The 52334-nt window shown below is 32.1% G+C and overlaps 7 protein-coding genes across 7 annotated transcripts; 3 read left to right on the top strand and 4 right to left on the bottom strand.

Annotated features, from left to right (window-relative positions):
• Positions 1-661: 661 nt before the first annotated feature.
• Positions 662-18735, top strand: Sec24AB (Protein transport protein Sec24AB). The gene is made up of 16 exons (XM_085196927.1): positions 662-835; positions 1009-2335; positions 6056-6158; positions 9040-9166; positions 9690-9877; positions 10198-10351; positions 10733-10890; positions 11594-11667; positions 11923-12074; positions 12616-12769; positions 13038-13213; positions 13491-13601; positions 13970-14154; positions 14391-14590; positions 14851-15087; positions 15774-18735. Exons 2-16 carry the CDS (start codon positions 1020-1022, stop codon positions 15883-15885), a joined length of 3447 nt encoding a protein of 1148 aa, XP_085053053.1. The 5' UTR covers positions 662-835; positions 1009-1019; the 3' UTR covers positions 15886-18735.
• LOC146532839 (UPF0728 protein C10orf53 homolog) lies at positions 18245-21575 on the bottom strand. Its single transcript, XM_085196932.1, has 3 exons — positions 20446-21575; positions 20047-20132; positions 18245-19842 (listed from the first exon to the last, which is right to left on the bottom strand). The coding sequence occupies exons 1-3, from the start codon at positions 20534-20536 to the stop codon at positions 19576-19578; spliced, it is 444 nt and encodes a 147-aa protein (XP_085053058.1). The 5' UTR covers positions 20537-21575; the 3' UTR covers positions 18245-19575.
• An 875-nt stretch (positions 21576-22450) lies between these two features.
• LOC146532838 (cytochrome P450 6B6-like) lies at positions 22451-24356 on the bottom strand. The gene is made up of 2 exons (XM_085196930.1): positions 22961-24356; positions 22451-22850 (listed from the first exon to the last, which is right to left on the bottom strand). Exons 1-2 carry the CDS (start codon positions 24315-24317, stop codon positions 22678-22680), a joined length of 1530 nt encoding a protein of 509 aa, XP_085053056.1. The 5' UTR covers positions 24318-24356; the 3' UTR covers positions 22451-22677.
• A 1061-nt stretch (positions 24357-25417) lies between these two features.
• Positions 25418-27848, top strand: LOC146532837 (cytochrome P450 6B2-like). Its single transcript, XM_085196928.1, has 2 exons — positions 25418-26800; positions 27654-27848. Exons 1-2 carry the CDS (start codon positions 25441-25443, stop codon positions 27827-27829), a joined length of 1536 nt encoding a protein of 511 aa, XP_085053054.1. The 5' UTR covers positions 25418-25440; the 3' UTR covers positions 27830-27848.
• Positions 27849-30683: 2835 nt separating this feature from the next.
• LOC146532836 (cytochrome P450 6B2-like) lies at positions 30684-34962 on the bottom strand. Its single transcript, XM_085196931.1, has 2 exons — positions 32456-34962; positions 30684-31178 (listed from the first exon to the last, which is right to left on the bottom strand). Exons 1-2 carry the CDS (start codon positions 33810-33812, stop codon positions 31006-31008), a joined length of 1530 nt encoding a protein of 509 aa, XP_085053057.1. The 5' UTR covers positions 33813-34962; the 3' UTR covers positions 30684-31005.
• Positions 34963-35550: 588 nt separating this feature from the next.
• On the bottom strand, positions 35551-37704 carry LOC146532835 (cytochrome P450 6B2-like). Its single transcript, XM_085196929.1, has 2 exons — positions 36328-37704; positions 35551-35898 (listed from the first exon to the last, which is right to left on the bottom strand). Exons 1-2 carry the CDS (start codon positions 37682-37684, stop codon positions 35726-35728), a joined length of 1530 nt encoding a protein of 509 aa, XP_085053055.1. The 5' UTR covers positions 37685-37704; the 3' UTR covers positions 35551-35725.
• Positions 37705-39518: 1814 nt separating this feature from the next.
• Positions 39519-42863, top strand: LOC146532834 (dual specificity protein phosphatase 14-like). Its single transcript, XM_085196698.1, has 4 exons — positions 39519-39908; positions 41417-41645; positions 41911-42047; positions 42160-42863. The coding sequence occupies exons 1-4, from the start codon at positions 39805-39807 to the stop codon at positions 42347-42349; spliced, it is 660 nt and encodes a 219-aa protein (XP_085052824.1). The 5' UTR covers positions 39519-39804; the 3' UTR covers positions 42350-42863.
• Positions 42864-52334: the final 9471 nt, after the last annotated feature.

Below are 52334 nucleotides of genomic sequence, written 5' to 3'. Positions count from 1 at the left end.
TGAATGGTTTTAACTTCCTGTCAGACATCCCCAAGTTCTATAAGCTTTACGAATATATGAGCAAATAATGTTTTTTAAATATTTAGTTAAAATTATTAATAAATTGTTTTAGTCAGTTACTACGTGAGTTCAGTATATTACATTCGTAGGCGCTTAGATAGTACTAGTTCACATAATAGTTTTTTTGTATATCTTATAGAAAAGGTATATAGAGACCGTAACAGTTGGCGCTCCGTTCTTTCTGACTCTCCCACTCCTACTACCACAGAACACATTTACTCCCTACTACTAATACAGCGTGAAGCTAAGTATTTAATTTCAATTGATTACGTATGCTTATCATTATTCTACACTAATCGTCATGGTACGTAAAACACATTTTTTGCAAATTCCATTTTTATAAATAAATAGGGGTAGTTCATAGATGCCACTTTAATAAACGTGCGTTATTAAAGTGGCATCTTTTATCAGCAAAATTTCAGCTTTAAACGCTGGTTTTAAAAATGACATTTTTTTCCGTTAAAAATAACAATTTTAGTAGAACTGCCATATAACATAGTTTAAAAATATATTTATATCTTATATTAAATAATTTTGACGTAAATTTTATCCATTGCAATTACAAAACGCAGCTGACAGTCAAAAGTCAAAAATCAATCTTTGTCACCAGCAGAGGGCGCTTGTAATCGCTCGGCCACGTAAGTCGGGGTCGTATTTTTCTTAAAAAAATTGTTTTACGTAGTAATTTTACTCTTTTGTGATAATATGTGAGAATGGTCTAGCTATACAAATTTGTGTGCAAAGTTTTTTGTGTTTTGACTTCGTCCCGCCATCGGTAAGTCATACAGTACATTTGTCCTTCCGTCATTCTTAGTGAATTAGCATTAATTAAACATCCTTTTCGATATCAAGTTTATTATCACAATACAAATACTTCTTTCGTATACCTTGATGTAGTGTTTACTTCTTGTAAAATGTAAGTAAAATAGTTGAATGTTACTTTTACAGATTGACTAGCCATGTCTCACATACCAAATCAATATAATAATGGTCCTGGCCAACCTAACTCACTTCCTGGGACTTTACAATATAATCAAATCCCAGCAAGCCAACTACCTGGACCTTTGAAACAAAGTGGTAACATGACTAATCCAACACCAATGGCTGTATACAATAGTCAAACAAATAACTATATCCAAAGTGCAAATAGCTCACCAGCTTTCAATAATCCTGGGATGATGTCACCACCACCAACAAGTCTGCAATCATCACCATTAAGACCAATGAAACCAGTTTTAAATCAAATGCAGAACATTCCATATAGCTCCGCTAATCCTCATTCCATGCCAAATGTATCATCGCCATCTTTTCCTCCCCTACAACAACAGCAAGTTAACCATAATGCTCCCCCTGTTGTTCCTTCTAGTCAATATAATCAGCCAATTATGAATGGACCAAATTCTGGACCCCAAGGGTTTATACATCATTACCCACCGTCAAGTTCATTTAGTCCTCCCCCTTTGGTAAATCAACCTCCTACAAGTGCTAACTTTGGACCTAGGCCACCCAATCCTGCCTATGGTCCTAGACCTCCAACATCAGTTCCTCCAGGACCAGTGACAAGTCAACCTAATGTTCCATTTAGTGGACCACCAATGTCTGTTGCTAGAAACAGTCCACTAACAACAGGACCACCACCTAGTAACTCACAGCCATCTAGTTTGCCACCTAATTTGTCTGGGCCCATGGGCCCACCGAGAGTTAATGCCGTTAATGGACCTTCAATGCTAGGACCACCAACCTCCCATATACCTCCAAGGGGCTTACCGAGTGGTCCTCTACAATCTGGTCCACAACCTTATTTGAGGCCACCAATGCCGCCAATGCAACCTAACATCAACCAGCCATTAAATGGCCCCAATGGGGAACCGGGAGGGCCAAATTATACATCTGGGCCATCGAGCTTGAGTGGGCCTGGTTTGCCAAGTGGACCAACATCAGGTCTAATGAGTCAGCCTCCAAAAAGTGGAATCGATGGGCCTCCAACTACAAATATGCAGAATAGATATCCTCAAATGCCCTACAACAATTTGAATGCTCAACAGCAAATGCAAGTGCAACAGAATATTTCAAAACAATTTCCAACGCACAATATGTACGGGGTGACTCAACAAATGAGTAACTTGAGTGTAACCAAACAAGGCTTTGATCAACTATGGGGTCATCAGATGGTCGATCTGCTACAATGTAAACATATCTTACCTGAATATCCTGAAGATCCAATGGAAATAAAGCTTGGAAATCAATTTGCTGATTCCCCTAATTGTAGTCCTGAGTGAGTACTATTTTTTCTTGTTAAAGCTAAAGGTTAAAGGCTTCTGTGGTACAGTATCTTAGTATAAATGCAATGGTTGTGGGTTTGATTCCTGCTGTTGCTAATGGCTTAAGTTTATTTTCTTGCTATAGCAAGACAAAATGTGGTGTTGAGATCCATCACTCTACACAAAATGTCTTGAATATTGGGCAGCAGGTGAGGAATGTATTGTTTTAACACTAGGTTCACTATGCCTACTATTGGTATACACATATAGTATATAAAATTATAACTTTTTATAGATAAATTAATTAATCAATTTTAGATATTTCTATAATATAATCCAAGATTTTTATCTGTCAAGTATTCTATAGTAAAAGTAATATTATTTAGTATTTTGGAGTGTATGACATTGTTTGACGAGATATACAAAAAAATATGTCTATAATCTAATTTTTATTTCAACAATTAAGTTTTAAAATGATCTTCTTACAAGTATAGATGGTTGTATTTGAAGTACATAGTTTAGTCGTTATCTTTACTATCAATAAATCTTGTACTGATTAAATTGATATGAAGGTCAAGAGTTTCAAAAAGTTTTAGAGGATTTTTTTATGTTATGGTTGATAGAAGCTCTAATATTCTAATATCTGTGGTTTTTAGTTAGTTAATAATTTCAAATAACTGTGCCTACGTCAATTTTTATGTTAAATGATATAACTAGAATACAATAGAAACAGGCATTAAATATCATTCCATGAACACTAGTGGGTAATGATCCTGATTTTAACTTAATACATTGTTTTATAAGCAATATTTTTTTTTCTATCACAAATATGCGAAAAAATACCTTAGGATTGACTATTTACTGGTGTAAAAAGCTGGCAGCTTCAAGAAATATCCAATACACGGCAGGTAAAATACGGATAGGAAAGGAACTCCGTTCCCCACTTTCCGTCGATTTTTTCGAGCCATTGCCATGTTGAGTGGCGTAACTAAACATCGGGTTTTTACATTGTTGCCAGAGCCAAGAAATGAAAATATTAAGATAATAATTCATTCCCTCGAGTGGTGATCGAATCCATAACCGTCGTGTTACAGTCACACCCTAGTGCACCTGAGTCACGATGGCTTCTTTCATCTATTATTCACACCATTTATGACTTAAACTTTAATATGTCTTTTATAAGTTTGCGCAATTAAGATCGATTGTTTTAAATTTGATAGCGACAATCATGTGGAATAATTGTTTCAATTTTTTATAAATATATTTTGAAAAAATTGGCTGGTCCAAAATGTATAACATTCTTAATATCTATATTAAGTGACACAACCACTTTCACTTTTGTAAACATTACGTATTGTAATTCATAAAGGCACGTGGCGACTTTTAATTTTACTTTCATTTCGTTATTATTTAAATCTCGTAATGTATCTTGGTAGTGTACATTTGGCCCCATTTTTTCACTAAAGGTTGACATCGACTTAGTTCAACTTACATTTCTCACCACTGTTTTTTTCTGATTAGCGGGGTTGGCAGTAAGAAACAGGTGTCAAACACTATGTTTTCCTTTTTACGCTCGTCATACCAGAGACTGCCTCAATACAAAGAATATATCTTATATGTTCATTGTACACCAAATATAGAAAAAAAAGGCATCTTCCCTTACTTTATATAGCTGGGAGCTTGACTCTCATTTTTGAGAATTTAAAATATTTCTGTTTCCTCTCTTAACGTGTCCACTTGCCATATAATGTTGTTTTTATTTATCGACGGAAGTAAAATAATACAATGATCCTATACTAATTTACGCTTATAGCACAATATTCGGAAGATATGTCAAGTTTAAAATATAAAAAGATTATAATTGCATATCCATACATATATTATATTATTTATTTACTTTTTATATGGAACTATTGATCGTGGCCCACGTTGTGACGATAACCTTATCTTAGCGTACTAAGTGTAGTCTCTTTGTAGAGAGTGCATCAGTCGCGGACATTGAACCAATTGTATCAAATTAACAGAATATCAACTAAATATAAACAAACATCTTTGTTTTATAGATGTTATATAGATGCATGTAAAATAAATTTGATAGCTATTCAATTTTTTCTCAAGTGCTATCTTTCTGCATAATTTTCTGTTTTTGCAATCTAATATACATAGAATCAGATGCAAATCCATTTTATGCTCTTATTCCTTCTCCTTAAACATTTATAACTAAATAAAGTTTTAAAAATCTTTAAAGAAGTAACGATTAACATACAATTGTGAGGAAAATATTAACCTCAAAAAGTTTAAAATAAGATAAACAAGTACTATAAGTTAACATTATAATATTTATTTAACTTAATCTACCCGCCGACCCGTTAACAGAGTCAATATACATATTTAACTCTGTCCTGCTATATTTCCTTTGCTATTTCTAATATTTGTTCAAAAAAGACAATTATAAAAAATTATCAGAATGCGATTTGAACTCATTACCAACGACTTACGTCGATAAAAATATTTAATATGTAAAACTGTATTCTTATGTCCTATTATTTAATGTTATATTAACAAAAAACCATCATCTAAATTAGTTAGCATATTTAATAATAGTTATATTTGTGTTTACCTTAAATTTGTTTATTTTTTCGATGTAGTGTTAAATTGTATCTATAACGATGTGTACAGAGTATTTTAACATCAGCATACCAAAATAGTATTAGAATTGGAGTAAATGATATACTGGGAAGTAGGTCATGGTTATATGTGTATACTATTCAAATCCATTTGTTTAGGTCTCTTTGTTTTTGGTATGCTTTCCCGAATGTCCATATCAAAATTTTGTTTTGTTTTTTAACAATATTGACTTCGAATCACGTACTTCGTTTATTTATGTATATGGTATGCAAAAAACTATTTTTTTTGTATATCATTTTAAAATGTTATTATAGTAAATTGTATAAGAATTTCTTGTGAGTGTAAATACTGAACATGTTTTGAAAAATCCGTAAATGCAAACAACCTATTTCTTTCCCAAAAAAATCTTTTCGTTACCGAGTAAATTACACAAAAAATCTATTTTTCTTTGTAATATACTCGGTAAGTAATTAATAGAATACATTTTTAACAATGTCATGTCGATATCTGGTATTTATTCAGTTTTTAGCGATGACCTTGATTGTCGAAAATCGCACGTAACTAAAGGTGAAAAAATTACCATCTAAAAATTTAAGTAATAATTGATTGTCATATTATTACATTATATATTTTTTTTAGCTTTTCGCTGTATTCCGCTCACAGGAGGGTTAGGCAGAGGGAACCTAGGCAGGTGTTAAGATACTGCGTTCCCCATTTTGCGCTGAATTCTGGAGGCATTGCGTGTTGAGTGGCGGAATTCAACGGAACACTTTCATGAATGGCCTCAATTTAATTACATTTACCAGTACAAATTATAAAATGTCAGAATAGCTACTTTTTATTGATGTGCAATATTTTTTAAAAAAAAATTTAAATAATAACTTAGACTATTCCTATACCTTGAACGAATTGATGACTTTGGAGCTAACAGAATAATGAGCCATTAAGAGCCTAGAATTTCTTGAATACATGAATAAGATAGTTATTAAGTATGATGTGAGCTAATAAATGCTGTAGTGTTTGAATATGAATTACATATAATTATTGCCTTTAAAATTGCCATTTCTTTTTGCATTATATTATATTTTTTTCTATTTTTTTTACAGGGTATTCAGATGTACAGTCAATCGCATTCCTGAGACAAACTCGCTGTTACAGAAGTCTAGATTACCTTTAGGAATCTTAATACATCCCTTTAAAGACTTAAATGTGAGTATTCAATCTTTATTAATACGTGTATTATATTAAGCTATATTTGTCCTACTATAGACAGACAAAAGGAAACCTGGTTAACGCGTTTCAAATAAGTATTATTTATTTAAAACATTTTCATTATGAAAGTGATGATTTTACCTCAAACAATATTAATTTTGGATTGTATGACAAAAGTATAGTTTAAAAATTTTTCCTTATAGCGATAATTTTACCTAATGCTTTTCATTTAAGGACCGTGTAAAATGCGCTTGGTAATTATGAAATATATGCGATATTTAATATTACATAGATATCGTAAATCTAGTATAGTTAAATTACGATAACTAACTTTGTTCAGGTGCTGTTTTATTATGTTCTTTATATTGACACTTAAACTCCTCTGTATTCGGAGGTCCATAAGCTGAAATAATATTTATTTTTTCTAACTACATTATATCGATATAATATACATACTTATAAGTGAATATATTGTGAGGAATGTAATGTTTTAACTTTAAAAGTCAAATGTTAAATGACAATAGCTCCAAATGCATTAAAATGTTTGCACGCAAATAATTAAATTACGTCACTTTGAAAACACTTGGACATAACTCGAGGTTTGAAATGTTAAATTCTTTAAATAAATCTATAATTATGTCAGTTACAAATAACTGACACTTTATTATATCTGGAAGTAGTAAATACTAGTTAGGGAGGCGAAGCAGCAAACTGTGGAGTCACTCGAGCGTCATGGAGACCTATTGGGTTGCGAAGCTTAGATGATAACAAGAAAAAAATGTCATATAAAAAATTTCGTTTGACCGGTGGGTTGAGGGGTTATAGATTTTCAAAAATGTAAAAAAAAACTGTTCCATGGACATACTCGAGCGCGTCAGATATTGATATCATCAATTGCCTACGTCTTCTTAAGCATGAAAATATGTTAATCTGACAGTTTCCATGGTGGAGGTGGTCGTACGTAAGAGTTAAAAATGGCAAAAAAAAAAATATTGTCGAGCGCGTCAGATTTTCTAAGGGGGTGTTAAGTGAACCTAAAAAAAAGCTCTTATGTAATAATCTGACGATTTGGATGTGACGCAAGCTCGTAATCGTTGTTTGAAAATGCAAAAAAAAAATCGTCATCTTGAAATACTCGAGCGCGTCAGATTAAGATATATATGGTTCATCTTCATGCCCTAGACGTGATATCTCAAAATCAGACGATTATCTGAAGGGACTTGCTTAATCTGACAATTATTAATATTTTTTTTAACCAATACAAGAAACAAGTCAGCTTTACGTTGTATCCCGCACACAGCAGGGTAGGCAGAGGGAACCTAAGGTTAAGACACTCTGTTCCTCACTTTCTGCCAAATTTTGAAGGCATTGAGTGTTGAGTAGCAGCACTTAACGTCACTGTTTTGCCTCGACACCAGAGCGAAGAAATGGAAATATAAATCTCAATAAATATTTCATCTCCTGGAATGGAGATTGAACCCACAACCAGTCTGTTTTACTGTCACACTTTGTGCCACTGCGCCACGACTGGCCTCAATTTTTTTATTCATTGAACGCAATCAACAGAAAAGCTCAAGAAATAGAATGTAACTAAAAGAATGTATGTTTGAAATAGAATACTTGCATTTATAAAAAAAAAGTACAAAAAAAATTTTTTTTTCAAGTATTTTTTTTAATTTATCATCTTCATTGATGAGTTAGGGACCAATAAATAAAAAAAGAGTGCGATAGGAATAGAAATACGGTGAGAGGAATATATGCAATTCTTAGGTATATTAAACTTTATCAATCAATTTCTATTACTTCGGTTTGTGGAATTTGTCAGATTATATGTTTTTCGTAATCCTTGAATGATTCCCTTCAAAATAAAAAAAAAATTAGCCGCGCTCGAGAATGTCCAGATAACGTTTTTTTTTTACAACTTTGGAGCCCTCCCCCTCCTTTGCGTCACCCTCAAATTGTCAGATTAGTGGAATACACACGATTTAGCATGTAACTAACTTACCCTATCTTAATCTGACGCGCTCGAGAATGTCCGATGATCAATTTTTTTTTACTAATCTGATCCTTTATCCTAGACGCGCGGCCATACATAGGAAGCTCATATTTGGTGGAAGTACGTAACCGAGTACAAGGAATCCCCAGTATCTTAATCTGATGCGCTCGAATGACTCCACAAAGTCCCCTCTTCGCCGCCCCTACTATACGTACAATATAGATAAATATGTATCGGTTAGGCGCAAGGAAATGACGTCAAAATATGTACAATTAAGTATAATTGTTATTTTTATACCTCAAGATTATATATTTGATTACGTATTTGATATACGTCGTACAAGTAGTAAGTTATTGTTAAAGGTTTTTATACTTAGGTCAGGCAGATGGATTTCTTGTCATCCTATCTGACAATAATCTTTAGATATATCAATTACTTTGCTTTGTTATTATGTGAATTTTATCAACGCATTAGGTGTTTCCTTTGGTTTAAAAGATTTAAGTACCGATATTATTTCCATTTTATTAATTGTCACTCGCCAAATATGCACGTTCGGCAATGAGGCATTATTTAAAGTAAAAAAAAAAAAAAAACCAGTCAAGGGCGAGTCAAACTCGCCCACCGAGGGTCTCGTATCAATTTTATGATTAACCCACGAGAAGTACAATTAATAAAAAATAATTGATTGAATAATAATTTTATTATGATATAAAAATGTCATTATTTGTTTGGTTTACTTATATATACTTACTTAGTAATAGATTATCAATTGCTATTACAGAAAAATGTGAGCAATGCGTGAAGTACTAAGAAAGATAAAGACTGTCGATACCATTTACAGTAAAATCATTACATTAAAATAACTAACTAACTTTTTTTCAGCATTTACCAGTAATACAATGTACGACGATAGTAAGATGTCGGGCGTGTCGTACTTACATCAATCCCTTTGTATACTTCGTAGATTCGAAGCGCTGGAAGTGCAACCTGTGTTACAGAGTCAACGAATGTGAGTGTTGCGTCATTTATTTATGTTGTTGCGTTTAAAGATGATTACATTGATATTTAGCTTCAGCTTCGGAATACAGATATATTCCGCACTCGGCAGGGTAGGCAGAGGGAACCTAGTGTTAAAACTTTCCGTTCCCCAATTTCCACTGAGTTTTTAGAGGCATTGGCCTTGGTGGCAGAGCGAAGAAATTAAAAAAATAATGAATAATAATTCATTCCCCCGAGTGTGAATCGAACCCATATCCGTCGCGTTACAGTCACACCTTTATACCCTTGCGCCACTACGGCCTCATATAACTCTGTATAACAAAATAAAATCAAACGAATATTTTATGGGAATATTTATGCTTTCTATCGTCATTTAGATAGTAGATATAGCTTCGTCATGGTGTTAATTACTCATTAAAGTAACTATTTTAAAAACTTAACATTTTTTTCCATTTGTAGTATTTTTATTTTGAAGAGCTGCAAAATGTATGGTCTATAAATATTTTTTTTATTGAAATAACACTTTATTGCAGTGCCAGAGGAATTCCAATACGATCCTCTAAGCAAGTCCTACGGCGATCCGTCCAGAAGACCAGAAATAAAATCAGCTACAATAGAGTTTATAGCGCCCAGTGAATACATGCTGCGTCCCCCGCAACCTGCTGTGTATCTGTTTTTGTTTGATGTCTCACAAATTGCGAGGGATTCTGGATATTTACAGGTAATTAAGATATTTTTTTTAGTTTCACGCTATTGCTTAACAAGGCAGGCTCAGCTATATTATAATAATTAATTAATTTAATTTTATTCCTTCCTTCCTCTAATTATCAATTATTTTTTTTAAGACATTGCGTGTTGATCTGCCGAGCTTAACATCGGACTTTGTTTTGTTACCAGATAGGGGAAATGGAAATAATGCTCCCGAGTGGGAACCAAACCCATAATCGTCACGCTTACAATCAAATGTTATACCTTATTTATATATATTTTATTGGCCATGACATTATAAATATATAATTTTATTAAATCTATCCTCCACAGGTAGTGTGCGACACCCTAAAGGACAACCTGGACAAGCTGCCGGGCGACGCGCGCACGCAAGTAGGTTTCATATGCTACGACGAGCATATACACTACTATTTGATGAGCGACGGCCTGACGAGACCTAAGGAAATGACGGTTTTGGATATAGATGGTGAGTGACATTTGAACAGGAGTGTATGTCGAATAAATGGTCCTCTGGCGGCGAATCTGCCCCGATTTATTATTATTTCCTCGCTTTTCAACGAAGCTTAAGCGCGTCGTTGAGTTCCGCCACTCAACACGCTTGGTTAAAAAAATTCGGCGGTGCGTTGGAAACTTACTTCTCTGGCATCAAATTTATGAGCTTATGTGAGACAATAAAATTTTTCTTTTTCTTGATATTTTGGTTTATATGCTTTGATACGCACATATATACTATTTTATATTATTTGATGATCATGAGACTGATACGGCTTAAGGTATAAAAAGGCATTGCCAGAAATTAAAAAATATTCAAAGAACCGCCATTGTAGAAAATTTTATAATTTTCCAGATATATTTCTACCGTCACCAGAATCGTTACTAGTAAATCTAGGGGAATACAAGGATTTAATAAAGGAGCTACTAACAATACTTCCTCAACGTTACTCCAATCCCGGCGTGCCCGCGTCGGCATTGGGCGCCGCTTTGCAAGCCGCATATAAACTTATGGTATGTTTTTTAGAAATCGTATAAATATTTGAAGACTTCTTGGAATCTTATCTGCTTGGCTTTAGTTTATATTTTTTGTTAATGTCTCTGTCTTCTAAAAAAAGTAATTTTCCGTCCTAAGTTTGGGATAACATTTTAAAAATGTTTAAAATATTATTAAAATATAGATATTATATATTTATATTATTTTTAAATATAAATATATTTAAAAATGTCATAAATATTTGTTATAATTTTTACTGTAATGCAATATATTTGCAGACGAAGCCGCAGATAGATAGTAAATATATTTATTTTTGTAATAATTTTGGAGAAACTAATAATTGTAACAACAATATAAAACATTTATATAAACAAGGTTCAAGTGTAGGGGTTCGGATTGAGTGTCTGTAGTATTAAATTAATACTTATTAATGTAGTAGTATTAAATTAAAAAAGGATAACCTAACCTACTAAAGGCTGATTTGATTGATTGAACCTAACCTACTTTTATATTCTTTGTTGTTATTTTTTTTTATTTAAATTACATTTAATGTTTCGGTGCCTTTACATGTTTTCCCTTATATTTTTTTTGTTTACCGAAATCCCGATATAAATTTTGTTTACTCTAAAACTAAGCTAAACATTAAAACTTTAATCTCTTAATTTAATTTTTAATATAATATGTGTATATTAGTATAGGATATCTAAATTTGTGTTTCAGTCACCTACAGGTGGACGAATAACAGTGTTCCAAACATGCTTGCCTAATATTGGACCTGGAGCCTTGCAGTCAAGGTATATTTTCTTATTAATGTATTTTTTATATTATAGAATACTATGCTAGTCCGCCCTGAAGTTAGTTTCTGAAATTTCGCGCATTGTGCACTAGGGAAAGAAATAATAAAAAGTAAGAAAAAACCTAAAATCAAATATGCGCAGCCATCTAACTAGCTAACTTCAGGGTGGCTACGACTTATCGAATATAGTATACTCCAGTAAAAAAATGTTTTATTAAGGCCTTTACAATAATACATTCTTACTCCGTTACAGAGAGGACCCCAACGCGCGTTCGTCGAAAGACGTGGCGCACCTCAACCCCGCCACGGATTTCTACAAGCGGCTGGCACTGGACTGCAGCGGCGCGCAGGTCGCCGTCGATCTGTTCCTGCTCAGCTCGCAATACTGCGATCTGGCTTCGTTAAGTTAGTAGTTTTTTAGCTGTCTCTCGCTTATATCATGCTTGACAGAGGGAACCTAATGTTCAGATACTCCGTTCTCTATTTTCCATTGAATTTTCTGAAACATTGCATTTTTTTTATTTAACTAGTTCGTTGTGCAGCATCTGACTGTAAACACAACAGTTGTAGGTTCGATTCCTATTTGGTAGTAGGAGTTATTTCCTCTGGTAACAAAATAAAGCGCGACGTTTAGTTTCCCCACTTAATACACAATGTTTCGAAAATGAGGTAGAAATGGGACACGGAGTGTCTTAACACGAAGAAGGTAGACGGTTCCTAATGTAAGTTATGTAATGTTCATCATTTTGCGCCGAATTTTCGAGGCATTGCATGTTCAGTGGCGGAAGTCAATCAGTTGCGCTTTGTCTATAAATAAATAATAATCAATTTCCCCGAGTGGGAATCGAACCCACAACGGTCTTGTTTACAGTCATACGTTTGTACCACTGCGCTACGTCTTCCTCAAATGCGAAGCAGCTTCTAATAAAATAAATTACTATTCCAGGTGGCATGAGTAAATTCAGCGCGGGCACAGTGTATCATATTCCATTGTTCAAAGCTCAAAGGATGTGGCAATCTGAACAATTAACTAATATGCTGACGAGATATCTAACAAGGAAGATTGGATTTGAAGCCGTTATGAGAGTTAGGTGTACTAGGTCAGTTGAAAATGTAGTTCCTTTAGAATAATGGTCGGTAATAGTCGCCTACAAGTCGTGAGTTGTTTCGATTTTAGTATTTTATACTTGATTATTTTTTTTCGGAAAGAACAATGCGCGAAAGATTAAGAAAGTCTAATTTTAGAGCGACCACGACCTGTTGGCCGAAAAGTTGTTCGTTCAAATCTTATACGATTTCCAAAAAATATATTTTTCTTTCCCAATTGGACAATAATATTTTTTAAATGTTTTATATCTTTAATTTCAGAGGTATAACGATACACACGTTCCACGGTAATTTCTTCGTGAGATCAACAGATCTACTGTCTCTACCGAATGTGTCCCCGGACGCTGGTTTCGGAATGCAATTGGCTATAGAGGAGTCGTTGTCTGACTTACAGCAAGTTTGCTTCCAAGCCGCTTTATTGTACACAAGCAGTAAAGGTGAGTGAAATTAAACTTTTATTTCAACTTTACGCTGTATAGCATAGATAGCAAAGAACGGAGAGTCAATTAAATCTGTTATCCCTTTCCGCGTCCAAGTGATGAGTGGCGGAACAACGTATTTTTTAAACCAGAGCGGGAAAATGAAAATAATGTATTCCTTCGAGTTGGGACTACATCAGATACAGTTAACTTAAAATTTATTCAGTTAATGTAATTACAATATTTATAAGATATGATGATGATATTTTGTATTGATTTTTTATGATTTTTACAGGTGAACGAAGGATACGTGTCCATACATTAGCGTTACCAATAGCGACCACCCTGCCTGACTTGTTGCACGCTGCAGATCAACAATGTATCATTGGATTACTTAGTAAAATGGGTGAGAATTTATATCCTTTTTAATCATTTATATGATAATAATATTAATAATTTATCTATATATTATATTTTTATAATGTTATTATCAATAATAACATTATAAAAATATATTTGGATAAATTAATTTATTTACAATCTTTTTTTTTAATAAAAATAAAATCCGTCATTTGTTACGTACATACTCGTACATTTTTGTGCCATTTGAATGAGTCTTTAAAAAATACAAAATCGGCCTTTGTTTAATTTTATATAGTAGAGAATACAAATTAATTAATTATAGAGTACTCATAGTTTTTTTTAAATGTATTTTCTCTTCTGAGAATTTACTTAATAGGCTAAATGTTTCTAAATGTATTATCTTGTTCTTAGCGGTAGACAGAAGTGTGTCAGCATCGATGTCCGAAGCGAAAGAGGCGTTGATCAATGCAGCTGTAGACGTGCTGTGTGCTCACCGCCTCGCACAGAACCTGCCTGCTGGTGTGTCGTCACCAGCTCTACACGCACCATACTGCTTGAGACTGCTGCCCTTGTTCATATTGGCTGTGTTGAAGCGGGTAAATTGAAAATTGTTATTATTAAATCTTTAAGCTTAAGTACATAATAAAGTAGATAATTGTTACATTGCAACATTGTTGTATAGCTGAACTTAACGTAGCGCTCGCCTTTTTAAAAGAGTGAAGAAAACCACGACGGTCTCAATGATTTGTTTACTATTTTTTATCATCATATTTATTATAAACAATTAATAGTTGTTTTCAAGAATAATTTCATTTAGTATTGTTGAAAACAGAAAGCGTTCCGCACGGGCACGTCGACGCGACTGGACGAGCGCGTGGCGGACATGTGCCTGATGAAGTGCGCGCCGCTGCCACAACTGCTGCGCGCTGTGTACCCCGACCTGTACTCACTGCACGCGCTGCACGCCGCGCCCCCCGCCCCTACCGCCGCCCCCGACCACGACCTGCCGCGACTGCAGCTCACCGCCGAACGGTCAGTGTATATTTATATTATAAACACGCACACACTTGCCCGCAATCATACAGAAATGTATAAGACAGAGTGCATATTATTGCTAACATCGCCAGGCCGATCGACAGCGGCAAGCCCGTTAAGCGTTCGTGTGAATATGGATATAGGTATGTGTTACTACTTTACTGACACATACCTATATACATAACATAGTATTAGTTAGTTAACAAAAAATAATAGAAATTAGTATTAGTCAGTTAACAAAAATAACAAATTTTCAGAGTGAACATAAACGGTGCATATTTATTAGACGATGGTGAAACAATGATCATTTACATCTGTCATGGTGTCAGTCCCGCTTTCCTGTCAGACATGTTCGGGGTCGCCGCGTTCAGCCAAATACAAGACGAATCAAGAACTTTACCGCAAGTAGAGACGGATGGAAATGAAGCGTTACACGCTTTTATAGATAAGCTGAATGAGGATCGCCCGTACCCATCTGGCGTGTTGATACTTAGGTATGTTGTTTATTTTTAATCTGTTTGATTATTTTTTACAAAACCACAGATTAAAATTTTAAATTGTAACGTTACGTATTAGTATGTTATAATATAGATACTAAGATATAAAATTGAACAAAATATTTTTTACATTTTTTCTTTTTTAAGTGTGGAATAACTTTAAAATATAAAAAAAGAAAAAATAATAAAAATAGCATTCTCTCGCCAAGTGATAATTCTAAGCTGTAAATTATCTTTGGGTAGCGAAAATTTATATGAAGATCTCCCTACAGAGATGCTAGCAACAAATGTAAGTCCGTTCGAAGTAGCGTCAGAGTGCTTGAACGGTTTCCAAGAAGCGCGGATTCAATTCCAGCTACATCAAATTTTTACAAGTATTCTAAAAAGAAAATAAGAACTTATTCCCCCCAGTGAAAATCGAACCCATAATGTCTTCATTTTTATATAACTTACATTTTTATCACTATGAGTTACAAAAAAGAATAATACTGTACGATTAAGTGGTGGCCGCGTGAAGTTAGTTTTTGCATTTTTTGCGAATTGTTCTGTCAGGAAGGAACACTCAAAAGTAAGAAAAATCATATTAAATCTGCGCAGTCATCAGAAGCTAACTTCAGGACGGGTACGACTGTTCGACCGTACTGTAAATTAATGAAATTCTAATTCTATGTCTTTTATTATAGGGACAACTCGCCATCCCGACAACTATTCACAGAGCGTTTGATAGAAGATCGTGTAGAATCAGCGTTTTCTTACTACGAATTCCTTCAGCACGTGAAAACTCAAGTGAAGTGAAAGTGACAAGGCATTGCCGCGTCATTGACTTCGAGTCTAGACGTGACAATAACGTGACAATACCGTGACGTGACGTGACACGAATTAGTGACACTGCCCTAAACAGATAATCTATAGGAGTGGTATGTTAAAGTGGATTTTATTCGTCGTATATATTTTTTTGTATTGTTGATGAAATTGATTTTTTATATACATAATAATGATTATAATGAAACTTGCAATTTTTTTATTTAACTTTTTAAAATTCAAAATGCGGTGAGATTAACAAATCAAAATAAAATCCAATCTAAACACTAAGACTGTCTTAATTACGGCATCCATTTCGTATCGTTTGATATATATACAACATTTTCTTTATCATTTCGATTTATTAAATAAAATCGATTAATAAATGTCTTCATAACCACGTCTAAAACAAATGTTGGCATGTTATAGTTTTGTAAGAAATATAAGATGGAAGCTTTTTTTAAATCTACGCCAGCTTCAACGTGTTACGAAATTTTTTATATTGTTTTAAGTATTATATTGTAAATATTATATATCATTATAAATGTATTACATGTTTTGATTAACTATGAAATTAAATGGGGAAAGTGTATCTTGTATCTCACTCATATTTTATATTAGTGAGAGAGATGTCAATAACAGTTTTGCCCTCTCTGTCTATACTGAAAGGGATAAAGCGAGTAATCCTAGGCTTTTGAAATAAAATATCTATTATTATTAAGGTTGTTGTATATATGAATTAAATAAACCCAATATTTTTTGTTTATCAAAATAATTTCCGAGTATTTATATTTCTGTTTTCATTTTTTAATACAAAGTGTAACTAAATATTATATATAATATTTCAGTTGAAATAGATTTAATAAATGTATTAAAAATAAAACGAATCTTTAAATTATGCTAACAAATTATGATACTATTTTTTGTTGTATAAACGAAACGAACGTATTTCACGAACAGACAGACAATATTTTAATTGGGAGGTAATGGTAAAAAAATATAAAATGTTTGTAGTAATTAGCTAGTAATGGGTCTATAGGAGTAAAATAAATTGTGTATTTCCTTTATTTAATGTGGATTATAATTATATTATGCGATTTTTTTTAAAACAAAATTGGACCTCTTGATACAATCACTAAGAATTATTCAATAGATATGTCCCTGTTAATTTATCAGACAAATGTATATAATAAAAGAAATTAGATTTTATTTCAGCTGCTTAGTACATTTTATTATTTAAATATAATAATATATATAATTACCTACAACATTTGAATACACAATTAAGGTTTTAGCCAGAAAGTTTAAAAATAAAAGGTAAAGATTGTTTAATTAGGATTTTAAATCGATATTAAATTTTTTTATTATTTATAAATCTATCCTTTAATTCGTTTTTATAAATTTAATCCACCTTTATATTTGAAATTCGTCATTCACTTAATAAATATTTATTGGAAAGTTCAGAGTAAGAAAAAAATCGGCGCAGCTAATTATAATGGGCCCACGATTCATAGACCTTACTATATTTATACCAAAAATATCCTATAGGAATGTTGATAGTATCTTTAGCTAGGTGTCTATTAAAACAAAATAACAACATGGCGAAATTGTAGTTTTTAAATTATTTCCTATTATGAAAGTATTTTTTTAAAACCAACAATCTCTTTGTATGATAATATGCAATCATTTTTTATTGTGTTGGTATTAGGTTGTTTACTTAGTTTTAGTCTTATTTATGCTTTCAATATTTACTTATTTTTAGATATTTCGTTCATTTTACAAGATGGCTTTTTGCTTCATGACAACCAGCTGTTTCTGACATAAACAAAATGCCATACATTAGAGGAAGATAAATACACCTATTTTTATGGTTTTAATAATTTAAATTGCTTTAAATTTAAGTTGATTTTTTTATTTTTCTCATACTCATTGTAAAATGTATGTTTCCTTATAATAAATATTTTTTCGTGTTATTGTTTCATTCATTTAACAAATGTGAAGTACTTTAAATATTTTTTACTTAATCATAATGATTGTTTAATAAACATTAAATATTATTTGTTACAATGTAAATATTATATAGCAAGCAAATCAATAAAATAAATTTGCACATTTTTTACTAAATTAACAGCCAAGTAGCTGATTTTTTTAATGTTTGGTAAACATAAAAGATTTTTTATATCTATAAAGTAATACTTAAAAAAAAATAAGTAATAATAATTTCAATAATAATTTTCAGTCCACAAATTGAGTGTAAGGATAGATTTGAACCTCTTTATTCATAGTACTTTCAGACGGTACTCATGACCTACATAATATTATAGATTAGTTTCCTTATTTTTATAAATACTTATTTTTATTTCATCATCTAAAGTTTGAAAGTTCGCCAGTTTATTAATAATAAGTACGATTTAGTGAAAATATTACTCAAGTTTACATATTGTTTTAATTGTATTTATGGGTCTGACTCTTGTTATAATCAATACATTAAAGGCCCTTTCTTGGATGACGATTTCTTTTAAAGTATAATTGATTGATAATTGATTTATGAAAAATACATAAAAAGGAGTATATTTTTTCAATGTTATTAGTAACTAAAAATCGATATCCAAATAATTGGTCTTTCATAAGAAAACCAACACACATATATATATACAATATAGTTCGTAAATACTTATATGTTTAAATGGTAAGCCCAGAAGTGTCACGATTTTATAATAAAATTGGCGATGCAATGTCCGTCGCGACTGAAGTAAGGCAGATTGTAAAATATTTTAATTAATTGTTAGCGGACTGAACTTGGGGAGCCTTGTAACTTGTTTCAATATAAAGAATTCAAAACCATTGTTGTTTTTATTGTCTCTTGTATGTACACTGAATTAAATTGGTTTATAATTTATATTGCAGCTCGAGAGGTTTAAGTTGAGCTTTGCTTTTATATAAATGTTTCGAAAAGTAAAACCTAAAATGTATTATTAAAGATCAATAAAAAAATCTGACAAAAAAAAACGTTATTGTATCGTCATAATTGTCACACTCGTCTGATGCATCGTTTGTGATGAATCGTTATCGTTCCTTTATATCAACAAGAACAGCTCTGTTTTCACGAATTTTTCATTTTTTACTCTTGGTCATACTTATATATTTTTCCATTTTTGTAGCGATAGTGCCAACTTAGACTCACAAAATCGAACATTAAGTATGAAATATGTGACGCTGCCAACAGTACAAGAGGGCGATTGTCAAAACAGTATAAACCGGTTTACACACATCTACTATATATTCTACTATATATACTATAATATAGTATTATATGAACAGTTACAAAAATGCAATGTTCATCTTAAATCTCGCGAGATGTAAGAAATTGGAATATTCGAATTAATATTATTTATTAATATTATAATATTTAATTATGAATTATACATAGATGTACCTATTTATAAATATGCAATAATATATTACATACTTATAGAGAACATTAATTGATCATAAAGTTAGAAATATTTATCCTTTACTTATCTATTCATGTTTCCTTCTGTAGTTAGTCGTAGGTACAATATAATCTTAAAAAATAAGAAGCCCAGCCTCAAATCCCTTTGCTTTAATAAAAATATAGTATTATAACAATATAAATGTACAAATAACTATAAAAATCAATATATATATATATATATACTTCAATCATGTCTCCTTTTTTAAGACACCACAACAACTCACACATTCAATATTGACACTAAAACTCTTGTCCAATTTAAATGGCCACTGATTTTTAGGGGCATATTCGTTTCTAAATATTGCTTCATCTATGAGAGCCCAAATCCATAGATGGGTTCTGGCGCGCAAGAACTTAGAAGAAGATTCTATAACAGCATTAATCGCTCTTCGACACACTGCGTCTCGTTTTGAGGTCGTGTTGAATGATAGATTTTTGATATTACACCTGAACACCTATAAAATTGTGGGTAAATTAGAAAGCCTTTATTTGTGCAATTTTTTTTTTCAATCAATTAAGTTACAGTCTTTTTACCTATCATTAAAAAAAATAAGATTTTTCAATAGTGAACAAATGAACCATTTGTATGATTGCTTAGACGATATAATATGCTTTATGGGCAGTAAATATATTAAATTTGAAAACAATACGATAATTACCTCATGTCCACACATTTCGAATACGCAGTAATTTATAAACTCTACCGGAACGAGGTCCACGCGAAATCCCAACGTTTGGAGATGTTCTAGAGCAAAATAATAATATATGACTTGACCTCTGTCCTGTCTTATTATAATTTTCTATTAGTGGTAATAAAAATGTAATGTTTTATTTCCAAGATTATACTTATAATAGATATTTATGAATAAATATCGCAGAAATAAAAATAGGTACAAAATTATTGCTAGTACATACTTAAGTACTCTTTTTTATTTCACCCAATGACATTGATTCTTATCATCACCTTTATGTTAAATTTTCCTGCTGTGCGGGATACAGCGTGAAGCTGATTTAGTTAAAAGTTACTTGAAAGAAAGTTATGTACAAACATGTTTTACCTTTAACTCCCCGTAATTTTTGTGGTCTATGCGAAAAAGTGTAAAACGATTCATTTGGTCCATAATAAATCCTTACATATCGTACTGCCATTTTTTTAAAATAATAAATAGAAGCATACGTAAAATGCCATCTTGTAGTACTTATATAAATTTAGGATGACAATGTTTCTTGTATAAGAATCTCGGCGTAGTGTGTTATTTTCATTTAATATGCGGCATCTACAATTTTCAAAGTTATAACGTATAAGGGGTTTTAAAGCCTATAAAAGAAAATGAATTTGGAGTCAGTAGTGTCTAATATTCGACATTGTACAAAAACAGTAAACACATTTTTTGATGGTTGAAATGAAGGAAGAGACGTCACAATAAATGTCATGTAAGCTACATACGTTTAAACCGTAAAAAAATAAGAATATCGAACGAAGGTTTCTCATTTTTTCATTTTGAAGTACTGTTGTGTTTTAAGATGGCTTTCGTTTTTGTTAGGTGTTTACGTTTTTAGGGTTTAAGACCCGAACCTTTTAAGGAAAAAAGGAACACTTATAGCCGTCCGTCTGTCTGTCTGGCTGTGAAGAGCCTTTATCTCAGGAACGCTTGGAAAATTAAATCAAGTTAATCAAGTTAAAATTTAAACCATATACTCAGTTCTACGGCCCTATGATGACATTTATTTTTAAAAAGTAGATAGCCGTTTATATAGGAAAAAACGCGTATTTCAGCACTATAAAGTGAATCAAAATTAATAGGGTACTTCTGGTTAGCCGAGAACTATGAAATTGGGCAGCTCTTAGTTGGTCTACAGGTAGTATCTACTAGTTCAGGAAATCTAAAAACTACATTTGTGCTCGATCACTGGTTACGTTATGCACTACACGCAACAGTGCCTTTAAAAGTTAAAAGAACTATTGAATAGAGAGAATGAGTAATTAAGTTTTTTTTAGCATTTTGTATTTTTTTCTATATATTTTTCATATTATGCTTGTTCATAATGGAGGATATAAAGTTTTTCTCACTTTGAGGCAATTTTAAACAGACATCGTTTAGCTTATGAAATCGAAAAAAAAATAAATGTAAGAAATGTATGTAGTGTACTACATATTTTATTATATTTATTAAAAAAAAATTATTATTAGTAAATGAGGAACGAATTGTCTTAATACTATGTTCCGTCTACCTACTCTGCTGTGTGCGGAATACAGCGTAAAGTTGAAAAAGAAAAAATAGAAGAAAATAAATGATTATTTTAAGATTTTATATAGGTAGTTATATTATTATTTACATGCTAATTAAAAAGTGCCCCGGTATCAAATGATATAGTAGTATATTAATATGTAACCAAAAGATTATTTTTTATCAGACAAAGTATTACCTGCATAAATGTTATCTGTTAAAATTTTAATGCAATAATAAATTAAGGATTTTTTCATTTGCATTTGCATTAAATCTATATAACATCGTAATTTCCAAATATTTTCCTATTGTGCCACCACGGCGTCAAGCAGATGATATCTCGATTACATGGATCTGGAAACATCTTTCACAAGTGAAAGAGGTAAACAACCGATAGTAATTATTGTTAATGTTGCCGCCACTATTTAGATAAGTATATCATTAGTATAGTCATTGGAGTTATAAAAAAACAAAACATTTAACGACCAAATCATCTACCGTTCCAATTTCCTTATACAAACAATCTTCATATCGTAGCATAAGCCAATTTTAAATAATAACGCAAGAAAATATCTTTTAAGATTAATTAAATCTACGAAAGCTAATTTTATTATTAATAGATATTATAATAGTTAACAAATCGCAGTTCGGCCTAAAACGTAGAAAAATCAATGTGTGATATAATATGTATGTATAGAAGTAGTTCTATACACACATATATCACACAAACATACATCTATGCAAAAAATACATTTATGTATCAAAGGCTCTACGGTCATAAAATAATCTTGATTATATTAATATCAGTATATGTATATATATTTAGGTTAGTTTGGTGTAGTTCGAGGTATTTCAGAACATCGATGTGAGCGTTGATGAGATCTACGGTGTGGCACGCTTGCCTAGCAGATACCTATTCACTCTGGTTTTGAAGACCCTTATATTGTATGTCTTAGGAAATTAGAGCAAATGGAGTTTCTAAGACGTATAAAATATTATTTTAACTCGAGTATTCTATAATCTACATATTATAATTTACTTAGTATAGTAATATATATTGTTTCATTTGTTCCTTAGTTTCAACTTCAGAGGAACTCCATCAATAACCCCCTGTGTAATGTTTAACCTTGGATTGACTTGCAATTTCCTGAGGGTTCTGCTGGATGGTTCTACTGAAAACTTATACAACAGTGCGGCCAGTCCTGCCAAAGATTGCATGTGACCCAATCTAGCCCCTGAAATAATAGTTAATAATTTAGAATGTTTAAAAGTTACATTGAAAGTTGTTACTGGACTTTTTTTATGATGATGAAAAAAGTAAGCAGCTTCTTAAATATATACTTACCTATGCATCCTCTGGGGCCTTCGCCGAAAGGCAAATAAACGTATTTGTGTCTTTTCTTCTCTTCTTCTGCGTTAAATCTATCTGGTAAAAATTTATCGGGATTTTTAAAGTACTTTGGATCATTTTGAATTGCTTCGACCGGAATAATAATTTTAACTCCAGGATCAATAGTGACACCAATCTGTGGAATTGTATATTTTCTTGCGCAAACTCTATGTAAAGTTCCTAGAACAGGAAATATTCTTAAAGACTCTTTGAACGCCATATCCAGTAGAGTAAATTCTGAGACAGCGTCATAACATAATTTATTATCGTATTTAGCTAGAACCTGGTCGATTTCATTTTGTACTTTTTCTTGTATATCTGGGTTGAAAGCTAGTTCATGTAAAGTGTAGCTGGTGGATGAAGACGAAGTTTCAAATCCTGCAGCGAAGAATATGAAGACTTGTGCTATCATACAAATTAAGTCCATGTCCATTTCTACCATTTTTGGTGACCCATCTGGTTGTCTTTCCTCAATAGACTCTCCTACTATTTTACCTTTAGAAGCCAGATCTAACAGTAAGTCTACAAAGTCATTTCTTCCAGTAGGCTTATAATTTCTCTGTTCGAATACTTTCTTTATCATTTCAACGAATGTTTTTTCAAGATTTGGATCAAAAAGATTAAGACTACTTCTGAGCTCTGGGAATATTTCCCATAACCCATGTAAAAGAACTTCTTTGTTCGAACGAGAAAAAATTTCTTTACCTATTTCACGAAAAATTGAATTTTCATTGTTGATTGTATCCATTTCTATGCCAAGGCCACATGCACCGATGAAATCTGTAGTAAATCTGGCCATAAGTTCACGGACGTCACATTCTCCACCTTTAGCAATAATATCTTCGCCAAGACCATATAGCTTTTCCGTACATTTAATTATAAGGGGAAACATACTCTTAAGTTTAGCAGTTGTGAATGCTGGAGTTAATCTTTGACGTATAAGCTTCCAAGCATCACCGTCAGCATTAAAAATATTTTTTAATAATGGTTCCTTTTTCACATCTCTTCCTTGGCCCCGCATATGAAAATCAGCAAAATTTACATTTAAAATGTTTCTTACTATCTCAGGATCTCTAATTATCAATTCCGGTGTCACTCCACTGAAATAGCCCACGACTTTTTCTTCAGGGTATTTGTAATACAGTTCAGAAGCTACTGTAGTTATACTTTTTATAGCAAATGCCTTTTTTAAGTGATTGCCAAATATAGGCAACGTCGGGTCACATTTTATATTTCTTTTCGCCCAGTAGTTGTGATTTCGAGTAGTATAGAAATATAACACTATAACCAAAACGATAATTATTACAATCATCCTGTCGCTTTAACATTCAAACAACAACTAATATTTGCTACGTACGGCTCTTTGTACTTTGTACTCTTATCTGCAACAGTCGTACTTAATACACATAATTATATATCGTTATTATTATACTCGTAATTTAAATGAAATCAGTTTTGTAGATCTCTAATCTCCACATAAATATTATTTAATAATTAAATTTATAATAATGCAATGATGTAATGTAGTGTAGCTTTACTCTGTACATAGCAGGATAAGCAGAGGGAACCTGGAAATCTAGTATTAAGACACTCCGTCCCCATGAAGACATTGCTGTTCCCCACTTTCCGCTAAATTTCGTGACATGTCGTGTTGAGTAGCGGAACTCATCGCCGCGCTTTGCCTCGTTACCAGAACGAGAAAAATGAAATTTGAATTTGTATATTTAAAATTTTCTCTAGTTTAAAATTATTGTATCATATAGTTTAAAATGATTGTATCATATATAATTTAATTAGAGGTAATTATAATAGTTAATAGTTTTACTTTCTATAATGAAAGTATTTTTAGCCGACTTGCAAAAAAAGGAGGAGGTTCTCAATTCGTCGGAGTCTTTATTAAAACTTAAACTTTATTAGACTTAACTTATGGAAAATTCATTAAGAAAAAAATAATAATAATATAATAATAATTTTACTAAAACCATGCAATCAATGGATCAGAGTGATCCATTTGCAAGATCGTAAAAAGTTTGAGACGCATTTGAAATGAACGGAAGTAAGCAACTGAAGCAAAGATTTTAATATTATAGATAAATTATATAAGAAGCCAAATATTATTTTTAATTGAGAAATAATTGGCGATCGACAAAAGAAATTACATAAAAATAAAAAAAATACATTTTTATTTTATTGGAAGGAAAAAAGAATGGGAAGGATAAGTTTTTGATTAACAAACAGTTTTGAAGTGAATTGGAGACTTAAAAATTTATGTTGAGTTTATTAAGAATGAAATTAACATATTATTTAATAATGATAAAAACATGAATTGTTACCTTATACCGTCTTATCGATAATAATTTTTACAGATAAGGATACAGAGCACGTAGAGCATTGTAAAAGAATTATAGATATAGTTTGAATGTTGACGGGACAAGATGATTGTAATTATCATTGCCATTTTACTGGCAGTGTTTTATTTTTATACAACTCGAAATCACAATTACTGGGCTAAAAGAAATATAAAATGTGACCCGACGTTGCCTATATTTGGCAATCACTTAAAAAAGGCATTTGCTATAAAAAGTATAACTACAGTAGCTTCTGAACTGTATTACAAATACCCTGAAGAAAAGGTCGTTGGCTATTTCAGTGGAGTGATGCCGGAATTGATAATTAGAGATCCTGAGATAGTAAGATACATTTTAAATGTAAATTTTGCTGATTTTCACATGAGAGGCTTAGCAAGAGATACGAAAAAGGAACCAATGCTAAAAAATATTTTCAATGCTGACGGTGATACATGGAAACTTATACGTCAAAGATTGACTCCAGCGTTTACAACAGCAAAACTAAAGAGCATGTTTCCCCTTATAATTAAATGTGCGGAAAAGCTATATGGTCTTGGCGAAGATATTATTGCTGGTGGAGGGGAATGTGATGTCCGTGAACTTATGGCCAGATTTACTACAGAATTCATCGGTGCATGTGGCCTTGGCATTGAAATGAATACAATTAACAACGAAAATTCAATTTTTCGTGAAATAGGTAAAGGAATTTTTTCTCGTTCGAATAAAGAAATTCTTTTACGTGGATTATATGAAATATTCCCAGAGCTCAGAAGTAGTCTTAATATTTTTGATCCAAATCTTGAAAAAATATTCGTTGAAATGATAACAAAAGTTTTCGAACAGAGAAATTATAAGCCTACTGGAAGAAATGACTTTGTAGACTTACTGTTAGATCTGGCTTCTAAAGGTAAAATAATAGGAGAGTCTATTGAGGAAAGGCAACCAGATGGGTCACCAAAAATGGTCGAAATGGATATGGACTTAATGTGTATGATAGCACAAGTATTCGTATTCTTTGGTGCAGGATTTGAAACTTCTTCTTCATCCACCAGCTATACTTTACATGAACTAGCTTTTAATCCAGACATCCAAGAAAGGGTACAAAATGAAATTGACCACGTTCTAGCTAAATACGATAATAAACTATGTTACGACGCTGTCTCAGAAATGATTCTGCTAGATATGGCGTTCAAAGAGTCTTTGAGAATATTTCCTGTTGCAGGAACTTTACATAGAGTTTGCGCAAGAAAATATACAATTCCACAGATTGGTGTCACTATTGATCCTGGAGTTAAAATTATTATTCCGGTTCAAGCAATTCAAAATGATCCAAAGTACTTTAAAAAACCCGATAAATTTTTACCAGAAAGATTTAACGCAGAAGAAGAACTAACTAGACACAAATACGTATATTTGCCTTTCGGGGAAGGACCTAGAGGATGTATAGGTATGTATTCATTATATACCCACCTTTTTTTTTGCTCAACATTAATAAAATATTGTATAATCTAGGGAAAGTAACTAACTAGTTATGATCGTAATTCTTATAATGTTTTTGAATAGTTTTGTGAAAAAATATGACCCCTATATATTTATATTAAAATATAGCACTGCTATCTAAGATTGGTCCAGTAATTTGTGGGTTATAAATACATGTATGATTCTTAGAGTTCTATGCAACATGGTGACATTTTTTTAAATTTATGCATCCACCACATATTAAAAAAGAATAAATATACCAATTTCAATTACCAAAACAAATTACAATTGCGTAAGCTTACTCAATGATTAAATAACTGGCTTTGATAAGGATTCTTTCTTGATAGGTGATATGATAATTTTTTTGAGGCCGGGGTGAAGGGGAGGGGCACAAAGTGTGACTGTAAACCGACTAGTTGTGGGTTCGATCCCCACTCGACGAAATGAAATATTTGTTTAATATTTATATTACCGAGGCAAAGGGCGGCGTTTAGTTCCGCCACTGAACACGCAATGCCTCCATAATTCGGTGGAAAGTGGGGAACAGAGTTTCATAACACTAGGTTCCCTCTGCCTACCCTGCCGGTGCCGTGTACGGGATACAGCGTGAAGCTGATTTGATTTTATATTTTTTTGTGAATTTTTGTAATAGAGTATTAATTTAAACAAAATTCCCTTTATTGTAACATAACTGTATGTATGTAACATAACTGTATTATATTTTAACATAAGTGTATTGTATACTCTTATTAATTTATTTCATATCGTGATTTGGATCTTGTCACAATTTTCAATCTAAACATTAACAATAATAATTTCAGGAGCTCGATTGGGTCACATGCAATCTCTGGCAGGGCTGGCCGCCCTGCTTCATAAATTTTCAGTAGAACCATCGAGCAAAACTAGTAGAAAACTGCAAGTTAATCCAAGGTTAAACATTACACAGGGTGTTATTGGTGGAGTTCCCCTTAAATTAAAACTGAGAAGAAATAAATAAAATAATATATAAATTAAAATCGATTAATTTTAGGATAATTAGGTTTATTTACATGTACAAAGCTCTTTATAACCCGGCACCTATATAAAAAGATATCCCAGTTTTTTGTCGGTCTCGACTCGAGACCTATCTCATTGGCTACCCAGGCTAGCGAGGGATACAACGTAGAGCTAAAAATAAGAAAAAAAAAGTGTTTGTATATAATAAAAAAATAATAAATACAAAAATAATAATCGTGGTTTTGTAATTTCTAATGTATAACCCATTTAATTATATGACATGAAGGATGTTTTATCGTATTGTAGTTTTTCTTTAATTTTGTCACAAGCCATAATTTTTTCGATTAGATTTTTCTCAAAGTTTTATACTATAAAACTTTTGATTGATACCAATTAAATTTTATCCACAGTATTAATTTTTAAGATACAAACTCATTTACCTCCAATTTAAAGAAATTCACTCAAGACTTACATATTATAAGTATGTATAGTAATATCTAATAATTTTGGTCTTTTACTTTGTATTTTACATATATACAGGGTGAGTCATATTGAACTTTCCGATTTCAATAAGGTGTGTATTAAAAACAAAGCGACATGCAGTAAAAATTATTTTATTGTTTGAAAGCACATTACATGCAGTTTTAATTTAGTTGGTTTTAAAAATGATATCCTGTAAATGTCTACCTCCATTGACCACACACTGCTGAAGCCTTTCCCGGAAGTTGTCCATTACTCGTCGAGTCATATTCCGCGGAATAGCATTGATTTCTTCCGTGATTGCAGCCTTCAGTTCATCGATGGTTCGGGGACGATGCGTGTACACCTTTTCCTTCAGGTAACCCCAGAGAAAGAAATCGCAGGGGGTTAAATCAGGTGATCTCGGCGGCCACCCAACGTCACCTCGCAAAGAAATGAGATGACCGGGAAACATTTGTCGCAGGATTTCCATTGAACGCCTGGATGTATGGGCTGTAGCACCATCTTGTTGGAACCAGATGTTATCGTTGTCATGATTCTGCGTTAATTCCTCCAATTTCGGTTTTAGAAAAGTTTCAATCTGAAAAGATCTGCTGAATGTCGCGGCATAAATTTGTTCGTGTGTCTAAGTCTCTAACTGTTAATTCTTGCACTACCTGAATCTTGTATGGGTGAAATTTAAGGTCTCTATGCAGTATTCTGCGGACACTACTGAAAGATAATCCTAGTGAAGCGGCATGTTTCCGAACAGAACGCCGAGGGGATTGTTGAATTGAAGCCCGCACTCTATCCACGTTTTCCGCTGACGTTGACGTCCTAATTCGGCCTTGTGGTCTTGTTTTTAATGCTGATGATGTTGCTCTAAAATTTGATACCCAATTTCTGATTGTTGGTCCAGTGGGAATGGGATCACGTCGACCAATAGCAAAATGTAAACGGAACGCACGCTGTGTTGTGATCACGGAGCCGCCATTTTTAATAAACTCTTCAACTACGAACGCACGATGTTGTCCCGACCAAGCCACTGCTCACACTAAAACTGCATGTCATGGCGCGTCTAATGACACCATCCCCACCCTTCTACTCCTTCCCTTCTTCGTGCAACGTCCTTCCAAAACCGGAAAGTTCAATATGACTCACCCTGTATAATACAGAAAAAAAGTATACAAAAGCCTTTGATATCGAATTAGTATTAGAATACTTTTCGACGCGTCTCTTGATGTTAGAATAGAAACCTCTGGAACTATTGATACTAATTCTGTTTCTAGCAGATAACGGAAGATCAATTAAATACTCGAAAATAGTAAAATTTTAGACCATGCTGTATGGAGTAATGTAAATTAAATTAATGAAAATGACCTCCTTTTATATTGGTATTTGTTTGTCTATCGTTTTAAGTTGTTTTATCTACCGATAATAGCTTTCTGTCTTACTTATCTGTAATATGCCATATCACACTTATTTGGTAATTGCTTGCAAGTTAAGATCATCGGCAATATATGGGCTATTGTTATAAACAATAGCCCATATATTGCCGATGATCAATAGCTATACATTAAAAAAGTTTCATCAAAATCAGTTCAGATGTTTCTTTCAAATAGGCAGACTAGGTACATAAAAAAATAAAAAATGCTTTTATTTTAGCCTCTATAACTTTTTTTTATTTTTTATTCAATGTGAACAATTGATGTCTCTAATAGTCTAATTGTATTTATCAACGGAGTAACCTTTACATGACATTTTAATTTGCTTATTAATATTTTTTTTGTTGTTAGTAATCTTTGACAGGGGAATAATTGCTATGATCTTGGTTGTAGGCACTTGCAAAATATTTTATTTATTGGTTTGCCGATTGCCGCAAACAGTAAAATAAATTGTAAAAATTCTTTTAAATATATATATGCTCGACCGATTTTGATGATTCTTACGTCAATCTATGTGTAAGACAAATCGAAGACATTCTCAATTTTTTTGTAGAAGTACACTGTTGTTACTTGTAAGGTCACAAGTACGTACTCAGGTAAAATTATATAATTAGCATAATTAGCATTACCATTTTCGTTATTTTACCTTATTAGGTAAGGCTCATAATAATTCCCTCTTAAGTCATTTACAATTTTTATGATTACAATAATATATTTAAGTTTGGGTATAATGTTGCCTAACAACAAACCCCAGCGTTCAACGTTACTGTTCATAAACCCAGTACAAATAAAGTTATGACACTTTTATATTGTTATATGGCCTGTTATTTAGAACTTCAAATCTAATCTAATCGCCAAATTAATTTAATAAAATATACATACCTTAAAATTGGCATTCTTCAGTTAGACACTATCTGACTGTAAGGACGATTGTTGTAGCTTCTATCACCACCTTTGGCGTAAATAGAGATATTTTCTAGCGGGAGGGCGCACACGCTGTATCCAGCACACAGCAGGGTAGGGAGAGGTAATCAGGGAGGTAACCTTAGTGTTAAGACACTTCATTGCTCTATTTCTGCTGAATTCTGAAGGCATTGCGTGTGGCCCAGTGGCGGAACTCAACGCCGCGTTTTGCTTTGACATCAGAGTCTACCCTGATGTGTGCGGCATTCAGCGTGAAGCTTCTCGAGACTTAGTTAACTCTGATATCTAAATTATAAAGAAAACACTGAAATCAAATAAAATATTTATGACATTTAACAAAAATGTATATTTATTTACGTCTTCTTTTTATTCTTAGAGGAATACCACCAATAACACCTTGTGCAATAAAATGTCGGGGATCTATTTTCAATTTTTTTGGTGTGTTTGTAGAAGGCTCGACGGTAAATCTGTGAAGGAAAGCAGCAAGTCCTGTTAGTGATTGTATTTGTCCTAATTTCGCTCCTAAAACAAAAAAATAGACTAATCTATATATATCCATAATATTATAGATGGTATGAGTTATGAATGAGTACTGGTTTGAATTAATTAATTATTTTTGTATTGGATAATGGTAGTTATTGAAGAAGGCTTATGCTATTACACCACGCTAACACCAATAGGAGTAGAGTTACAACAACAAAATGTTGCAAAAACCGGAGAGCTTTATAGCTTTTGTGAATGTTCTGTGAAAAGGGTTAAAGTTACGTAAAAATTATATATGACTTCAAAAGTCCAAAAATTAGGTCTCGATAGGATGCGTTTATCTTTTAAGAATGACGTTCAGTACAAACAATTTTTTAGCAATATAATACCTGTTATTCATTATCCATCTAGATACATTAGATACGTATAGGTTAAATCTACCAAAATTCTGATATCTTCTAAATTATCTATAAAATGGATTTTAAGGAGACATCACAATTCTAAAAAACGGGAGCAGTGCGGTTATCGCGCCGTGCGTCGTGTGACTCGTAAGTCAAAGGTGACAGCGGGCGGCGGGTGAGGCGCGTATCTACTTATATAATACCTAATGTCTAAACTGATATTAAGTGCGCTAGTCTCAGAAGTTCCTGTTTCCAATTAAATATTTTTTTTCGAGGTTTCGAGAATCGACAAAGGCAAAAAGGAAAAATTATATTAAAATATCCTTTAGCACAAAGTTTCAAATTAAAAAATTCTATGGCAAAATTGTTTTATTTGCCTATTAACAATTTTTTGTTTCTAATTGACCAACCGGTGTCACAGCATTAACCTCATGTTCGAAAAAAAAAATCTAATTGATGTACAATTTTTAAAATGTCATTTATATAATTATCGGACATTATACAAATATTTATTAAATATATTTATGAAATTTTCAGTTTTGGAGGTGAATTCTAATAAATCACGAAACACGTGTTCAATGAAATATTTTTAAGAGTCTGAATTTTTAAATTTATAAAATCTGTGCCGATTTAACTATTTTTCCACACAAAATTTCAAGCCCTGTTTCATCCCTTCAGGGTTAATATTCTTCAAAAATCGTTCTTAGTGGGTATTCTTATTAGGAAAATTTATATTTGTCCAAATTTCACGTTTTCACCATCAGGGGTTACGTTAGTGGGACGTTTTCCTTTTATATAATATAGATTATAAGTCCTTTCACTGATAATATAATTTGATAAGTAAAAGGATTTATAATAATAGATATTGACGTGAGAAAAAGGAAATGTATAAATATTTATATAGTATGTCCTTACCTATGCAAGTTCTTGGACCTTCACCGAATGGCATGTACACATATTTTTCGTTTTGTGATATTTCACCGGCAGTCCACCTCTCCGGTAAATATTGATCGGCATTGTTATAATATTTTTCATCATTTTGAATTGCTTGTAAAGGTATAACTATTCTAACACCAGGATCTATCGTTACTCCTAGTTGGCGAATCGTGTATTTTTTTGCACAAACTCTTTGCAATGTGCCCAAAGGAGGAAACATTCTCATGGCCTCTTTAAACGCCATGTCTAGCAAAGTCATTTCTGATACTGCATTGTAACATAATTTGTTATCATATTTTGCAAGTACTTCATCAATTTCTTTTTGTACTTTCATTTGTATATCAGGGTTTTGAGCTAGTTTATATAGTGTAAAGCTTGTAGATGAAGATGACGTCTCAAAGCCTGCTGCAAAAAATACAAACACTTGTGCAATCATACACATAAGATCCATTTCTCTTTCAACAATCTTTGGCGACCCATCTGGATTCTCTTCTTCAATGGACTCTCCCACTATGTTACCTTTTGCTGATAATTCCAAAAGTAGGTCCACGAAATCATGTCTGCCTATAGGTTTCAAGTTTCGTTGTTGAAAAATTTTCGCTATCATATCTACAATTACATCTTCTAGTTTTTTGTTAAAAACGCGTATGGCACCAGCAGTTTCTGGAAATATTTCTGAAATACTAGAATAAAACACATCTTTCCAGGAAAGTGAAGTCACATTTTTTCCCAAACTTAGAAAAAAAGAATCTTCGTTTTTAATGGTGTCCGTATCGACACCAAGACCACAGGCACCAATGAATTCGATTGTAAATTTAGCCATGAGATCACGCACATCACATTCTCCACCTGTCTTAATTATTTCTTCTCCTAAACCGAGAAGTTTTTCTGCACATTTTACAATTAAAGGGAACATATTCCTTAATTTGGCTGGTGTAAATGCAGGAGTCAATCTGTGGCGTACAAGTTTCCAGGAATCTCCATCTAGGTGAAAAAGATTTTGTGTAAGAGCTTGATTTTTTGGGCCTTTTCCGAGACCACGTCTGTAGAAGTAAGAGAAATCCACATTTAATATGGCTTTTATTATTTCTGGATCTCTTATTATCAACTCTGGTGTATTCCCCGAGTAGTAGCCTACAACTTTTTCATTTGGATATTTAAAATAAATTTCATCTGCAACTTCCGTTTCACTTTTTATAGCAAAAGCTTTTTTAAGATGATTTCCAAACAGCGGCAATGGAGGGTCATGCTTAATATTCTTTTTCGCCCAATAACTATGATTACGTGTTGCGTAGAAATATATTAAAGCGAACAAAATAATACAAATAATAAACATTTTATAACACTAAATCCACGGACGACTATTTTGAATTGTGATTTTAATAAAATGGCAAAGCTGCTGCAGTGAGATTTATATTTATAGAGATAACGTCAGAACAGACAGATACTTGCAGATTACAGATACAATTTTTTGTAATATAAGTTTTAATCTAAGTATTTAAAGAATCATACAATTTAGATCAGTAGTTTAAGAATTACATCTAGTCAAAGTTTCATAATTTTGTCAGTCACTGGCTGACCGATCATCAAAATTCTAAGGCACTTCTAGCAGACATACAACCTTCATATTTAGAATATAATTAGTGTTTAATGTATAAATAAAGGAAAACTTTAAGCCGTTATACGAGTATGTATATCCTGAACACCTTCTTCACCACCTTCTTATATAACGGCAACGGAAGGAAATTTATTATTAGGTTCCTTTAATATATTTTTTAATTTAAAAAATTAAAAATTCAAAAATATATTAAAGGAACCTAATAATAAATTTTTGATTCCTATTTAACGATACACACGACGTAGTTCCTCGATTTTTATTTTTCATATTTTGAAATATGTCTGGTGGTCGCTATGATGAATTTTGATAACTGTCTCTCTGTTTGTAACTATTTTTAGTGACACTCCTAAGGTTAAGACAAATCGCATTTAGAAAGACTAAACACATTACCCTACTTTGCGTCATGCAATCGGGTAAAAACACACATACTTAAAAAAATGTTTTCTTTATCTTGGTCGTCCTGGCAAAGTTCATGAACGAGGTTCTTATCACGGAAAGATTATTTAATATTTATTTTAGGCCATCAAGGTGCAGTGAAACAGTATACGACGTTTGTAGGTTCGATTCGATTCAGTATTTGGAGTAATGAATTATTTCCATTTTATTTCTCTGGTAGAATGACAAAGTGTGGCCTAATGGCTTTGCGTTCCGCTATTCAACACTAACACAACTTCTGGAAAATTAAGATGAAAGTAGGAAGCGAAGTGTTTAAGCGCTAAGTTCCTTTTGTCTACTTTTCTATATGCGGGATATAGCGTGAAGTTAAAAAAATAATGTATTGTCCTTGAATTAGAATAGGTGTACAAATAATCAAGGGATCATGAGATCGATATTGAGATGGAGTTTTCTGTATATTATAATCTGTAAAATTATAATATAATATAATCTGTGAAATACACGCCACCTCAAGGTCACTCTTAAGATCTATCTCAGAGTTGAGAGCGGTTTATAAGTATGTGCCTTAGTGACTATGATTTAAAAGGTGTAGAAAATATATGATTACTAGCGGCCCGCTCGCGGTTGCACCCGCGTGAACTATGTTATTATTAATTTCTGTCTCCATGGCTACGTCCTAGTGACGTCTATGCAAAATTTGAGACTCCTAGCATTTGTAGTAACGAAGTTTCATACAAACTTTCAACCCCAAAAACAACCCCTTAGAAGTCGAATATTGCAAATTCCCGTCTTAGCGAGCACCTACGTCCTATAAATAACTCCTATGCAAAATTTGAGATTCCTAGCATATGTAGTTTCTGAGATTTCGTGATGAGTGTCTGACCTTTCGATTTTATATATATAGATATAGATATAAACATGTACTTAGGTATATTCAATTTAAGTACAATGGAAAGCATGTTATAAAAATATTTAGAATTAAAGAGTCTGTTAAAAAAATAACAAATTTCTGTTTTGCTTATTAACTAATAGTAAGTAATACGAAATTAATTATAAGACAATATTATTCTTTTAAATTTAAAACATCGAGATCATATTAATTTGAAAAACATTTTTAAAATATTATTCCTACACTTAGGAAATAAAAATATTTCATCTAACGTTTCCAAGAGGCGCGGGTTCAAATCCTGCTACGTTCAAAATTTTTATATATTTTCTTAATAAGTATTTTACGTTCATTTATTCCTAACTCTCAATTTAAGCGGAATGCCGTCCATAACACCTTGTACGACATTCATGTATGGATTTATTATTAATTTCTTAGGTGTATTAGTCGACAGTTCTACAGTAAATCGTTGAAGAAGAGCGGCGAGTCCCGCTAGGGATTGCATTTGACCCAACCTTGCTCCTGCAATTAGAAAATACACATTAATAATAAAATAATATTTTTAAAGGCTGTCGTGGCCCAGCGTAACAGCGTCAGATTGTTAGCGCGACGGTCTTGGGTTCAAATCCTTTTATGTCAGCTTGTATATGACACACAAGTTTTTTGTTTGGAAACCTGATTATTAAAATATATTTTATGATTGAAGTCCAAGTCCACTTGTGCTTATATTTATTATATAAGTACTATAATAATTATCAGCTTGTAAATTATGTTGCAAAAAAATATTTTTTTATCTATTTTACAAGAGGATTTAGGTTTACACTTAAATTATAATTATTATTAAAACTGTATCTTAAGCTGGCAGAAAGTGGAAAATCAAGTATCATATATATATAACAAAATGATTAAGAAGTAACAGTTACTAGGTATATATATATAGTAAAGTCTCACCTATGCAATTTCTTGGACCTTCACCGAATGGCATATATACATATTTTTGCTTTTGTTTCATTTCACCCGCAGCCCACCTCTCCGGTAAATTTTGGTCTGGATTATCATAATATAGTTTATCATTTTGGATTGCTTGTATAGGAATAACAATTTTAACACCGGGATCTATTGTTATTCCTAATTGTCTAATCATGTATTTTTTTCGGCAAACTCTTTGGAGTATTCCTAAAGGAGGAAATATTCTCAAGGCTTCTTTAAACGCCATGTCTAGCAGAGTTAGTTCTGATACAGCGTCGTAGCATAATTTATTGTCATATTTTGCCAGCACTTCATCAATTTCTCTTTGTATTTTCATTTGTATATCAGGGTTTTGAGCTAGTTTGTATAGTGTGAAGCTTGTAGATGAAGATGATGTCTCAAAGCCTGCTCCAAAAAATACAAATGCTTGTGCAATCATACACATAAGATCCATTTCTATTTCAACGATCTTTGCTGACTTATCTGGATTTCTTTCTTCAATGGACTCTCCTACAATTTTACCGTTTGCTGATAATTTTAAAAGTAAGTCCACAAAATCATTTCTTCCTGTAGGCTTAAAATTACGCTGTTGGAAAATTTTTGTTATCATGTTAATTAGAACGTCTTCTAGTTTCTTATTAAAAACACGTATGAAACCAGCGATTTCAGGGAATATATCTGAAATACTGAAATAGAACACATCTTTCCAGGAGCGTGTAAACATATTTTTTCCTAATTTTCTAAAGAAAGAATCTTCGCTTTTAATGGTGTCCATGTCAACACCCAGACCACATGCACCGATAAATTCTATTGTAAATTTAGCCATGACATCGCGCACATTACATTCACCGCCCGTTTTCACAATTTCTTCGCCCAAATCATGTAGCTTTTCTGCACACTTCACGATCAATGGGAACATGCCTTTTAATTTAGCACTTGTAAATGCTGGGGTCAGCCCTTGACGTATGAGTTTCCAAGAATCTCCATCTGCATGAAAAAGGTTTAGTGTCAGAACTTGTTTTTTTGCATCTTTTCCAAAACCACGTGTATAGAAGTTAGAGAAGTCAATGCTCAATATGTCTTTTATTATTTCAGGATCTCTTATAATCAGCTCTGGGGTATTTCCGGAGTAATATCCAACTACTTTTTCGTTGGGATATTTGTTGTACATTTCATAAGCAACTTGAGTTATGCTTTTGAGTCCAAAAGATTTTTTAAGATGATTTCCAAATAACGGCATAGGCGGGTCATGTTTGATATTCCTTTTTGCCCAATAACTATGATTACGTGTTACGTAGAAATATATTATGGTTAACAAAATAACACAAATAGTAAACATTTTTAATATCAAATGCACAAGTGACTAGGCTGAATTATAATTTAAATTACGTGTTGCTAAGGTTATTTATACGTATTTTACAAGATAATTCAATAAAATATACTAAGATAACGTGTAATATTATAAGATAAAGTTACACACAGCGGCATAGCAAGTCCTTACATACAAATACACTAGCGATTATATAACAACAGAGAAACGTGATTAAATTAAAAAAAAAAAATTAATAATACAGCGATTTAATATCGTAGTCGTTAAATATAATAATTTAATAATCATTGACTTCAAAGGTGCTTATTAAAATTCCCAAATTTTATTAAAATTTTATTATGATTCACATTATTAACACAGTTCACTATTAAGTCTTAAAAAAATACTTAGAAGTGAACACAGAATCAAGAAACACAATTTTAAAGGTATACACGAATCTAGTTTTATGTTTTTTTCTATATCTTAATAATAATATAAAGATTTCAAGACATAATTATGATAAAGAAAATCGCTTTAATAATATAAAGAGTCTAATGGACAGTATTTTTATTTTATACCTTCACGCTTTTTTCTGTAGAATAACTGTACTGTACTGTATAATAAATAAACTAACACGTTACCTTATATCAAAATTATGAACTTCGTAACACAGTACTTCTTATCAATGGCATCTTAAGGGTATCGTCATTATAAGAGAATGACTTATTTAACCCTTATTTATAAATACACTATTCGTTGTATAATAATAGAGCCAGTCGTGGCGCACGAGGGTCCGATTCCCACTGGAGAAAATAAAACAGCGAGGCATAGGGAGAAGTTGAGTAATACTCAATATGGACACCTCCAGAAATTGGGGGGAAGTGAGAAACGAAACTATCACGGAACCGGAAAATTTTATTTTCTCGAGTTCGAACGGAATGGAAAAAGCTTATAAAAGTAATTAATGAAACCATATTTACACACCAATTCAGCATTTAAAATTCATAATTTTTGAAGTTGGTGCCAATTTGGGTATTTGTTAAAGAATTTCTTAACTTTTTTTCGGTGTATTCAGTAATTATCTATTAATATTATTTTTGTCTTGGCTGACACCGACTTTTAGAATAGGTACTTTTAAATGACCATAGGTAGTTGACCTGTAACAACGGACTATAACACGAGCTCGAAACATAAGGTTAAAAATCCTTAATACTTATTGAAAATTCTGCCGCGCGTGGGGAACGCAATATTCTAACACTAGTGGACGCGCGCAGCTTCGCCCGCTTATTTGGACCCTTAGGGGGTGAATTCTAATAAACCGTGAAACACGTGTTCAATTAACTATTTTTAAGAGTCTAAATTTCAAATTGTATAAAAATCGGTGCCGATTTTATTTTTTTCTATACAAACTTTCAATCCTTATTTCATCCCTTAAAGGTAAAATTTTTTCAAAATCCCTTCTTAGTGGATGTCCAGATTACGTAAATAAACATCTGTGCAAATTTCACTTTTCTACGCACAGCGGTTACGGCTGTGCGTGCATCTTACCTCAGTCAGTGGGAACTTCTCCTTTTATATATATAGATTAAAAATATGCTATAAAGTGTAAACTAAAAGAATAGCATAAAGTACGAGACACATAATCACTATTAAACTTACATATAATATTAAATATCAACTTATTTTATTTCAGTATTAAATCAAAACAACCAGTAACAAATATAATATCATATTAAAATAACCGAGTCGTAAATAACCTTCGTTAAGGGACCAAAAACAGTAATTCACGCGTTGTAAACAAAACAAGTCCCAGCGTACGAGAATAGTACTGGAATGCCGGATGTTGCCGGCAATCACAGGTGATGCTCAAACGGCTTCAGTGCGCGCTGTAGCGACCGACGCGCGCGCACGCTCTACGAATCTAATAATTTAATCGATTTTCTATACGAAATATTACGATTCGTATATAAAAAAAAAGAAAAATAAACGAAAATTAAAATATAATAAAGATTAATTTCGACGACTAGCAATTTGAACTTTATTTGCTTGTAATTTGAAGTTTCTGGTTTTACAAAAATTTCAGGCTTTTTTTAGTCAATGATAAACTAAAGTGTCGTTAGTGAAAAGATAAAGTGACGTTAGTGGTAAGAATGAAGGTCCTGACGGCAGAAGATAAGGTTGCAACTGTCGGCAATGAGAACGAGCCTCGTGTTGATGTTGTCGATTCGAAATCTACCAAAGAGGAATTAAATAGGTTAGTTAATTATGAATGGAAAAAGTATAAATACAACTAATGATAAAATAAAAAAAAAAGTTGAAAAAAATGATTACTAAATGTTTGTTTTTCTTCTGTTTGTGCCTTTTATATTTTTTTTATTTAGTACGTAAAACGTAAACGAAGCTCTGATAAATTAATTAATGTAATATGTATAGCAATGTCTTTAGTAACAGTTATCGTTATATATAAGTCACATAATTAAAATAATTTAATTTAATTTTATAGTGTTTTGAACATATATGCACATAAAACTGTGATTTAAAAAAAATTTAAATATTTATTAGCAAAATTGTCAGTTAGTGAAAAGTTATATATTTTTTAGGAAATTAAATGAATAATAAAACTTGCAAACCTTATTTTTAGTATATAACAATTAGTATTAGTAAATGCAAATATTAATATAATGTTTTTTTTATGTATTTTTTTTCGACCTTACTTACCTATTGTGCTTAAATAAATGTCTTGCAAGCTTTCAGAAATAATTTAACCAATAGGTATACCATTTAAATTAATAATGATTACTAGGAAGTTTCTTGTGACATTAAACGCGACGGTTGTCGGTTCGATTCCCACTTGTGGAAATTAATAGATTTTTTCTTCGCTGGTAACAAGGCAAAACGTTTAAAGTAATCAAAATCAAATAATAACATAAAAAGTGTTATTTCATTTTTTTCACCAAATTGGTAATCTATCGTACTCGTACGCAAGTTCGCGCTAGGTCAGACGCGCTGGCCGGCAGCCAGGATGACACAACCCTGTGGTATGCTGTTTACGTGCCGAATTGTTGACATTTTTTGGGATATCTTTGGTCACATGCCTATATTGAAATGAGCTTAAAAATAAAGAATAATATCTAGGATTACCTGTGATGTTATAGACATTTCCTTTAAAAATTGAAAAAATATTGCAATCTATGTAATCTACTATCTTTGTTTGTTTATTATAAATAAGTAGTTTTAAATTAAAATTTAAGTAAATCAGAAAAATATTAAAAAAAATATTACAATGTAATTATTGAAAATTATATTACTTATATATATCTAAAAGAAAAGTTTGTTCTACGAAATATGCCGCTTTAGTGACGATTAATGTAAACAAATCGTAGATCTTGTAGGGGGCGTGTGTTATTTATTGGAGCCTTGTATCTCAGTTCAAATCCCTTTGAATATATTATTAGTCATGACGACATTTCTGACACCAATATTAATTTTAGAAAAATGTAATTTTGATTTTTTTTTTGTGTAACTCATTAATTATTCGTCGTTTCTGAGCAAATTTTAAATGGTTTAGATTTTTTTTGATAGCATCTCGCATTTGGTATGGTAGTCAGAGATAACCCACACTAGGCTATAAGACATTCCATTGTCTACTGTCCGCTCATTTAGAGAAAAAAAAATATCCTAAGTTGGAATCGAACCTATATCGTCGTACAATAAAACTCAGTACCACTCAATCAATGCTTAAACTTATTTTTTTTTCAACAGAGGATGTCCTCTTGGAGTGTCCCGTGTAATTGACTCACTCTACATTTGTGGTGCTCACGCATTGCCTGGAGCTGTGAAGGTCTTACGGCCAGGACTTGTCATAAATGCTGCACCGGAACTGCCTCCGCCGCCTGAAGATTATGTTCCAAGACACTACGTACCATTGTTGGATACACCCAATTCTGACATGTATCCATATATGGAGCGAGTTGCGGACCTTATAAATGAGGTAAGAAACAGTGTAATTGCATTGACGCAATTTCTTTAGGGATAAAATTGATATAATAATTGTTTATTAAAAGCTATGGGCTTAAATTTTAGCAAAAAGTCATAATATTCAAAGCCTTGAATAGTTTGATTTAATTAGGTCTCATTTTCTCACATTAAAATGATAAATTAATCATTCATCATCATTAAGTAGTATTTCTGAAATAAATTAGTCCAAACGAAATATATAATGATATTTTAATATATATATTATATATTTTTTACAGGTCGTCATTAGAAATGAAATCGTATTGGTTCATTGTGTCGCCGGTGTCTCAAGATCTGTCACTCTCTGCTTAGCATATCTGGTTAAATATTATAAGATGACACTGCGTGGTGCCTACAATCATTTTAAATTAAGAAGGTAGGTTTTTGTCACAGTTAAGAAGAAAGTTATTTAAAACATTTTAATTAATTTCATTTAAACTAAAAAATAAGATTAAAAATAATAATTTTTAATACTCTTTCTTTTACAGGCCACAAATTAGGCCAAATACCGGGTTTTTCAAACAACTTATTAAATTCGAAGAAAGGCTATTCGGCGAGGCATCAGTAAAAATGGTTTACTGTGAAGCTATTGACAAAGAGATTCCTGATGTATATGAGCCAGATTACAGGGGCATGACGTGGTTTAGGCAAAGGTATGGGCCTATTGAGAAGAACTGAAAGAAAATTAAAAAAAGAGAAATATTTTTATCTGTAAATAATTTAGGATAAGTTTAGTTTTAAGGTTCAAAATTATAAAACTAAAAAAAAGATTAACTCAAAACCTAAAGCACATTGAATAGATCTCATGTTATTTAAAGAAATAACAAGTTATTAAACTAATTTCATGTCATAATAGCATCGCAATATCAATAATATAATAGAAATAAAACGGTAAATGTAAATTTGATATGAACAATGAAGACTGAAGTATGTATGGTGGGACATTCATTGAAGCATATTTTTTGTATAGTCCTTTAAATATATTAGAAATATACAGAATAGTATATAACTTGGCAATTACACAATTTTAAAATTATAATATAATAAAATAATTCACTGTACGTCAAATAAAAAAAACATTATTAGTTAAATTTAATATAAGTTATGCTTCAATTATGATTATAAATGTGTAATTAGTAGATATCTAGTAATGTGATAATTTATTGATAATAATAATTTATGAATAGACAATGGGACCAAAATAAATATAATTCATTTTAAAAAATACTTTTATTTGTTTATTTTTAACACCAAACCAAAAAGATATAGCTAAAAGTCTTCTGTTAATAACTAACTGGTAACACAGCCAAAATTACGCGCATTGAACGCTGAAATTTGGCATTTCCTTTGGGAGCGTAGAGGGGCACTAAAAGAGGATTTCCAAATCAAAGCAAAAGAACTTGAAACGTCTTGGTATGTTAAAATGAGGAATTTGCCTCTAAAACACCACCTTGAAGGACACCAGAAATCTTGTAACAAAAAGAAAATTCGAATAAACAAAAAAACATGTTAAGTAATCATATGAGGTTAGAGTAATGGCTATTTTCATTGAAGAGTTGTTGGCCTGGTGGCATTGAGCGCGCGAACTAAAATACATCAGCGATCTAGTGAAATAAGACGAGCAGACAATACGCGTTCGCTTCCTGGTCGTGATGTAATCGCATCTGAAATAAAACATTATTGCTCTAATCTAATGGACGTTCCTCTCATATTGATTGTATTATCTTTAAATAAGTTCAGTTAAAAACTATTTTGAACTTTAAATAAGATAAGTTAACTGTAAACTGTTATCACAGGAAGGAAGAATAGGCTTTTCATAGTACAGTAAAAAAATATTGATTATTAAAAATAATGATATTTTTAATTGTTCATTATACTAATTTTAAATATTTAAATTTATCTAAAACAAATACGGTAATAATATTATCAAGTAAGTATATTAATATGTGGCAATGGGCCGTTCACATTTGCCAAGAACCGATGATCTTTGGAGTAAGAGAGTTCTAGAGTGGAGACCACGTCTCGGCAAGCGTAATGTAGGATGTCCTCCAGCTAGAAGGGTGAAGATATTCGCAAAGTGGCCGGCAACGGCTGGATGCGAAGGGCTTAAAAAGCGAGCTCGGTGGCGTGCCATAGGAGAGGCCTATGTCCAGCAGTTGACGAGGTCAGGCTGATGATGATGATGATGATATTAATATAAGTTAGAAGATATACTGAAGTGGTATATTAAGTTTTAAACTTATATTGAGATATTTTAATATAAGATTTTTCATATACTTATTTTGGCTTAAGAACTATTTATTTCTGCCAAATACCTAAAAGGTGCAGGTGGTTGAATTTGGCAGTGATTCGTATCAAGTTCAATGTTTTTGTTAATTACCTTGACGGTCTACATATGTTTCAGCTATTTTGGCACTCTTCATATTTTTACATTACATCTGCCAAGGTCTAAATTTTCGATCATTTTCACGATAACCTAAAAAGATAGTATGAAGTAGTGATTAAAATAAGACTTTAATATACTCCAAATAAATAGCTTTAATATGGGTACTCGTTCAAAATTGATGAAATCAGTAAAAAGAGCAAGTAATGTTTTTGGACAATTTTATTGGCAATTCCTACAATTACCTTGAGCAAGGTACTTAAATAATATTTGGATTAGGCCCAAACCTTGTGCCATCAAGAGGAACACCTTTGAATTACTTTTAAATATGATTTTTGTCACGTGAGTCTGAACTGTCTGGAGAATAAAGTGAGTTAACTGAAAAAAATAACAATAGTATAATCTTAAGAACGGATTACGGATAGAAACAAGATTACTATTTAAAATCATTATTATATCTATATATAAGAAAAAAATTATGATGACAAAAAGTATATATTCATAAAATATTTTTTACATCCATAAATGGCCTTCTGACATTTTTCTTTTTGACTTGTTAATTGTAAATAAGAGTATCCATTATTGTGGCTGTCACAGATGTGGGTTCAATTTCCACTCGAAAGAATGAATTATTTTATTCCTTGCTCTGGTAACAAGACAAAACGCGGCGTTAAGCTCCGGCAGGACAAAACGTGCGTGGAGAATGGACTGCCTAAAACAAAATTTCATCTGCTTACTAATGTAATATCCTGGATGCAGGGTGAAGCTAAGTATTTTTTTTTTCTAAAACTCTTAAAACAGGGTTCCGACTTGCTTTTAGAATACCATTTAATAAATAGGCTAAGAATCTAATAGTGAATGTAGTATTTCTAGCATAATAAATGTCATTTCGAGTTGCTAAGCTCACGTGTCTGAGTCACGTTTTTATTTACAATTGTAACGAATATATATGTACGCAGTTAGTATCCACTGGATTAGCACTGAAATATATTTTCATACTCAATAAAAATAAAGGAGGAATTTGTTATTTGAAATTTCCTCGGCCTTGTGTGAATCAACCGTTTTATTAACCCGGTCTGTTCGTCGCACTTGTTTTAGAATAAATTGCAAATAAAAATTCATGACCTCTATACAGTATTTATTTTTGATTATTCAAGTCTGCTGAGTACGACCTTCAGTCTAGCTATAGATATGCATATGGAATCTATTTCGGCATTAATGGTGTTCTTTGTTTCTTTAACTTCACGCTGTATCCCGCTTATAGCAGGGTAGGCATATTTTTTTTATTGTCAGGAACTTAGTGTTAACACTATATTTCTCATTTTCCATATATTGCGTGTATAGTTGAGTGGCGCAACTCTTTTGCTAGAGCGAGAAAATTAAATTAATTCATTCGAGCGGTATTCGAACCCACAACTATTGCGCTACGACGGTAGTTAAAGGAAAAAGTTGTTATAGAGACATAATCTTTAGACACAATATCTATTAAAACTTTGAATGTGTCATGACGATAACCCAGAATTTAATTGAACCAAGACCAATTATGACAATGCTAATCAAAGAACAAAGGCAATGGCTAGAGAAATCAGGCCGACAAAATTAGAGTTAATTTGCAGAAATTATGTTTGTGATATTTAGAAATTTAGTTTCCTCTTATTTTGGTGAACATTGGTTGTTTATTCCACATTATCTTGTTTAGAAATAGAAAATTAGTTTGTTTTTTAAAAAAATATGCTGTCAACAATGATTCGAGAAGATTTATTTAAATATGATAAGTATTTACGTACAGACTCTATGTTTAATTACATTAATGTTTCCCCTATAAATATAATTTTATTTTTGTACTATTGCCATGTATTCAGTTAAAATTATACAATTCTTTCAGTACACAACAATCGAAGCAAAGTATTATCCTAAGGTGATTAGTAGGCAAATTCTAAATTCCACCCAAGATCATTTATAATAGAAATTTAACCGACCACCGAGTGGCCGGCATACCTCGCTGGATTCCACTCTATTTATAATCAAGCACTTATGTCCTCTCACTCCGCCTGTCGTAGCGACATTCCCGAATATTTTCATATCAGATACTACCATTTGTATATGACATTATTGTGCTAGAAAATGTATATATTTACGTTTTTATAGAGGTCATATAAGAATCTTTGATTTTAACAACGACTTTAGATTTTACATGTTTTTTTTTTTAAAATCGTTTAAATATCATCTAGTATTGTTTATAACAAGCTTTTATTTAACTTGGTGTGTTAGTAAGTGTTTTAGTATATTGGAAATTTTACAAGTTAAATTTAACGCACTTCACAGTGTCCGATTGAGCTAAAATTTGGATTACCACTTCAAGAGTGATGACGACGAATCTTAACTGGTAGTTAAAATAGCTATTACTTTATTGAAAGACATGCTACTATGTTTTATTAAAGGCAAAACAATCATGGAAAATAAACACTTGTCTATTTTTTTATAAGTAATAGTAGGACTGAGATCCCAGCGCCCCCAGACCTGTGTCATTTTAGCAAAGCTGAAATTTTAAGAGACTTTACGTGGGCCTTTACCCGTGCCAGACGTCCTAAAGTTTTTTTTTTAAATTGGGACAAATTACGTTATACTAGCAAGCTTTAATTTTACGTATATTATATACGGATTATTTCAAGACCCCTTATAAGCACTCAGACTAATCCGGCTCAATCATCCTCCCAGACAGAGAAGTACCTTTATTCGGCGCTACCTCTGAAAGGGCCCCATTTGCAAGTTAGTGAGTACTCACACTATCTTAACATAACATTAGACTAAAAATCCTCAAAATTTCAGCTTTGCCAAAATTATGTAGATCTGGGGGCCTGGGATCTTGGGCTGTAGAGAAATATTCGAATTGATGATCGTTAACTAAAACTAAGGTTACACATCAAAGAGCATATTAAACTAACAAAACACTGTTGTCCGATTAACGAGGCACAGCGCCGTCATAATATTTATGTGGAAATTTCCCTTAGCTTGCTTATATTATAGAAGTATACAATAGAAGTATTAGTAATTTAAATTTTAAGGTCTTGAAAGTTACGAGCTGTACTCTCAAAAGTTTTGACGTTATTACTACTAGGTACCATTACTATGACATTTAATCAATTCGTAATCCATAAGAAAATTGACTTTTGGTGATGATTATATTTTTTATAACTGTTCATTTGATTACCATTTTATTTAAGAATTCGGATAAAATGAAAGAACAAGAAAAGAAAAGGGATAAGCAAAGGTTTTTATTATGCAGGTACGTTTTGTGTTCTAGGGACTTTTTCGTCCGTTACTTTTTCTGTTCTTATTTTATTTATATTTTGAGATTTCTTTGTTTTTAAAACTTCATGTAAAGGTTTTTGGCAGGCATGGGTGAGCGTCTGTAGGAGTCTGTTTTAGATATTGGCTGTGTACGGTGTTCACATTTTTAATTTTCTCGTAGATAACAAATCTACCTGTCACAACTAACAAATCTGCAAAGGTATACTAAATGTTTATACCTGTTTGAGTACCTTTGAAAGTGTAGCGACAGCCCTGGACCTAGAATGTTGGATTATAGCCAAGAAGACACAGTCGGAATGCGCGAGTTATATCGACATCACCGAAATGTTAATGATAATGTTGAAATTAGAGCATTTTTTTTGGAGAAACACTGGAATGTAGACAATAAACATAATTAATACACTGCTCCCTTGAAAGTTTGATTCAGTTCGGTTTGTTAGATATACTTCTCATTTCACGCGGTCAGTGACCAGAAAACAATATTTATACGCTGTTTATTTATAAACCGAATAGGTAAATATTTTGTTTGAGTTTAAACTGTAGTTGTTATAAAATCTTAAGATTATTTTTTGTAGTGGTTTTGTAGATGTTTGATGAGTGTACTCAATGTTTTACAAAATCATTTGGTTATTGCAAATATTTGGCTGTAAGAACTGATTAAAATTAAATTCTCCACGGATAATTCTCTCTATCTGACACGACCCCGTAGGTCTTAGGATCCTATAAGAGTGAAGTTTTTTCTTTTAATACCAAATTGGATTTACGTGGAACCCTAGCCAAGCTAAACCTTGAGAGATATTACAACTTGGGAAAAGACGTTCAACGTGGTCTAAATTGCCTGATTATTTTGTTTCTAATATTAAACGTAGATGGAATTGTATCAGAGATTCTAGTAAGCATACTGACATTTGCAATACTTATGTTCGTGTGTTCTGCGTAATATCTTCTGTTCCCTCACGTAAGCACTGACTTTTGTTTGATATCAACTGCCACTTGCCTATCGACAGCTGGACGAGGGCTTCGTCAGTAAAATACACGGATTTGTTAGAAAATAAACTAACAAATTTCAATTGAATGCTAGTTCTACGTCCAAAAATGTTTATGTATATATTTGTTGAGGATTTTCTAAAACATGTGGATTGAATTTGCAACCATAATTACTAGGAGATATTTTAGGGTAGTAAATTCAATAAAGTTAGTTGGTCATTATTACTGGATTTATATTAATTTATTGATTTTCAAGCATTCCTCGTGATTTGGAAAGGCGATCAAAATAAATTGATAATTAGGCACTTAAGTTTCCTTTACGAATAAATAGAGATATTTTTTCAATTGTTCAATTGTTTTCAATGTAAATTTATATTTTAAACACAAATATTTAGCCGAGTGCTGCTTTGCGTTATATTAAAACAGTTCAAATTGTATATCCTTCGCATTTGTATCAGCTATATAATTAAAGATTTATGACACTACCTTGGATGCTGGACGTGCAATTTAAATGTAGGGCGAGATGATAAGAAGCAGGCTGCCTGAAGACGACGTATGACTGGGGCCGTCAAAATGGGTCGCCATTTCCACTCATCTGGTATGCACGCTTCTAGGAAAATATATCGTATTACTTACTTGCTATCATAATTAAAATGAAGAAGAAAATGTTATTTAACGTTTTTATTACAGTAGTACTATTTATACATTTCCGGATGACACTTTTTGATATGTCCAAATTATGGTGAAACTTAGGAGTGCTGTTAGCGGTAAAATTTAAACATTTAAAATTTGTTTTGTAGATAGAAGAGTAACACGTACCATTAGACATGAAACAAGGAAAAATTGAGGACTGGGGGATGAGAGGATCTATCAGAATGAGGTTTTAGGGGTCATGCATAAGAAAGATAACCAACTATCCATCATTTTAATGGACCTGAAACCAATTCTTAGCAACTACAAAAGCTCTTAGTGTTTATTTTAATGAAGATTTTTTATGACATTGGTTCTCGAGAATCAGGAGTTAGTCACAGAAGTAGGTCACCGGAAAACCCGAATAAATATATTTGTAGTCTCTTTACATGATGTTTTGTAAGAATATAAAATGTCTAGTTTTATTGCATACGTTTATTTCATATTTTGGAGGACATGATGTTTATAAGCTCTATAAATTACTGTTTTGACACTGATTTGCAGTAAAGTTTCTAATAAAATGATTGTTTAAGTATACCTAGGAAGTGATTTAAAATTTCTGAGTATTTCTTTGTGTAGTAGGAACCTATTCATAATAAGGTCGCAGAAACTTTATAAACTTCAAATTCGAGACATTCCATGGGAATGGAACCCACCAATTATTCTTAAATGGGAATAATTTAAAAAGTCTTAAAATTTTCGATAACAAATCGAAAACAGCTTAGACAACATACTTCTATCAGTTTATATATACAGTTTTAGTTTACATATCAGTTGTGAACGGTGTAAGCTATTTCGAAATGGACAGTCACAAAGGTACACACATAATAAAAATATATCTTTAGATTTTAGTGGAGCGATTCCTCTGGAATGCGACGACATCATCTTTTTAATGTTATGCAATCTTTGCTATATAATTTAATACCTCAGGAATTTCGTCTATTTTAAATTTTGTCTGGAGTGTAAAATGGAGTAGCTGTTCTCATGTTGGAGCTAGGACCTGAGTAGTGTATCTCTAAACAGCTTACTAAAAAACCGCTTGAGTTTAGGCAGTTTTTATATTGTTATAGATATTACAATTTTTTTGTGATGAATTGAAAATAAGAAATAATTCATTCCTCTGAGTGAGAATCGAATCCACAACCACGACGATATTAAATTTAGAAAAATAAATAAACCGTATTCTACGTCTAACGTATTTAAACAACAAGCATATCGTAACGACCGCTACGTATGTAAACAAATTGCACATTCACGCATTCCGACTGAATATAATGTTCTAAATTAACTCTTTGGCGCCACTTGGCGTAAACAATGTGCTCTTATTAATAAAATTAGAAAAAATACAAGATTATAATGACTTCATAACGCTGTAATACGGTAAAGATACATTATTATTGTTGTAAAACACCGCATTTTTGGCTGAGAGAATATTGTATTACCCTGGTGGGAATCGAACCCAACACCAGAGTGTCAGACGCTGTCAATGCCACGTCGACCGCACTTAAATAATGAAGCAATAAAATGAATGTTTGCAAAAGACGAAAATAAATTCTGACTGGTTACCCTTTCGTGGCCTTCTGTACCTGGATACCAAAAATAGACTACGGGACGATTTATCGAAAGAGAAGGATGAATTATTAATTAGAATGAGGTCTAGAGTAGGTGCATGTAAAATATTATTACAAATATTAAAATTAAAATAAATCATCTTCACGCTATATCCCGCAAATAGGAAGGTAGGCAAAGGGAACCTAGTGTTAACACACTCGGTTCTACACTTTCTGCCAAATTCTGGCATTGTGAGCGAATAAATGAGAATTTTAAATTTAATTTATATCAATTTTTGAATTTTATTTTTTTTCCACCGGTGTCGAGGCAAAACGCGGTGTTGAGTTCCGCCCATTCAACACACGATGCTTCCACAATTCGGCGGAAAGTCGGGAACGGAGTATCTTAACACTAGGTTCCCTCCGCCACTGACATTGTTTTTGACTTTTGGCCCGAGCTTGAGACACATCATGTTGATTGGCGTTACTGAACGCTACACTTTGTTATTAACTTCACCTTATATTCTGCATATACGAGTAGAAGGATAGGGAGATGGAACTTGGGAACCTAGAGTTAAGATAAAAAATAATTATTTATGACACTTTCATTAGATACTGTGGGATTATTGAAAATATTTCAATTCGAACTAACAGTCCCAGAGATTATCGCGTTCAATTACACAATCCCTTTAGTTTTATAATGAAAGTATAGATTAGTTTAGATATAGATAGAAATCTGAATATACAAGATAGTTTTACATCCCCTTATCAACGATTGTGACGACAAGCACCGAGTAAACTTTTTATGATAGCTCAAATATTTCTACGTGGGCTACAATAACGATTACGACTATTTTACTTTTCTTTAGTTTCGTATACTTAAAATCTTGTTGACAAATGATCTTTATTTATTTTTATTTATTACTGGTGAGTGTTCGTCGATGATGATTTTTAGAGGTAACTGTCTAGTTTTGTTATATGAAAAGAATTATGTCATTTTAATTGTGTTTATGTAAAAAATATTTTTTAAATGTAATTTTTTATGTTTTATATTGTTGGAATTTGGCTATGTGAGCAGATTTACATTAATCATCTCGACTCTTCGTTGGCTTATGGGGGTTGTTGGATATATGGAAACTTACTCGTACCATCATATTTTGTTAAATCGACATGGTGTATTCATCTAAATTAACGCAAGCTTGAGTAAGGCAGCTTCTTATCCTATTAGCTTTCGGGGTAGATCTAAACTTATGAATAGATCTTCACTATAAATTTTCCAACCATAAGTTTTTCAAAATGTAAATCAGTTGAAAAATCTTTGCTCTTTCAATATATTTACTCTTTTTGTATGATATTAAGAAACTAAAATTTCTTATTTAGAATATTATATTTCAATGTAGCTTTAAGAAGGTACTTTAAAGAAAACAAAGAGCCAATAAAAAAAACGTAGTGTTAAATTCAGTCAAAAATGTCTTGGCAAGAGGGCGGTCATTATTCTCAAAATAAATTAACTGCCTCGTCGACACCAGCAGAGGTCAAAATCCTTAGTTAATCCTTAGTAATTTATACACATACATTTTTATACTTTTTTACGTATGCAAATAATTTGTTTACGTCTCTTAAACAAATGATAGTATTAAAAACTGTCATGTAAATGTTATTAATCTCATGAAAGAGATTTATAGATTTTTTTATGTAGGGCGTTGAACTAAAAGTATTTGGGGCTCAGATCTCAACAATT

Source organism: Heliconius melpomene, chromosome 13, assembly GCF_056956725.1.
Source record: "Heliconius melpomene rosina isolate 202511_hmr_F chromosome 13, ASM5695672v1, whole genome shotgun sequence".
Classification (NCBI taxonomy): domain Eukaryota; kingdom Metazoa; phylum Arthropoda; class Insecta; order Lepidoptera; family Nymphalidae; genus Heliconius; species Heliconius melpomene.
The sequence above is the reverse complement of the archived record's forward strand: the minus strand, read 5'-3'. Positions and strand labels throughout refer to the sequence as shown.

Coding starts and splice junctions, on each gene's coding strand:
- LOC146532835 (XM_085196929.1), bottom strand. CDS start 37,684: ATGTTTACTATTTGTGTTATTTTGTTAACCATAATATATTTCTACGTA. Junction 35,899..36,327: donor AGGTCCAAGAAATTGCATAG/GTGAGACTTTAC, acceptor TTCTAATTGCAG/GAGCAAGGTTGGGTCAAATG.
- LOC146532838 (XM_085196930.1), bottom strand. CDS start 24,317: ATGATTGTAATAATTATCGTTTTGGTTATAGTGTTATATTTCTATACT. Junction 22,851..22,960: donor AGGCCCCAGAGGATGCATAG/GTAAGTATATAT, acceptor CTATTATTTCAG/GGGCTAGATTGGGTCACATG.
- LOC146532837 (XM_085196928.1), top strand. CDS start 25,441: ATGATTGTAATTATCATTGCCATTTTACTGGCAGTGTTTTATTTTTAT. Junction 26,801..27,653: donor AGGACCTAGAGGATGTATAG/GTATGTATTCAT, acceptor TAATAATTTCAG/GAGCTCGATTGGGTCACATG.
- Sec24AB (XM_085196927.1), top strand. CDS start 1,020: ATGTCTCACATACCAAATCAATATAATAATGGTCCTGGCCAACCTAAC. Junction 2,336..6,055: donor TCCCCTAATTGTAGTCCTGA/GTGAGTACTATT, acceptor TTTTTTTTACAG/GGTATTCAGATGTACAGTCA. Junction 14,591..14,850: donor CTGCAGCTCACCGCCGAACG/GTCAGTGTATAT, acceptor ACAAATTTTCAG/AGTGAACATAAACGGTGCAT.
- LOC146532839 (XM_085196932.1), bottom strand. CDS start 20,536: ATGGCAGTACGATATGTAAGGATTTATTATGGACCAAATGAATCGTTT. Junction 20,133..20,445: donor AAAATTACGGGGAGTTAAAG/GTAAAACATGTT, acceptor ATTTTGCTCTAG/AACATCTCCAAACGTTGGGA. Junction 19,843..20,046: donor TCGAAATGTGTGGACATGAG/GTAATTATCGTA, acceptor ACAATTTTATAG/GTGTTCAGGTGTAATATCAA.
- LOC146532836 (XM_085196931.1), bottom strand. CDS start 33,812: ATGTTTATTATTTGTATTATTTTGTTCGCTTTAATATATTTCTACGCA. Junction 31,179..32,455: donor AGGTCCAAGAACTTGCATAG/GTAAGGACATAC, acceptor TTTTTGTTTTAG/GAGCGAAATTAGGACAAATA.
- LOC146532834 (XM_085196698.1), top strand. CDS start 39,805: ATGAAGGTCCTGACGGCAGAAGATAAGGTTGCAACTGTCGGCAATGAG. Junction 41,646..41,910: donor TTGCGGACCTTATAAATGAG/GTAAGAAACAGT, acceptor TATTTTTTACAG/GTCGTCATTAGAAATGAAAT. Junction 42,048..42,159: donor AATCATTTTAAATTAAGAAG/GTAGGTTTTTGT, acceptor TTTCTTTTACAG/GCCACAAATTAGGCCAAATA.